Here is a 72089-nt window from a genome sequence, read left to right on the forward strand (position 1 = left end):
TTAGATTCTGATTTGAAAGAAAACAACAAAAGCTAGAAATGGAGCTGTGGTACAAGCAGTAAAATGCTAGCCTTCAGAAAACTAAAACAAAAAGATAACAAATTCTGGGACAGAGCCAGGCCCTGAGTTCAAGCCCTATTATTAGCACCAAACAAATGAATGAATGAATTAGTTAATTAATTAATTAAAAATAAATTAAGTGGTCACATGTTGATAGGCATGGTGAATAGATTGTGCATTATTTGGTAGTAAGGCAAATAATCATTTGTACTAATCACTAATATTTAATTTGAACGTTTTTGTACAATAAACCCTGAATTTAGCATGCATGTATATGTGTGTACATGTGTGCACATGTGTGTATGTGTATATGTGTGCATGTGCTGTTGCAATGTTGCTTGCCCATATCGACAGGGTGAGGTTGAAAAGAGCTAACTGTGTTGCAATGTTTTTATTTATCACTGTTCTGTCATGTCATTTCAGTTGGACAACCTTTCTGTACATTTTATTTGTCAAATAATAACATCATCAGAATCAAAGCATTTACAACATTAAGATAGATAAAAGAGACTGCTTACAACTCTTTTATATGTTAGGTGAGGAAATACAGACATAATTAGGTGCTAAGTTATTGCTGTAAGATGACTGTCAGTGCAAAATATGTATTTGATCTCTTAAATTGGTTATAATTTTAAGATATGCTCATGGAGTGAGTTTGCCCGACTTGACCAAACAGGTATTACTCTCTGGTTATTCCATGAAACACAAGGTGGATAAACTCTTTCTTGCTTTCTGTTGAAAATAACTGTCTTCATAAGGTCATATCTATTCTCACTAAGAGATAATCAACCCAATAATTTTACGTTTGAATATCTCATTATAATAACTGCAAATAAGTATTGTGGATATGCTTGTTAGATATTACTTTCAAAAACAAACAAACAAACAAAAAAAGCATATTTCGTCTCCAGAGTATGAATGTATTAGAAGTTGTTTTGAACATGCAAAGGGATCTTCACTAATGGTTCTTTTGTGGGAGTAACTACAGGAACTTAACAAATAAGGCTTTTTCAATATCTTTTCCAATGTAAATAACATCACAGAGTGAGTCTTGCAATTTCTGAAAAGCCTTTGAATATTTTAGTATTATTTCAGCTCATTGACTATAGAGCTAAAAACATTTCTGAAATAAATATTGTTAGGTCTGAAAATGTGAGTGGGTATATAAGCTTTTATATGCATCGTTTTATGAAAATCAAGTTTTTATAAAACTAAATGAAATAGAATAAAAGAATGCAAGTGAATTTGTTAAGCTAATTAATTATTAATATAACTTTTTTTTCTATTAACACAGTTTTTTGAATGAAGATATGCAGTTAAATTATTTCCGTTGTGTCTCTTTACTTCAGTTACTTTTAGAATCTTTAGTTATAAGAGTGAATTTGTAGTATAAATAAAGGTTTTAAAATGATTAGGAAAAAAATAAAAAATAATAAAATGATTAGGAATAATCTTGTGTTTTGTGTCCTAATCCAAAGAAAATGAGTTATTTTCACGTGTAAATAATTTATAATTGAATCTTCAGTATCATAAGAATTTTTTTTAAATGCAGTAGTATTGATGACTTTTTAAACCAATTGTATTCACAAGTTGGAGAGTCTTTAATTCATACTTAGGTCTTGGTGTCTATGGTTTTTAACCTCTCGTTCCTAATATTAATGGTAGGTCACACTGCATTTTTGGTATATGAAAGGTAAAATATTTATCTTGGGTCAAAGGTGATTTTTATATCATTCTTGCTTTAATAGTATTTTAAAGTAGTACATTTCTCTCAAAATTTTGGTTATAAAAAGCAATCAAAATACTTCTCATAGTAAACAACTTACGTGAGCTACAATGTGGAAATGATTGGTCCATAAGACATGCAGTCTGTTTCCATCCGGAATTAGGCAGGTCATTCTTTCAGTAAGACTGTGTTAAACAGAGATGGGGTCCCCAAACAGTGCAGTGTTGAGTCATGGGATAGAATATGATTTCTACTATTTTGAGCTAGAAATCAAGAATGTTATACTTTTGCAGTTCCTTTCACCAGGGAGGTATAAATTGATTATGAACTTGGAGCTTTCATATTAAAGCTACCTATTTTCTAACAAAGATAAAGTGAAATATTATTAGAGTGTGCACAATAAATCTGGGAAAATTTCCTAGAATTAGTAGACTAAGTGCTGGTATCTTAGTCATAAAATAAAATGAGGTATTTTGATACAGTGGGAGATGGGCCACAGGCTAACTCTTACCATGTGTGCAATGCAGTACTAGTAATTCCAACTCTGAAGACTTCCATATCATCATCTGAGAATTAAAAATAGAAGTAGTTCCACTTTATGGGATTATTGTGAGGATTAAATTAGATACCATAGGTAAAGTACTTGGAAAAATAATCAGTCAGCATTTGATACTTTCTACCTGTTATTTTATCATGTGATGAATTCTAACACTTTTACTGTGATTTTTATATTGTGTCTATTTAGAATATACAATGTGATGTATTGCTATTCATTGCACTGGTCACTTTTCTGTTATTATGAGGAAAATACCTGCAAAGAATATTTCTGAGGAGGAAACTATTATATTGACTCATGGTTTAAGAGAACGCAGTTTAAGTTTAGATGTCTCCATTGTTTTTAATTATATTTTTATTAAATAGTTGCTCAAAAGAATTTCCATTCCACAAATCAGTTTATAAGTACAATGGATCTTTACATAACTTTCCACAACCTTCTAAACCTCACCTCACTTTCATTTTTTCTACTTACACACTATCTGCATTGAATATTATGCCTTCACTCTCTTCCTCCATAACTCTCTTTATTCCTTCCCTTTTACTTCCACTCACATCTTCCAAGTGATAGTTTCCTGGTATTCATTTTGTTGGATTAAAAGTTCAATTTTATAAGAAATTACTCCTTTTAAATACTCCTCTGCAAATAGCATGCTTTGGTTAATACTATTATGTAATTGTAACCACTCTGTAGGTATTTTCACAATAAAAATATTCTCAGTTGTATGGTCAATAGATTTTGAAAAGGATTCCATGACTTTATGAAATAAAAACAGAATCTTAAATGGGTGTACTGGCACTATTGCCTCCCTAGATTTAAAATAAGATCTTAGACTATTACCTCAAACCTTATACAAAGATAAAAAAAAGATTATCTAACTAAATGTGAGATGTAAAAACCTATAAAACATAAGTGTAAAAATTCATGACATTGGATCAGTAAAGGTTTGTAAAAAATGATAAGGAGAGCATTAGTGGGTAAAGAAAAGCAAGAATAAACTGGATAATATCAACTGAAAACTTTTCATAATTCGAAGGACAATATAATAGAAGTGAAAAAATATCCAACAGATAGAGGGCACGTATTTTTTAATGCTACACTGTTAATGCTACAATGATTTTGAGTGTAAGTATTTTTATATTTTCTAATTCTAAATAACTTTTTTCCCGAATAGGTTATTTCTTTAAAGAACATATGCAAATTAGTAGTCAATAGGAGAAGCATGTGAAATAAGTTCTCTTTAGTATCTAAGAAAAAATCAAAAGAAAACTCACTAGTATGACCATAATATAAATAGATTACACAAAATATAGTAATGCATTTGTGGAGAAATTGATATACTCCACATAGCAAATCAATTTGTATAATACTGCAATCATTATAGCAAGCAAGTTTTCAAATGTTCAAAGAGAATTGTATAGGATCTTCCACCTTAGCTTATAAATAAGGAGTCAAATTCAGTTTGTTGGTATGAATTTACAAATAGTTTCATGCAGAAATAAAAATAAAAATAAATTTTAACTACTGGCTCTACGGTCTGTGTCCTTTTAAGGTAACTATAGATATGTAAGTAGAATTATGTAAATTGGGTCATGTGTTTACAGCTGTACTGAAGAAATACTCTTAATATATCATTGGAAACTTTGGTTATTGAATACTATCGATATGAGAATGTTATTGAACTAATCACACTTGGTTGAAAACTATAGCTTAGTCCATCAAAATGTGGAAATTAATAATTTTATTTATAAGAAAAAAGGCTGAGAAGTTGGCTTAGTGGTTGAAATTCATATTGATAAAATTTTGAGATATGAATGTGAAGCCATGAAATTCTGGATCCATGAATTCAACAGATCCTGTTGATTTTAAATGCTGGGAACAAATGCTTTTATCCTGAACTTAGAAGAATTATACAGATATAACTCTCATGAACTTTACTTAGAAGTATTCTGTGAATATTTTTGAAGATTATTTTAGCCAGGTGATTAAAGATTGAACTACAGCATAGACAAGCCTAATTTATCCTTCGCTTCCAATGAGTGACACACGTATCCACATCAGTTTGGAACTTTATTGAAATATCTTTATATATGTTTGGATATCTTATCAGCCTAATCATTATAAATGTAGGACAAGTAACACCAAGTATTAGGTTGAACATACATCTTTACTGATGTGACTGAAGACTCCTCGAATTGATTCTTCTTTAGAATAGAAAATGCCTCATTAACCATTGACAAATCGTAACTGACATATGTTCTATTCAAATCTAATTTTTGTTAGGGATATCTCCATGCTGTAATAACCCTGTCAATCAACATGCCACAAATTCTTATATATAGGAAGTGCTCTTATAAACTTCAAGCTTTTATTGAATGGAAGAGTTCAGACATTACCCTCACCAGTAGGATTAAAAGCCTAAAAATATCAGACATTTTGTGTTACTGCCTTTCTTTCATTTTTTCATACACATTGGCAAGTAGGGAAAGATTCTGATGTAACAATAATACAATTTTGACTTGTATTAACACAACATCTAGGAACTAGTGTTAATTGGTTACTTACCAATTAGCTCCAAATTTTCTGGATATTTATATTTCTCCTAGGAAAACTAATGAGCTCCAAGCAAATGTCCTTAGGGAGCCTTACACTTTTAATATCACTGTTTGTCTCAAAATGATTTAAATTTAAATTCTACACCCTCTAATATGGGCATAGTGTTATACTGTGGAACTTTTCTCCTCAGAGAGTGAGTACTACCCTATTGCTTAACATAGACAAAGTACCTTCATACATAGACTGTCATGTGCAAAGAAGAAGTAGTAGGTGAACAATGTTCTCAGCAATTTGTAAAGATGAAATGGAAATAGAGCAACCATGAACTCAAAAGGAATGTGTAAAAAAGCGAAAGGCACAAAGTAGAATGTGCCAAGGAAATGCTGAAGTATAATTTCAAATTATGTGCTCAGGTGTGAGGATGTGTTCAAAGTATTGATTCAGAGAATTTAGTTGGATATCTTGGGGAAAAAACTGCTTTAAACTATTCTGGGATAATTGTACAATAGAAGCCCCTAACTCTGACTCTAATCAGCCACAACATCATCAATTTAGGGACTATTTTTCCAAGTGCAAAGTGAGAAAAAGAGGGCTAATCACAGTTAGTGTTCAGGTTGAAGTAATGGAAATCACCTAAATTTTCTTATAAAATCTACATTTATTTTGGAGCATTAAATTAGAGAAAAGCCAAGTAAATATTATGCATGTTCCTAAATTAAGAGGTACTTATTATATTGTTCTCTTTTTTAACTTGGAAGTTATAGATTATATCTTTTTATACTCTAACTTGGTACAATGATCTGCTGTCTGTTATTTCTTCTCTTCCCCTTCTTTTGCCCATCTACTTACATAATTTTTATTTAAAGAGACAAACTTGAGCTTGCATTTCTAAATTCTCCTAAATTATCTGAATTTCTTCATACTTCTGGCAGCCTCCTTAATCTATCTCAAGGGAATATTTTGTCACTACCATTTTTATCCTATATGATATCTTCCTGCCTAATTCAGTGCAAAATATACATTAGACTCATCCAGATATCTCAACACTTGTACCAACATAAAAGACTATGTTACTTAGAAATCATTATTTTAGTATACCTGTGGAGGTGGCATCTGTAATTTTTGAATGACCCTAACTGATACTTACATGCAATCATGTTTTAAACCAATATACCACTCAGAAGAATGAATCACTAAAATGTGGTACGCACACACACACACACACACACACACACACACACACACACACACACACACGTTGGAATTCTATGCTTCCAATTCATAAGGAAATGGAAAGACTTGGAAAAATCCTACTAAGTAAAATAAGCAAGATATAAAGAAAAAGATTCCATGGTTTCCCTCATGTGTAATGAGTAGGAAGTGTCTAGTGTAGTCTTAGCAGATGAGCAGAATGGCTCAATACCTATGTATATGTGACCATATAAGTGGATGATGAGCAAAATGAACTCCTAGTGTTCCCCTATGGTTTATCCCCTGCTGTATTTAATTTCAGTATCCTGTGTATTGTATACATATTTATCTTAATGTTGCAAAGGAAGAGGAACAACAAAATGGCGACACAAAAGACAAAGGGCAAACCAATGCAATAGCAATACTCAGAAGACAACATTTTGGAAATTTACATTACTACTTATGATTGGTATTGTGAATGAAAATTGTGATTAAAATGAGAGGGAGGGGATAAAAAGTTCGACATGTTATGTATTCTCTACCTTTCAATTACAGCAACCCCTTTTATATATTAAATGGACAATAAAATTAAATTTAAAAACAAGCTACATAAAATATAATTTCACTGTATTGGCATAGTAAATATTATTCTATGTGTATTACCTTTTTAAAAAAATGAACAATATTTGGCTTCTAATTTGAATTAATTGTCCCTCTCTTTATCAGAGGGTCATCAACTTGAATGTTATCAAACTATACAAAATTTTCAGAATATACTTGTCATTATTTTGAAAAAAACATTATTTTAGTATTGTCTCATACTACATAGAAAATAGTTCAATTCTCTGGAAAATCCTAACTTTTAAAACTAAATATTTGTTGATAGGACAGAGTATATGTGACCTTCAAAATTCCTATGACTACTAACGACTCATTTTCAAATTCTGAACATGCCATACCAGAGATATTTAAAACAGTGCCTGTATGCATTTTATTTAATTCCGCAAAAAATGCAGTTTCCAATGGGGCGTTACATAGTTAAAAGTCAACAGAAAAACTAGCCACATTCTGGTAGAAGATAAAACTATGAAGTATCTATAATAATTAATTCCTCTAGAGTATACATTTGTTCATCAGAGTAAGCTATTATTTTTATGACAATCAATCCCAACATTTTATGCAGTGAAGTCATTCTAGCCTAACACTTTCCAAATTGTAAGGTGCTCCTTAAAATTCCCTAAGTTCACAGCATGACCAGCTTATCATTATAGTGAAAAAATTCTACACATCTGATAATGAAATGCCCTTTCGATTGCTGAAAAAACACTACATTAACTTTGCTGCATCGTTTTACCTCAAGTGGTATTCTTGAGATCAGAAAACTTGCAAATATTATTTCTACTCATCTTTTTATCTATCATAGATATTCAGGAGGCTAAGATCTGAATATTATGGTTCAAAACCCACCCAGGCAGGAAGGTTCCTTAGATTCTTATCTCCAATAAACTGCTCAGGAAAAGCCAGACACAAGTGTTACTGAGTTTCGAGTGGTAGATCAGTAGCCTTGACCAAAAACAGGCTCAGGGACAGTGCCCAGGCCCAGCGGTTAAGCCCTAGGACAAACAAAACAAAAAAAACAAAATGAAAACAAACCCCAAACCTAGCATTTTTCTCATTGCATGCAGAGGTACGTAATTAAGGAAATGTCTTCCTGTGTTATGTATAGGTAGAAGAAAAAAGATGTTGCACAATAACTCTCTTCATACCATGTTACACCAAAACCTCAAAACATTGCTCTTTTTCTAAATTTATAAATTAATATCATCCATTTGTTGGTAACTGTTTCTAGCATTACCATGTTATACATGAACTGTTGGAATTATCTATTAACTAAGTCCTTTAACTCGCTTGAAAGAATATTCTAGACAAATAGAATGCCAGAATAATTTGTAAATTTGTAAATTAAAACTTCTACTTAAAAAGAATTTTGTAGTATCCTGTAGAATATAAAATTACAAACAAAACATGTTTATTTTAAATTTAAATTCTCATTTAGCCAGGTTTACAAAGTCCTACATTAGAAAATTTTGCTATTTCTCCAGGATTAAGCTTTTGTAATCCTTCATCATTTCTGTGGAAACCAACAGAATGATGCTTACTTTTTTAAATTTTTGGTTTGGAATCATGAGCTATTTTGCATCTAGGAATGTTCTGTAATGAAGAGAGCATTTAAAACATGACTGAGGATGATATATGGGTTGCATTTCAATAGGAAACTTGACTTCTCAAAACATAATGACAAAATTAGCCCTAACTTCCAACTGTGAATTCCTGTCTTGTTTTTTGGTTTGTTTTATTAAGCAAAATTATACTAACTACTTACGGGAAGGTATCACTATGTAATCTATTCTCTAATCTCCTGTCTTAATCTGAATGCTAGAATTTCAGGCTTGTATCACATTGTCCTACCATAGTTTGATGGTTTATTTAACCTAGAAGCATCCTAGTAATTCTGAACTTCTCCGATGATCTTATCCACTAGACTGACTGCTCAAAGTGTTTCTGTACAATTTTCAAAGATGTTTTAACATTTGACACAGGGTATGAACATTTTCAGATGCACCTGCAGGGGTCTCTGATTCATTCCTCCATGGATTCTCCATGATGATTACTTGCCTCTCTTACTGTGTCTGGTCCCTACCTATGTAATATTCTCAAGCTTTTTGGGGGAAAGTTCACTTGAGGAGTTTCTAATATTGAAAATTATGACTTGATTATAGTCGTACTCAGGACATATTTTCTAGCTTTTCTACACATTCTGAGAGTTGTTTCATATGTGTGTTTGCACATGTAAGTGCTTCTGTGTGTATGTGAATGTTTGTATGTATGTATGCAAAATCCTCAAGCTCTTATTCAGCAATCTTGCTCATGACTAGTATTACATCACTTGAGCCATTCTTCTAGTGTAACTTTTGGCTGGTTAATTACAGGTAGTGTTGCAAAGACTGTTCTGCCCAGGCTGGATTCAAACTTAACTTCCCAGACTCTTTTACATTCTTAGTTTTTATTTTTTCCAGGAGTATCATGTTTTAAACTAGAAACACTTTCGTGAATGTAAAGTCTAACCTGTAGCCCAGATTTTTAACTCAAGAATTCATACAAAGGTAGATGAACATACACATTATATATCCTGAGTGTACACTGCTAGAAATGTGATCTTGAGCCGGGTACTGGTGGCTCATGCCTATAATCCTAGCTACTCAGGAGGTTTTGATCTGAGTATTGCAGTTCAAATCCAGCACCAGTAGGAACGTTTTCTGAGTCACTTATCTCAAATTAACCACCAGAAAACTGGAATTGACACTGTGGCTCAAGTGGTAGAACTCTAGCCTTGGGTTTAAGACCCACAACCATCAAAAAAAGAAAGAAAGAAAAAGAAATGTGATCTTAGCCACCAGTTCATTGCTAGTATAATTCCTGCTCTCTCAACATGGCCTTTTTTTCCAGTTAAGTCCATGCTTTTTTATCTGACTTGCTTTGTGAACAGAATTATTCTTCCATACTATGTTATTACAAATTTGCATGATTAGCTACCATGATTTAGATCTAGTAGAAAACAAGAGTGGCTTCATCCTTCATGTTCCACTTAGTAGTAATGCTTTCTCTATATCACTCCCATAGATCTACTTACTGGCTTTGAATTTATTGTTTCAATGTTGTCTTATTTGTAGAGTCTTCTGTAGTGTATTGAACTATTAAACTTAAGCACAAAACTTCTTTTTCTTGTATTATTCCTATTGTTTCTCCTACTGTTAACTTATGTACACTTGGGAAATAATGCACAACACACACACTCACAAAGAAATGTTTCTGAGAACCTTCTTCCCACTTAAAATTGGTCTTAATTACAGTGCAATTAGGAAATTTGAACTTAAACTACTCCAGGAAGTTTTTTTCATTTTTTTTGTTGTAAAAATGGTGTAAATAGTGGTTAGAGTTACATAAATAAGTAAATGAGTACATAATCTATCAAGCACTGTTACCTCCTCTTTTGTTTTTCTCCTGCCATCCCTTTCCTCCCCACCGTCCCAACTCCCTTCTCCCCTCTTCAAGTAGTAAAGTTCATTTTCGACATAGTGCCTTGTACAACTCATTGTTACAATGGGTCATACTGTATCCTTGTTTCAGCATTTTGTTATTTCCCTTCCCTTCTCCACATTAATAAAATGTATATGCAAGATACAAAAAAAATACATACTACATGTTAAATACATTAAAAACAATAGCAAGAGAGAAAAATCAAGTTGTGTCACTATCTTGGGGTACATTCATTTAACATCATCTTATATGGCCATGTGTACATGGATAATGTTTTATAAGCGATTTAAATTCCATATTTTCTCTTTAAAAAGTTATTTCTGAAACACAAGTTACCTCATGTCCAAAGATGTACTTGTGCTATTTAAATGAAACCAGAAAATATTAATTTTACTTGGAGCAGCATCATAGATTGTTACTGAAGGTAAGTGGAAGGAACTGTTACTGGAAGTGGAAACTGATCCCAAGAGAGGAATTGAACATAGAGAAATGAAAAATTTCAAGTTAATTTGTGCTGTCCTTTTTATGGTACAAGAAAAGAATCCAAAGCCTGAAGGAAACTCTGTCCCTTACCTTTTCGAGTGTGTTCTTTACTCATATAAAACTTGTCTGTAAGCTTCCAGTTGGGAGTATTACAAAAGGAAACAATATTCCATTTCAAGGCCAACATAGAATAAAAGGAAATAACTTTGTTTTAAAAGTGTTCTACTGCAAAGAAACAAAGACATGGAGATTTTAAAGTGTCTTATGCACGGATATTTCTCTCCTGAGATGATTCTCCTATTGTAGAAGTCAGTTATCCATTTCTTTATTCTGGTCCTGGGTCCTCCACAGCAATAAGGATTCCAAAAAGCAGGATCCAGTGAGTATAATCAGCAAAAGGAGCCTCTTCTCAAACCAGTGCTTTAAGGATGGTCCTAAAGAAATATGTGGGTTTTTCATTTTCTTGTTTGTTTGTTTACTTTGTGCTGGTTCTGGGGCTTGAACCAGAAGGTGGACCCTGTCCCTATACAGTTGTCTTTCCTGCCCACCTACCCCCTAAACTACTACTCTACTGCTTGAGCTAAAACTCAAATTCTGCCTGTTTTAGTGCTTAATTACAGATAAGAGTTTAACAGGCTGTCCTGCCTAGGTTGACTTTGAACTGAGATAGTAAGAAAACCAAGTGACATCAACTGTATGGACTTCTCTTTTGAAACAAGAATTATTAGATGAAGTTTATAATAAAGTTAATATTTGATAATTTTTAAAAGAAGAGAATATGTCAAGCAAAGAAGCCATAACTTAAATAACTCAGCCAAAGTAGGTGCACTGAATCATTTTGGAATGATTTTTTCTGTTTGGGAAGATTACAATTGACTTCGTTGTTCCTTTTGGGGAAACTTGAAGTCATATTTGCAGTTTTTGGTGGTCATGGGGCTTTAACTCTGATGCTGGGCCCTGTCCCTCAGCTCTTCCGCTCAAGTTGAGTGCTCTGCCACTTTAGGTACAGCACCACTTCTGGATTTCTGGTGGTTAATTAAAGATAAGAGACTCATGGATTTTCCTGGCCAGTCTGGCTTTGAACCACAATCCTCTAGTCTCAACTTCTTCAGTAGGTAGGATTATAGGCATGAGTGACCAGCATCCGGCTTATATTTGCATTTATGTGCACTTAATGACACTATGTAGACAAACAATGGAAATTTGAATCAATGATGACATTGCAGCTTTTCAGAAAAATTGAGGTAGCAATAAAAATATCCTCCTTTTCCATGTTGTTACATTAATGACTCGTGTTATGGGACTCTTACATTAGCATCCTCTGTTGTCTGCGTATGTGGACTTAGTATCAGAAATGACTGAAGATTTTAGAAAGCAAAGGAGTTCAGGAATGAAAGAACAACATAGAAGGATATACCATTTATCACACAGAGATTAAGAACTAGCCTAAGGAATTAGAATGCTAAAGACAATGAGGAATAAGCCTAGTTGATAACTAGTTCTTCAATAACCAAAAATGGTTCCCTAGAACAGATTGTGGTATAACTTAGTTATTATCATTTATTCCTTCCATGTGAAGTTATTCCTTCTCTTTTCTCAAAACTATTAATTAGTCTATTCCTTTTTGATGCTATAACTTACCAAAAAGATTTCCAAATCTCACATAGACTACCCTTCTCATTGTGATTAGAAATGACGGCTCAAAACCTGGAATCTTTGAATTTCCAGGATTAATCTCCACCCGATATCTAAGCACATTCTTGGCATTAAATTGCCATGACCTATTAACAGAACATTTTTTTTTGTTTTTTTTTTTGTTTTTTGGTGGGGGGGTGTCTGGACGCGGAGCCTGAACTCTGGGCTTGGGTGCTGTCCATCAGCTCTTCAGCTCAAGTCTAGCGCTCTACCACATGAGCCACAGCGTCACTTCTGGCTTTTTTCTTTTTGCTTATGTGGTGCTGAGGAATGGAACACAGGGCCTCATGAGTGCAAGGCAATCTATACCACTGAGCCACCTTCCCAGCCCTTTTGTTAAATAATAGTAATCTAATATAGGTAAAATAAATTACGGACTATTGTTAGGCATCAGTTGGAATGATCAATTGTATATTCCAAGTATGGGTTATTTATTTTGCATTTACTAGCTAAATGACTTTTTGCCAATCTTGGGACTTGAACTCAGGGACAGGGAACTATTTTTGTGTGTGTGTGTTTGTTTGTTTGTTTTGGCTCCAGGCTAGCACTTTACCACTTGAGGCACAGCTCCACTTTCAGTGTTTCTTTTTCTATTTATGTGGTACTGAGGAATCAAACCTAGGGTTTGATGCATGCTAAGCAATTACTGTTCCATTAAGCCACATTCCCAGAGCCCTAAAAAAATTCTTTTCGTTTTTATATTAATAAGTTTTTTTTATTGTGAAAATACCACATAGGGGGGTTACAATTTTATGAGCAAGGTAATGAGTACATTTCATAGCAATCATTGTTGCCCCCCTCTTCCCCTTACCATCCCTGCCATCGATTCTCCCCCTCCCACCCCCGCCAAAGTTGTAAAGTTTGTTTTTCAACATAACCTCTTATACATCTCATTTTCGCAATTAGACTTGATTAAGATGGCATTACTTTTTCATTTCGTTACTATGTATTATAATTTAGGCCAGGTGGTAGAAAAAGAAGTGGAAAACAATACTAAGTCCAGTAAGGCTGACATTCCTATCACATCACTAAGTAAGTACAGTGTTAAGGCCAGCAGGACTCATAGGGCTGATGCATGTGACATTATTATGTAAAACACTATTGGTCATCATCTCCGACATCCATAACATTCTGCTTCCACTTTCAAGATAAAGAGGCAAATATCTAAGCCTTTTTAATTGACAGAGTGTGTTTCCTAGGAAAGAAGAAGGAGGATGTGGAAGGTGATGGTGGAAAAATATGTATATTGGCTCTCTGTCCACATTTTTTGCATTTTTAAAAAGTGCTATTGATGAACTCCCTCTTACATGTAATTGACTATACTGTCTGCACAAGATGCAGAGAAATGAAACATTTATTCTGGTGGATAGTAACATATATTAACAAAATCCATTTCTGGTTAAAAAGATACTAGGTAAGAAAGTATAAAGTATTGTCTATGAAATGGTTTCTTTTCTTGGAGAATAAATGGTAGTATTGAAATTCTCACTCCAGCTTTCTTGGAAATTTTATGCTGTCTCAGTATCAAAATGTTCTCTAATTCCTGTAACATCCAAGCATAAAAGACATGATTTGAAGATCTCAGTAGTTTTAAAAATAAAGGTACATAATAGCTTCCTTCTTGTAGAGATTTGTGATAGTGAGTATGATTGATTGTATTATAGTTCTCTTTTTTCCCCCCTCTTTATCTCAAGTGTTGTATATATGGTCATATTACTCTATGTCCTGCATCAGCGTCCTGTTGGTGAGATTTACCTGTACTTTGCAATGTCAAGCTGGGTCATGTGACTTACATCAGCTTACAAAAATGAACCAGAAGTAGTGAAAGGCTATTTCTAGGGGAAGATTTCTGTCTCATTGTCTGTGTCTAATAGCTGAATTGTTTTCCCTTAGCTATAAAAATAGCATAGTTTCAAAATGAGTCTTCTTTCAACTTATATACTGGAAGAATATATCATGTGAAATTGAGGCAAAACTCAAATACAGCCTCACCATATAACAAAAGCAGAATTAAGCTAATGTTAGAATATGATATTAAGATGTTAGTTTTTTATATTTTATACCTTTATGTTAGTTGACTATAGCATACTAGAATTTAATAAATACCAAACAAGAACTAAACAAATAGATAAGATTTCCTGTTGGACATTATTACAATTTTTTTATAAATAAACATTCTCCATGTGATCATTTATGGGATTATCTATTTTCTATAGATGGGTTTAATCATTTTAGATCATTGTATCTAATATCCATAATCATTATCCAGACCTTGTGATTGAGGTGAGGAAGAACAAAATATCTAGATTTCTCCTTCTCTTTTCCTCTTCTCCTTTTTGTAGTGTGAATTCTAATCTTTTCTCCAAATTCTCCTATTAATAAAGGAAGAATGACACGTTGTGGATATCAAGAAAAAGGCTTCAAATCAAGAATTTCATACTTTCCTGGAGGAGGATGGGAAGGGATAGGAAGGAGAAAAAAAGGAGGAGCTTCAATGCTTGATAAGAAATGTACTCATTATCTTGCCCATGTAATTGTAATCCCTCTGTACAGTATTTTCACAATAAAAAAATAGATGAGAAGGGGTACCAAGATGGTGACAGGGCAGTACGGAAACGCCACAGCTCTCCCCAACCCAAAAGAGAGTTCAAGTTCCGATGCTTAATCTCCCCAAGTGACTGACAACAACAAAAAGATGAACACCCAGAGAAAAACAGAAGGTGGAAAATAACAAAAAAGAAAGAGAGAAAAAGAAGAATTTCAGAACAGAGGAGCAGGAAGACCCCTCCCTCAACCTTTACTGGCAGCGCAGCAGCGCACCAAGCCATGGCCAGACCACCCAGCAGGGGCTGTCCAAGTCCCAGAGATACAGGAGTTTGTGTGCAGATAACCTGCGCAGAAGCAGCCTGAGGTACTAGTGTCAGACCCACTGATCGTGATGAACGGAGAAACCTCCTAGCCGGGAGCTTGAACAAAGATCCCACCCCTCACTCTCCATCTGAGCAGAGAGGCTTCATCCCACCAAAGCCCCTCAACCCCATGGCAGGAACCCCAGAACCACATGGGACTCCCACCGAACACCAGAGCAGAAGACATGCAAGGAACTGGTGCTGATCCGGAGAGTGCAAATGCAGACAAACCCCAGTTCTCAGAACCTGCACGGAGGCCCCTCTCCCACCCCTCGGGCAGAGGTTAGAGGCCCATCTAATGGTGCAGACCCAAACAGCATCAAATTAGGCAGAGACAGAAGAGAATCACACAGAGCTACCACCGCCCAGCCCAGCCCACATACACCTCAACTGAACTCTGATTGGAAAGGCAACCAATGACCTACATCACACAGAAACAACTAGCTCCAGGGTGAGTACCCCGCAGGGGACTCTGTATCCCTCAAGAGAGACCAGGGCTGGTGGGAATCCCCAGACCATGAGCCAGACCTCCTACCCCAACACTTGTACCACAGGACCCACTAAAACTGGGAACTGTTGGAGAGCTCCACCAAACCGTGTAGCACACTCAGCTGACCAGGCTACAGCAAGAGCGCCCCTGGAAGGGAGCTTAAACGCCCAAGCCAGGAACAGCGCCCCTGGGTCAAGATACCCAACAGTGGAAGAAATTTGAACTGTGTACCCCAGGCTGTGTAACCTAGGTGGGATACACAGCAGCACATCTCCAACCCGCGTTCCCCAGGCCTTGGGCTGGGACCAGGCCTGGGGATCCAGTGCCTGAGCAACACAACCAACCTTTCCCAACTGAAGTCAGAAGCTGAGCATAAGCCTCAGCAGGGGGGAGAAAACAAGGAACTGCACCCACTGGGAAGCACGCCTGTGAGAGCAAAAGACCAGGGGGGCTCAGGACAAGAGAAGCCCAAACCCCACCAGAACCCGACCCATATATTCTAGGTTATTAGACAACACAGGGCACCAGGACCTGATAATAGGCAGGAGCTCAGGCTGGTAAGGTGGCTCAGCAGTAGAGTGCTTGTGTTGGGTGCATGAGGTCTTGGATCTGATTCCTCAGCACCACATAAGCACAAAGGGTCAGAAGTGGTGCTGTGGTTCAAATGGTAGGATGCCATCCTTGAGCTTAAGATCTGAGGGACAGTGCCCAAGCCCAGAGTTCAAGCCCAAAATCAGCCTTTCCTCCACAAAAAAAAAAACCATCAGGAGCCCATAGCAGACTCCAGCATCTGAGAGAGTTCATCCAGCACATCCAATCTTGCCAAGAGCACCCGTAGGAGCAAACAGGAGCAGTCTAGGCTGCTCAACCCTTCCAATGACGAAAGCTGCCAGTGATCTACAGCAAAGAGCTGAGAACCCTATGTGGGTCAGACCAGCAGCTGGAGGTCGGCCCCCAACAGAACCGAAATCAGGTACAAACTCTCTCTACCAACACAGAAACAACAACCAAGCAAAATCAGACACATATTGACCAAAACAAAATTTCTGATTAGTCTCCAATAATCCTGGACCCACATGGGAAAATCACAGAGAAAAATTACAAGATTTATTAATAGCCAGGATAGCAAGGTATCCCCAATAGCCAGCAGCCACACAGGGGAGAGCCCCAGTGGGAGCAAAGCAGGAATGAAAGACAAAAGCTACATCCAAGGGATGCTGGAGACAATGACTCAAAAAATAAAGCGAGAAATAGACCAGAAATTAAAGAACATGGGGACAAACTATGGAAAGAAATGCAGGATCTCAAACACGAGGTACACACAAAAGTAGAGGAAGTACATACCTCACTCAGAAGTGAGAAAAATGCCAAAATAGAGGCAATACATACCTTATTAAGAGGTGAGATCAGTACTTTGAGAACCAACACCAAATCCATAAATGAGTCCATTTCTTCCTTGCAAACCACAATGGAAGCCACAGTTAACAGAGTGAACGAAATGGAATGTAGAGTGTCAGATACAGAAGACAGAATACACCAACTGGACCAAACAATGACAGATATGGAAACATCACTAAAATTATGCCCAAGGGAAATTCAAGAGCAAGCAGATAGTGCCAAGAAATTTAACCTTTGTATAATTGGAGTGGACGAAGGTGAGGAATATCAAAGCAAGGGAATGCAACACCTATTCAACAAGATAATCAGTGAAATTTTCCCCATCTCAAAAAAGAACATCTTACCTACATAACAGAAGCATATAGAACACCTAACAAGCAAGACACCAGGAGAAACACTTCTAGACACATTATAGTAAAAATGATAGACCTGAATAAAAAGGAAACCATCTTGCATGCAGCAAAAATGAAGAAGGAGCTATAATAAATGGGAAAAAATTAGAATCACTGCAGATCTCTCCACACAAATACTGAATGCAAGAAAGGCCTGGGAAAGTACCATACAAGCCCTGAGAGCCAATAACTGTCAACCCAGACTGATATACTCGGAAAAGCTAGCATTTACATTCGATGGAGAGCTGAAAATTTTTAATAGCAAATAAAAACTAAATGAATACATAAACATTAAGCCAGCATTACAAAGAATACTAAGAGTGGGAACACAACCTGAAGAAAGCAACCAGGAACAGGGACATGTACCCAGACAGTAATTAATAGAAATCTAACTGAGCAAGCACAGGAGGAAAGGAAAGAAGAAAAACTGAGGGAAATTGGGAATGACAGAGATCAAAATGCATCTCTCTATACTATCTCTTAATATTAACGGGCTTAATTTGCCAATCAAAAGAAAAAGAACTGCGGATTGGATTAGAAAACATGACCGACCTATCCATCTGTTGCCTTCAGGAGACACACCTCTCAGCCAAACATACAAACAAACTCAGAGTAAAGAGTTGGAAAAGGATCTACCAATCAAATGCCCCCAGTAAGAAAGCAAGTGTAGCAAGCCTGATATCTCAGAAGATAAACTTTTCATTATAATCAATACAAAAAGACAAGGCTGGACACTACATATTAATACAGGGAACAACCCAAGAGGAGGACAGTTCCCTCTTATATTACCAACTTATATTCCCCAAACATTGGTGCACCCAGATATGTTAAGCAAATACTCTCAAACTTACAGAATAAAATAGATCCCAATATGATAATACTAGTAGACTTTAACACCCCACTCTCGCCAAAGGACAGGTCTACCAAACAGAGGATTGGAAAAGAAGCTACTGAATTAAGTGAGGCCATACTTCAACGGAATTAACTGACATCTACCGAGTATTTCACCCTAAAACAACAGAGTACACATTCTTCTTAGTAGCTCATGGAACTTTCTCCAAAATAGACCATATCATAGTTCATGCAAGGAACTTAAGCAAATACAAGGGGATCGACTTAATCCCCTCTATCCTATCTGACCACAGTGGAATCAAGCTAGTTCTCAATAACAAAGCATACAGCAGAAATTATTCTAATACATGGAAATTGAACAGCACACTTCTAAGCAATGGCTAGGTAACAGAAGAGATCAAAGAAGAAATAATTTCCTACAACTCAATGAAAATGAAAACACCGCACAAAGAAACTTGTAGGACACATCAAAAGCAGTCCTGAGGGGAAAATTTATTGCCCTCAGTGCCCACATCAAGAAAATAGGGACAGACCAAGTAAATTATCTCATGTTGCAATTAAAATAGCTAGAAAAACATGAAAAAAAATGCAACCTAAATTTACTAGAAGGAGCCAGATAACCAAACTAAGACTGGAGATTAATGAATTAGAAAATTGTAGAACCATAGCCAGAATTACCCAAAGAAAAAACTGGTTCTTTGAAAAAATAAATAAAATTGATGGACCGTTGGCAAGATTAATTAAAAAGAAGAGAGGAAACCCATATTAACAGGATTAGGGATGCCATAGGAAAATTCACAATACATACACAAAATATCTAAAACAATCTTAACGGACTACTTTCAAAAGTTATACTCTCTAAAGTAAGAAAACCTGGCAGAAATGGATGCATTTTTAGAGAAATACAAGTTGCCCAAACTAAGCAAAGAAGAAGTAAATCATTAAATAAGCCAATATCCTACAACGAGATACAGAAACAATCAGAAGTCTTCCAACAAAAAAAGCCCAAGACCAGATGGATTCACAGCAGAATTCTATAAGACCTTTAAAGAAGAACAAATGGCCATAATCCTCAAGCTCTTCAGTGAAACAGAGAAGGAGGGAGCTATCCCAAACTCATTCTACGAAGCCAATATCACACTCATCCTCAAACCAGGCAAAGACCCAAACAAAAAAGAGAATTACAGGCCAATTTCCTTGATGAACACAGATGCAAAGATCCTTAACAGGATTCTAGCTAACAGAATCCAGAAACATGAAAAAAAAAAATCATACACTATGATCAGATAGGCTTCATCCCAGAGATGCAGGGATGGTTTAACATACATAAGTCAATAAATGTAATCCTACACATCAACAGAGCCACGGTCAAGAACCACATGATTATCTCCACAGATACTGGAAAGGCCTTTGATAAAATTCAACATTCATTCATGGTAAAAGCTCTGGAGAAAATAAGAATAGAAGGAACATTTCTTAAAACAATAAAAGCCATTTATGACAGACCAATAGCCAATATTATACTTAATGGGGAAATGCTAAAACCAATTCTCTTAAAATCAGGAACAAGGCAAGGATGCCCACTGTCTCCACTCCTCTTCAAAATAGTCCTGGAACCCTTACCCAGGTAAATAAGGTAAGAAAAAGACATTAAAGGGATCCGCATAGGAAAAGAAGAAGTTAAACTATCCCTTTTTACAGATGACAAAATACTATACCTTCACGATCACAAAAACTCCATTCCCAAACTCTTAGAAATCATAAATCACTTCAGCAAAGTAGCAGAATACAAAATCAATCCATAAAATCAGTTGCCTTCCTGTACACTGACAATGTACAAGCAGAAAGGGAGCTACCCCATTCACAATAACCTCCCCCAAAATAAAATATTTAAGAATTAACCTAACCAAAGATGTAAAAGAACTATTTAATGAAAACTATAAAAATGTGGTATATATACACAATGGAATTCTGTGCCTCCATCAGAAAGAATGACATTGCCCCATTTGTTAGGAAATGGAAAGACTTGGAAAAATTATATTAAGTGAAGTAACCCAGGCCCAAAGAAACTTAGGTCCCATGATTTCCCTTATTTGCTAAAACTAGTATATTCTGAGTCAAGCAGAAAGGTCAGATAAGTTGATGTTAGAGAAATGAACCCTAAGATAAGCATTCAAATGTATTTTTTTCTTTCAGGTGATTGTTTCTAACACATTTATAAGATAAGTTCTTTGTTGCTTTGTATGTTCCTGCCCCATGGTGTAACCCCTGCTTTCACTGTATTTGATGTTGATATAATTTGTGGAGGGGAAGAGAAAAAAACAAATTATTTAAATAGGGATACAGGTGGATCTATTGTAACAATGAGATATACAACTCATTATGTCGAATACAAACTTTACAACTTTGGTGGGGGGAAGAAGATTGGGTTGGGGGGGGCGGGAGGAGCATGGGAAGAGATGGGAAGGGGAAACAAAGGAGGAGTCTACAATGATTGATAAGAAATGTACTCATTATGTTGCCCATGTAATTATAAACCCTCTTTACACTATTTTCACAATAAAAAAATAAATAAAACTATAAAAAGTTAAAGAAACAAATTACACAAGATACTAGGAAATGGAAAGACCTCCCATGCTCTTGGATAGGCAGACTTAATATAGTGAAAATGGCAATACTGCTTTCAAGTATTTTCATTGGCTATTTTCATTATTGCCTTTGTTCTGGTTTTTTTAATCAGGAACACAGGGTTACACAAAAAGATCTTCCTAAGATATAGGATCTTAGGCAGAAAAAAAATAAATGTATAATTAAAGATTTTCATCTCTTAAGAGAATAAAAATGTCAGAAGACATTTTGTTATTACTTGCATGGTTCAGATGACTTGACTGTTTTGGTTGTTAAAATAAGTGGAATACATGTAAAATGTTACAGTTGTTCCAAACGATGATACTTTTCTGCTCCAATAAGATGAAAGCTCTGACAAGGTTAGAGGGCATATCGATTTTGGGGGAGAAGTCTTAATTTTAGAATGCCAAGGTAGATACCTAAAACAGCACTGTCTATCACATATCTGCTAATTTTATACTATGGCCTATAAGTTTATAAAACTACACATATGAATTGAATGAGAAATGTTTGATTTACACAATTGACTCAAAAACAACTAAAACCAGAAAACACTTCTATATATTTATATAAACTAATATATCCAGTGAGGATTTAAAAATTTTTAGAATATATATTTAACATTTATGTCAAAATATTGTTTATTTGTAAATGTTTATTTTTAATTGTTGTCAGTCGTGGGACTTGAAATCTGGACCTGGACACTGCCCCTCAGCTCTTCAGCTCAAGATTAGTGCTCTACCACTTGAGCAACTAACAGTTTTCTTTTGTCTCATTTGAGGTAAGAGTCTCATGGACTTTCCTGCCTAGGCTAGCTTTGAACCATGATTCTCAGCTCTCAGCCACTTTAGTAGCTAGAGTTACAATCATGAGCCACTGGCGCCTAGCTACAATACAGTAGATGGAACGAAATCATTAAAATTACACCAGAATTAAACGAATTAGAATCCAAAAATAAAAATTGTAAGAACCAAAAACCAAAGAGTTGATACTTTGAAAAATTAAAAAAATTGACAGATCCTTAGCAAATCTTATGAGAAAAAGAAGAGAACACACTCAAATAAATAAACTCAGGTATGAGAATGGAAACATCACCACAGTAACAACCAAGATTCAGAACAATATAAGAGAATACTTCTCAAAATATTATGCTAATAAGTTAGAGTGCCTGGCAGAAATAGACGTTTTCCAAGCCAATATCGAAATGCTGAAACAAACCAAGGTGAGTTAAACCATCTTAACTGGCTCATATCAAACACTGAAATAGAAACAGTAATAAGAGACCTCCCATCTCAGAAAAGCAGCTTTACAGCGGAATTCTATAAGGCCTTCATGGCAGAGCTCACACCAATACTTTTCCAAGTCTTCAATGGAATTGAAATAGAAAGTTCATAACCGAACTCATTCTATGAAGTCATCATAACCCTCATCCCAATACCAGGCAGGGACTCATCAAAGTAAGAGAACTATAGACCCATTTCTTTGATGAACATTAATGCAAAACTTCTCAACAAAATTCTGGCCAATCAATTTCAACAATTCATCCAAAAACTCATACACCACCATCAAACAAGATTCATTTCAGGGCTGCAAAGCTGGTTCAATATACACAAATCAATTAACATAATTCATCACATCAACAGGAGCAAGGATAAGAACCACATGATTATCTCAATAGATGCAGAAAAAACCATTTGACAAGATCCAACAATCCTTTGTGATGAGGGTTCTGGAAAAATTAGGAATCCAGGGAACATTCCTCAATACAATAAAGGCTGTATATGACAAACAGCCAGAATTTTACTTAATGGTGAAAAACTAAAGCCATTTCATCTTAACTCAGGAACGAGACAAGGATGTCCACTCTCTCCACTTCAATTTAGTAATAGAATGACTAGCTACAGCAATAAGAAAAGAGGCAATAAAGGGATCCAAACAGGTAAAGATTAAATAAAACTCTCCCTCTTTGCAGATGACATTAGCTTGTGTTTAATGAATCCCACGGACTCCAGACCCAAATGACTCAAGCTGATTCTAAATTTTGGCAAAGTAATGGGGTATAAAATTAACCCTCAAAAATCAATGGCTTTTCTGTATGGCAGCAATGAGAAAAGTGTGTCTGAAATCAGGAAAGCAACTCCATTTGTAATAGTCCCACAATCAATAATACCTAGGAATTAACTTAACCAAAGAAGTGAAGGACCTCTATAATGAAAAATTTAAAAAACGTGGAAAAAAGAAAAATTTAAAAACGTGAAAAGGGAAATCAAACAGAAATTAGAAAGTGGAAAAACCTCTCATGTTCCTGGATTGGAAGGATTTACATCGTGATAATGGCAATAATCCCCAAGGCTATCTACTAATTCAATGTGATGCCTTTCAATGTTCCCACGGCATTCTTCAAGGAAAAAGAAGAGGCAATCCAAAAATTTACATGGAACTATTAAAGGCCCCAAATAGCAAAACAATCCTTAACAGAAAGAACAGTGCTGGAGGAATATCAATACCAAATTTCAAACTCTACTATAAATCCATAGTAATCAAAAGAGCTTGGTACGTGCACAAGAACAGACCTCAGCACCAATGGAATAGAGCTGAAAACCCAGAAAGGAACCTACAGACATATAAGCCATCTAATCTTTGATAAGGGAGTTAAAAAATTAGAATAGAGGAAAGACAGCCTCTTCAGTAAATGGTGCTGGCAAAACTGGTTAACTACTTGTAGAAAACTAAAGCTCGATCCTTATATAACACCCTCTACCAGAATCAACTCCAAATGGATCAAAGACCTCAGAGTCAAAGCAGACATTCTGAAAACATTACAGGATGGAATAGCAGAAATCATAGGTCTCCTTGGTACAGGCCTAAAATTTCTTAATAGAAACATAGAAACACAACAAATCAAAGAGAGGTTGGACAAATGGGATTGCATGAAATTGCTGAGCTTCTTCATGGCAAAGGGTATAGCTAACAAGATCAACAGAAAGCCCACACATTGGGAAATCTTCACTAGCCATACAATGGACAAGGGTCTCATATCTAAAATATACCTAGAATAGAATTGAAAACCCAGAAATGAACCCACAAACCTATAGCACTGTAATCTTCAATAAGGGAGCTAAAAACTAGAATGGAAGAAAGACACCCTCTTCAGTAAATAGTGCTGGAAAAATTGGTTAATCATTTGTAGAAAACTAAAGATGGATCCTTATATATCACCCTGCACTAGAATCATCTCCACATTGATCAGATACCTCGGAGTCAAAGCAGACACTCTGAAATCTTTAAAGGATGGAATTAGAGAAACCCTAGGTCTCCTTTTCACAGGTCAATATTTTCTTAATAGAGACCTGGAAACTCAACAAATCAAAGAATGGTTGGAAAAATGGGATTGCATGGAATTGCAGAACTTCTGCATGGCTAACACATAGCTAGCAAGATCAAGGGTCTCATATCTAAAATATACCTGGAACTCAAAAAATTAAATTCCCCAACAACAAATTTTCAATGAAACAACTGGGCAATAAATAAGTGGGCTAAAGGCCCACTGAAGAGGAAAGAAGGAAGGGCAATAGATACATGAGGAAATGCTCAACCTCCCTAGCCATAAGAGAAATACAAATCAAAACAACATTGTGATATCACCTCACCCCAGTTCCAATGGCTAAATCAAGAAATATAATTGCAAAAGATGCTGGAGGGGATGTGGACAGAAGGGAACCTTACTGCATTGTTGGTAGGAGTGTAAACTTGTTCAACCACTTTCGAAATTAGTATGGAGGTTCCTCAAAGACGCCACATAGAGCTGTCCAATGACCCAGCAATCCCACTTTTGGGCTTTTACCCAAATGATCACAAATAAGACCTTACTAAAGCTACCAGTACAACCATGTTTATTGCAGCATTATTTACCATGGCTAAGATATGGAACCAACACAGATGCCCCTTAGTAGATGAATGGATCAAGAAAATGTGGTATATATACACAATGGAATTCTATGCCTCCATCAGAAAGAATGACATTGCTCCATTTGTTAGGAAATGGGAAGAAGTGGAAAAAATATATTAAGTAAAGCAAGACAGCCCCAAAGAAACATAGTTCTCATGGTTTCCCTTACTTGCAATCCCTAGTATATGTCTGAGACAGCAGAAACGTTCAGATAAGTAGATGTTTGATGAAATGAACCCTAAGGTAAGGATTCAAATGTTTTTTTTTTCTTATTATTGTTTCTAACATATTTATAAGATGATTTGTTTCTTGCATTTTATGTCCCTTCCCCAAGGTATAACCCCTGCTTTCACTGTAGTTTATGTTAATATAATTTGTGGAGGCGAAAGGGAATAACAAATTGTTTATATATGGATACAGGTGGACGTGTTGCAACAATGAGATGTACAAGACTTTATATGGAAAAACGAACATTACAACTTTGGCTGGGGGGTAGGGATTAAAGAGGAGAGGGACCAGGGTGGTGAGAAGGGGAGGGATGGGAAGGGGAAACAAAGGAGGTGGCAAAAATGCTTGGTAAGAAATATACTCATTTCCTTGCCCATGTAATTGCATCCTCTGTTTACAGTATTTTCACACTAAAAAATTATCTGAAAAAATTTGCATCAGTTGATAGTGCATATGATTTTATTTTTATTACAAACATAGAATGTAGTAAAAATTTTCATTGCAATTACACTGCACTAGGATGTGGGCAGATTCTAATGTAAATAATAGACTGTGCTTATGTAGAGAATTTGAGCATCCAGAATTTTAATATGCCTGTGATCATAAAACTGATACCTTACTGATATTGAGTGACAAATACAACTTCCGATAAGTACAGAAGTTTTCCTTGTATGTTTTTAATACATATTTTTATTGTAAATGTCCTGTGCAGAGTGTTTACAGTTACATATGTAAGGTAATGAGTACATTTCTTATTGAGCATTTTTACCCCCTCCTTGGTTATTCCCCTACCATCCCTTCCCTTCACGCCTCCCAACTCTTCCCTCCAACCCCCTCCCCCGATAGAGTGTCTTGTACATCTCATTGTTGCAATTGGTCAACCTGTATCCTTTCCTTGTATCTTAAATGAAGAAATGCTGATTGATTTGTGCTGATTCTACTTGTGTAGACACACCTAAGATCACTCGCCAAGTCCAAGAGCACGTAATTCACATGCACATCATTTTTTGTCATTTTGGTATAATTGTGTTCTACACATTTATTGACAGGTTACAAATTATTCTCAAATTTTAATACATTAAAATACTTTCCTTTTGTCTTATTTTCTTGACCATGAAATCAGCAAGACCTCAGTCAGCATTTCTCACATAGGACTTTTCACATGAGTTTGTTAAATGTTGACCTGAGCTCCAATCTTCTGAGGACTCACTCATCTGCTTAAGAATTGATGCTGGCTGTTGGAAAAGAACTCAAGGAAGAATGCCATTTAAAGCCTTATAACTTTATTCTGTACCAGGGTATTTTCCTGCTACTTTGGTTTTTGAGAGTGTCTACAAGAACTAGCATTCCCTGGGGAGCAAGGAGACTCCATATGACGTTTACTTACTGAGATTTCCGATTGACTTGCTATCACTTGTACTGCATTTTGAAAGTCGAATGTGTCAAAACCTACCCATTTGAAGAGATAAGAGGAGATGCTGGGAAGATGGCTCAGTGGTAGAGTTCTTGCTTTGCATGCATGAGGCCTGGGTTCAATTCTTCAGCACCACATAAAAAGAAAAAGCTGGAAGTGGTGCTGTGGCTCCAGTGGTAGAGCACTAGCCTTGAGATGAAGAGCTGAGGGACAGCGCCTAAGCCCAGAGTTCAAGGTCTACACTGGAGTGGAGCTTGTATTGAGTACATAACAAACTGCTTCATGTATTTGGCATGTTACCTGTCTCCAGTGTGCCGTAAGAATAGGACTATCATATAAATTAATAAATTACTTTAAAAAAAGAGATAGGAGTGGTAAAAGAATTTTTAGAGACAAATACATCTTCAACATATTTGATTCCAAACATTATGTCTAAGGCATATTCAACAAGTAGTGAAACTTGTGTTGTCTGTAACTATGTGTCTTTCTCCATGTGTGCATGTGTACATGTGTGTATGTATGTATTTTTGTGTATAGTAACATGCATGTATACATATATAAGGGCATATACACACATATATGCATTTAAAAATAAATATACATATACAAATATATGTGTATATATTTATATCAGTTGTTCAATGATTTAATCTATAGTTCCCAGCACATTGTCATTCTCACAAAGTGTACATGATAAACTGCTCTGAGGTTCCGTGCTCTATGATGGGCATCCTTTGTAATCACTTCCCCCATTACCTTGTTTTTCATCCCTGAATATATTAGGTCTACTTTCCACAGGAAAGCGTTGTTTTCATTACATGTATTTACTTATAATAAAAGAAAAAGGTCGTTTGTAAAAGAAAAAAGAAAACGAACTTTTAGGTCAGAGGTTAAAAGTATCCTATCCGTTTCAATGATTCCTATGAGATAAAATTTATAACAGTAGTAAAAGTGAAAAGGAATTCCTAGATCTGTTGTTTTGCCATTTAGAATAGAAATGAATAACATCACGTCACTGTTATAACTCTTAAAGAATGCAAGGGTAACTGATGGTCGCTATCATGTTCCCACAAAACCAGTGGATTCTGAAGGATAATAGTAGACCAGCAGAAATTCTTTTTTTTTTTTTATTGTGAAAATACTGTACAGAGGGTTTATAATTACATGGGCAAGACGGTGAGTACATTTCTTATCAAGCATTGTAGCCTCCTCCTTTGTTTACCCTTCCTATCTCTTCCCATCTTTCCTCCCACCCCTCCTCCCCCCCCCCCCCAAGTTGTAAAGTTCGATTTTGACATGACAACTTGTACTTCTCATTGTTGCACCAGGTCCACCTGTATCCTTATTTAAACGACTTGTTTTTCCACTTCCCCTCCACAAATTATACCGACATCAAATATAGTGAAAGCAGGGGTTATACTGTAGGGGAGGGACATATTAGGGTGAGGTGGTATGACAATGTTGTTTTGATTTGCATTTTTTTATGGCTAGGGAGGTTGAGCATTTTTTCATGTGTCTATTGGCCATCCTTCTTTCTTCTTCAGAGAAGTTTCTCTTTAAGTCATTAGCCTACTTATTTATTTGGCAGTTGTTTCCTTGAGGATTTATTTTTGGGGGATTTAATTTTTTGAGTTCCAAGTATATTTTAGATATGAGACCCTTGTCCGTTTTATGGCTAGTGAAGATCTTCTCCCAATCTGTGGGCTTTCTATTGATCTTGCTAGCTATGTCCTTTGCCATGCAGAAGCTCTGCAACTTCATGCAATCCCATTTGTCCAACCTTTCTTTGATTTGTTGTGTTTCCGGGTCTCTATTCAGAAAATTTCAGCCAGAGCCAAGGAGACCTAGGGTTTCTCCTATTCCATCCTGTAATGTTTTCAGAGTGTCTGCTTTGACTCCGTGGTCTTTGATCCATTTGGAGTTGATTCTGGTGCAGGGTGATATATAAGGATCTAGCTTTAGTTTTCTACAAGTAGTTAAGCAATTTTGACAGCACCATTTACTGAAGAGGCTGTCTTTCTTCCATTCTATTTTTTTAGCTCCCCTTATCAAAGATTAGATGACTATAGGTCTTTAGGTTCATTTCTGGGTTTTCAATTCTATGCCATTGGTCCTGAAGTCTGTTCTTGTGCCAGTACCAAGCTATTTTGATTACTATGGCTTTATAGTAGAGTTTGAAATTTGGTATTGATATTCCTCCAGCAGTGTTCTTTCTATTGAGGAGTGTTTTTGTTATTCGGGGTCTTTTATTATTCCATATGAATTTTTGGATTGCCTCTTCTATTTCCTTGAAGAATGAGGTTGGAATTTTGATAGGTATTGCATTAAATTTGTAGATAGCCTTGGGAAGTATTGCCATTTTCACGATGTTAATCTTTCCAATCCAGGAGCATGGGAGTTTTTCCCATTTTCTAAGTTCTGTTTTGATTTCCTTTTTCAAGTTTTTAAAGTTTTCACCATAGAAGAGCAGCAGACATGGAGCATGAAAGAGAAAGAGAGGAAATGGGAGAGTGAAAGAGAAAGAGAAATATCACAATACTGAAAGTGCATAACAGATAAACAAGAGCAGTATGAGAATATTCATACTGCTGTCTTTAGACTCTACATATACATTTGAAGGTATTTGATGTATGATAACCCATCAAAATGAAATATAAAGTTATTTTGTTAAAAATAAAAATGTCTCAGGAGAAATTTTAAATGTAAAAACAATCTTCATGGAAGCAAACTCTGAGCTATTTCATGACTTTGAAAGGATAAAGTGGTTGAAGTTAGTATAAATTCAGAAGTATGACAATTCACAATGATATAAAAAGGTATTCATATATTTAATAACATAACCCAAAGCAGAAAGCAAATGTTGGATAATTGATTTTTTAAAAAACATTCTGTCAGGTGCTTGGAAGGTGGCTCAGTGTTAGAGTGCTTGCCTTGCATGTATGAGGCCCTAGATTTGATTTCTCAGCACCACATAAGCAGAAAAAGATGGAAGTGGTGTTGTGGCTCAAGTGGTAGCACTAGCCTTGAGCTGAGGGACAGCACCTAGGACCCAGAGTTCAAGCCCCATTACCAGCAAAATCAAAATATAAAGCAAAACTAAACACAGTCTCTCACTTTTGTGGCCTCAACTCTTTAAAATCACTGCTTCAGCCTCTGGGTAAGATTTTAGGTGTGGACATTTATCAACATTCCTGATTCAGACTCTACTTCATAACTTTTTAAATAAATATTTTGTTCTTAATTTTCCTCTTCATAAATTCACATGCACCTATAAAAAATGGTTTGGCCATCCCAGTAACCTTCTCCAAGTACTTCATAATGATGACTTACAAAAAGTTGTATTATATTACAACAAGGAAAACAATGCTACAAATAAGAAAAACCAATAATTAAATATTAATGATTAATAAAATGAAAAACAAAACAATTACCAGTGTTTTCAGTATTTGAAGGGTACTACGTATTAGATTTTACTATTTTCTCATATTCCTGTACATTTAAAACTGCCTAAGATTATGATGTTCAACAAGAGTTTTAAAGGCTATGAGCAGTCTTTAAAGTTACCCATTAAGATTACTATTTATGGCTCATCTCATCATTTGTATATGGCTTATATCATTATTTGTTCCTCACTAACATCTAAAAAAAGGAAGCCCTATATTTTTAATAGAAACTATGTAGTTAAAAGTCTTAACTCTTTATTTTGCTCCTTTACACAAAGACTTTGCAACTTCTCATTAGTAAAATTTCTATAAACTCTGAAATGTACATACTTAGTAGCATATGTCTGCTACCATAAATCTTAAATACTTTATCAAAAAGTTTTATGACCTGGGGCTGGATAGGTGGCTTCGTGGTAGAGTGCTTGCCTTGCATGCATGAAGCCCTGGGTTCGATTCCTTAGCACCACATAAGCAAAAAGAAAAAAGTTGGAACTGGCACGTTGGTTCAAGTGGTAGAGCCGTAGCTTTGAGCTGAAGAGCTGAGGGACAGCGCCCAGTCCCAGAGTTCAGGCCCCACTCGCAGACTCCCACCCCAAAAAAAATTTATGTCCTGCCAAACAGTCCTAGTTTTGGCATATATAAGCAAATTCCCAAAATTAAATATGTTTAAAACATTAAAACTTAAAAAAAAACCTTAACACTTGCTTCAGTGTTCATTATGACAGGTGCCTTGTATAAAATAATTGAATTCCTCCTCTTACACATCTCTTGAACAACAAATATCTGGAATTATTTTGTTTTTGACATGTCAGTCTTTATTCTTAAATGTGTGCTTATGTAAGAAGTACATGGTTCTAAAATTTCATGGCAATTCTTTTGAGCTTACTTTTTGTTGAAGTGTCTAGTTTAAGAAAATAAATTACACTTTATATATAAAAAATGTTCTATGCTCAATTCAGCATCAAGTACTCTAACATTGGAACAATACAGAGAATATTAGAATGGCCCCTGAGAAAGGATGACAGGCAAATTCCTGAACCATTCCATACTTTTATAACAACAGATGCTGGAGGGGATGTAGCCACAAGAGAACTGTACTGCCTTCTTGGTGGGAGTGTAAACTTATTCAACCCTTTGGAAAGTACTATGGAGGTTCCTCAAAAGACTCCACATAGAGCTCCCCTATGACCCAGGAATCCCACTTTTGTACATTTACCCAGATGATCACAAATAAGACCACACTAAAGCTACCAGCACAACTATGTTTACTGCAGCATTATTTACCATCGCTAAGATCTGAAACCAACCCAGATGCCCCTCAGTAGATGAATGGATCAAGAAAATGTGGTATTTATATCAATGGAATTCTATTTCTCCATCAGAAAGAATGGCATCACCCAATTTGTTAGAAAATGGAAAGACTTGGAAAAAAATATTAAGTGATGTAAGGCAGATCCAGAGAAACATAGGCCCTATGTTTTCCTTAATTTTTAATAACTATTTTATGTCTGAGATAAGCAGAAAAGGTTAAAAGCTTTGCACATATGACCAGATTAGGCAAATCAAACCCAAGATAGGAACACACGTGTGTTTTTCTCTTGCTTGTTATTGATTCTAACGTACTTATAACAGGTGATGTGTTTTTTTTTTTTGTTTCTTTATATGTTCCTCCCCCATGCTATAACCCGTTTACACTGTATTTGAAGTTGGTGCGCCCACATCTTGTATATACGTTCCTCTAATTTGGGGAGGGAAAGGAAAAAAAACAAGATGCTTAAATAGGGATACAGGTTGACCCATTATAACAATGAGATGCACAAGACACTATGATGAAAAATGAACTTTACAATTTAGGCAGGGGAAGTGTACTTAGGGAGGGGAGTGTGCTTGTAGAGGTGGGAGGGAAGGGATGGTAGGGGAACATAAAGGAGGAGGTAACAATGCATGTTAGGAAATGTACTCATTACCTTGCTCATGGAAATGTGATCCCTGTGTACAGAATTTTACAATAGAAAACATATAACATGTTCTGAGATGGAAGAGTTTATTTCCTTTATTTTACTCATATAATATTGTTAACAAAGAAATTAATGCAAAACACTAATATGAAGGTATTTTGAATGTGTGTGTGTGTGTGTGTGTGTGTGTGTGTGTGTGCAAGAGCGTGTGTTCTCATCCAATTGCATGTATGTTGGTGTGCTCAGAGTTTGAAATCAGGGCTTCAAAGTCTTGCTAGGCCTTTCCTCTCTAGATTGGTGAGCTATTATATGAGCTACATCTCCATTCCTGGCCTGTTGCTAATTCATTGAAATTTTTGAAAAATAATCCTATGAATTTATTTTTTCCTCATTGGTTTCCAACTGTTATCCACAGATCTCTAGCTTCAGTGTTGATATGGCGAATAGTTAGGTTTACAGATGTGACCAACCAGCGCAAGTGTTTTAGAATAATTTTAAAAGTAGAAGAAAGTTTACTTCACGGGGTCCTGTTTTATCATTAATTTTTAAAGCGTTTTGGAGTGATTATATGCAATTTTTTTTCGTTTTTTTGGATTCTTAACACAATAAGTGAAAATATTTAAAAGTTTTAGTACTTTTTAAAAAGGAAACAGGAACTATGGGACTGAAGAAATTTTTCTCTTATAAGCTCAGCTCTGTGCATGATAACCCAATGTCACCAACACAATCTGTGTTGTGTTGAAGACCAAATGTAACAGAAAACTATCACCATGGGCAATAATTGCTATGCTATTATTTCTTGGAAATATGAACATTGAATTGAGAGTGTAAGAGAATGGAGAGATTTTACCTACCTTTTGTGTATTGCTGAAAGACTTTTGGAAACTTTGACTCATTTCTTTGCTCAAAGTGTGTGTTTGAGCCATGCACTTACTGCCTTTAATTACAATTTTTCCAAACACTAAAATGGTAATAACATTAGCTTTATAGAAAATGTTATCTTAAGAATTAAGGGAAATAAAACTTGTGAAATACTTAACACAAACGTCTATGAATGAGTTTGAGTTTAGCCAGAAGTTTTTAAAATACTAAAAAGAATGTGATAAGTATTACAGAAACCATTACATGTAGTGAGCAATCAGAAGTAATGTTATCTATTGACCATGCTCTGCTTCCAAGGAAGCCAGGTGGATAACTTCTCATGCTGTAAATCAAACTGGTTATCTTATGTCTTGTGTGTGTAAAAATGTCAGGGACAGAATGATGAAGGAATGTTGTAGACTGAGGTGAAGTCCATATGAAAATGTGCAAAACTGATAAAACATAAAAGTATCTTAGTAGTAAATTGTGTTTTACATTATTTAAATTACATCACAAAGTTAAGAAAGACCTAGAAAAATGAATTCTCTTTTTGATGTCCTATCATAGGTCCTTGGATCAACTCTTTCCTCATTCTTGTAGAGGTATCATCAGATGAGATGAACTATATTATTTTTTTGTTTGCTTCCTTCCATTTATTCTTCATTTGACACCTCAACTAATTGAGACTGAAAGAAACCAAGGGAAATTAGACACACAGGCTTTGGAAAGAACAATCAATGTCAAATAAATAAAACACATACAGCCTTGGAAAAAGTCTGACTAAATTGAGTTATATAGTCTCAAGCGTCAACAGAAAATGATTAAGAAATATCATGCTATTGATAATTGAAAATGATAGGAGTTGCTTAATATTTTTCCTTTCTACTACTTTGAATTAATTATTGATTTTGTATAGAGAGATTAAAGATGAGATTAACAAGAAACTAGATTAAAAATGGACAAAAGATCTGAACAGACATATTCTTCTTAAAGCCCTGAAAAATCGCCAGTAAGTTTACAAAGTTGTTTAATACAACTCCTATGCTGGCTTAATGTTTTGTGAGCAGAAGTCATTAGAGAAATGTAATTCAAAATTACTATGATACTACTTCATAACTACTATAACTTTTATCAAAAAGATCAAAGGAATCAGGTGTGGTGGCAAAAGATTTTAATTCTAAGCATTTAGGAGGTTGGATAAGTCTAAGGCCAGTCTGGGGTACTGCACATAGCAAAAACCGGCACTTTATTACCTTTTAACAAAGGTAATAATGTTGGTGAGAGTGTGGAGAAAAGGAGATTTTCTATACTCTTCTTCAAAATACAGATTAGTGTTCTCCTTGCAGAAAGTAATATGCAGTTTTCTATAGAACTCCAAAATTAAAATATCATCTGCCCCACCAATCATGTGATTATTTCTCTCTGGGTAACTCAAATATATCTGTAGTTCATTGTTATTCACATCATTCACAACAACAGCCAATATATAAATCAAAGTTCAGTGTTCAACTACAGACTAATAAAGCAACCGTGATACATGCACAAATATCTTTCTCTGTTTCATTCTTAAAATAGCAAGATACTTATGCCATAAGCCACAACTTACAATGACCTGAAGGATGAATTCTAAATGAAGAAAAATAATGTACTCTGATCTTTGTAAACACACACACACACACACACACACACACACACACACACACACACACACAAACCAACCTCAAACATTAAGAGAGAAATTTTTTAAAAAGTAAAATAAAGTGGAATTACTGTGGCACTTAGGTCACAATGTAGAAGATAGTAGATATACTGGTTGAACCGGTATAGAGTCGTAATGTACAACATGAGGATACAGGGGACAACACTGGCCTTACATAGGAATGAAGCTAAATTAGTACGAGTTGTTTTTCCGAGTAGGGGTTGCTCTTTTATTTGTTCTTCCTTCAGTAATGGATAAGATGAACGTAATTCTTTAAATATTCCTGCCTATTTGTAGAAATAATAACAAACAATATAGCAATAATGTTGCATGCTCAACATAGAACAAAATGTCAAATTAAACTACATGAGATTATCCTTGATGTAAACTAATTATTACAAATAAAAGAAACCATGGGACCTATGTTTCTTTAAGTCTGGCTTACTTCACTTAATATGATTTATTTCCAAGATCTTCCATTTCCTCAAAAATGAGATGGTAGCTTTCTTTCTGATGGAAATATAGGATTTTGTGTGTGTATGTGTGTGTGTGTGTGTGTGTATGTGTGTGTGTGTGTGTGTGTGTGTGTCCAGTCGTGGGGCCTGAACTCTGGGCCTGGGCACTTTCCCTCAGCTCTTCAGCTCAAGGTTAGCACTCTACCACTTGAGCCACAGCGCCACTTCCGGCTTTTTTTCTTTTTGCTTATGTGGTGCAGAGGAATCGAATCCAGGGACACAGGAATGCAAGGCAAGTGCTCTACCACTGAGCCACTTCCCCAGCCCTGGAAGCATAGTAGTGCATGTATGTATATCTCTCTGTTGTGTGTGTGTGTGTGTGTCATTTTCTTGATCCATTCAGCTACTGAGGGGCATCTGAGTTGATTCCATATCTTAGCTAGGGTAAATACTACTGTAAGAAACATAATTGTGCTGGTAGCTTTAGTGTAGCCTTGTTTGTGGTCACGTTGTTAAATGCCCAGAAGTGAGATTACTGGGTAATAGGGGAGCATTATTGTGTACATCAAGGATAACCATAGTAGATGAGCAGATTAGCTCAAAGCTATGTACATATGACACTATAAGGTGATTCCAAGTGAAATAAACTCCAATACATGTTCTTTGTTGTTGTTCTTAATGTACTATGGGATTTGTTTTTATTTTTGTTTTATTTGTGTTTTCCCCACCTATGGTTTATCGCCTGAAGTCACTGTATTGGATTTTGATGCCCTATGTATTGTAATTATGTTGATCTGAACTTGGGAAAGGAAATAGAAAAAACAAAATGGTGAGACAAAGGACAAATGGGTAACCTAAACAACTGTGATACTCACAAAACAAAATGTTGGAAATAATCTTGGGGGGGCGGCATTGGGATGGAGGGAGAAAAATTGGAGAAGGGGTAACAAGTTATAAAAGAAATGAATTCATTACCTTACTTATGTAACTAACCCCCCCCCTGTACTTTATCTTGACAATACAATTTAAATAAAAAATAAAATAAAATATATGTGAGCAGCAATACAGGAGATATGAGTGGGGGCAACAGCTGTGGAGATCAGTAATTTTACTTTTACATAAGAAGTAATAACCTAGCATACAGATTTTCAGCCTCATGTCAGCCATTAAAAAGGGAAAACAAAATGCACAATCAGCAAACCAGTAGAGATGAAATAGAAAACTAACCGAGGTGAAGAGATGACTTGGGCCAGTAATAACAAATGACACAATTAGGAAACAAATAACAAGCCGCTGAGTTTAAAAAATATTACCCATAATTCTATTAAATGTTGTTTTCAACACAATTTGTTAGCACTATAATTTAAATCACAATTTAATAATATATCATTTTAATAATAAGTTACTCATTTTTTATTTCTTAATATTGAATGTTCAATATGTAATATGTAATGTTTAAATAGCCAGCTATAGAAAAGAAGAAAGTGAAACTAATTTTAATAATATATTTCATGAATTGTAAAATTGAATAGCATTAGAATCTAAACAAATAACATATCATTATTGTTTCTTTTCTGTGAATTAATGTAATAATTCAAATTGTATTCTACACTTAGCACTCATCTTAACATGAAATAAATTATTGCACATGACTTTTGGTATTAGGTGGAAGGGTTCAGCACTGTGGTAAAATTCACACCACACAATACACGAGGATATTACTCCTCTCATCTAGCTTAAATTGTGGAAAATTGATTTCTAAATGCATGTTAAATTCCTGTGTAGGTGACATCTATACAATTATACACAATTATTGTCACGAGGAGTATTTCAGATGACAAAAGTCATATTCATTAATTAAATATTTATTATTTTGTACCAAATAAGTATTTATAGAGCGACTGAATTTCTGAGTAGATGCTGGTTTATATGTGCCAGATTATATGTATTGAGGCTTATTTTATATTCCTGACATTGTTTCTACAGTTGGAGTTAATTTTCCATAAGGGGTTAATTGTATTATATTGGATATATGAAAGTAAACTGAATGTTTATTCCATTAATACTTTGACACTTGTCTAATCCCAATATAAATAATCCATGTGTTTGAAGTAATGAAAATAACAAAAAATATAAGCCAGATAAGTCATTCTGTAGTAGAAAAGAATTTTCACCTTTGTTTTGATAGTTGGTCCTCTTTACACTACAGAATATTCTTGGGAAAATGTGTTCCAGGCTGGTCACAACTGTAGAAATATTATGGTTTGATTTATCAAAAGAGAAGGAAGGAAGGGGAACCTTCCTTCCAAAAGTTTGCCCCCAGGGATGTGATCTGCTTTATGGTGGTGACTTGGAAATGAACATTTTTCACAGTCAACCTTGAAAAGCCATCTAGATAGACCATTTCTGTAAGTGGATTATTACAGTTATTCTGATATTATGAAATACATTGTACTTCTATTATCTCAGCTTTTCCTTTTTTCCTAGAACCTGAAATAAGTTCATCTTTAATTAACATTTAATACATTTCTTTTTTTTTACTGACAGCAAGTCTGGGTGTAATTTTGATTTTTTATCTTTCCAATATAATATAAATTATGTTTTGACCAGTCACTTTCGAAAAATGAGTGATGTTCATGCACACTATTTTGGTGGCTTTAAGTAAATTGAGAGTTAATGTGGTATGGTAGTTCTTTTGCCTAATTGACTGAAGCATTAGATTATTCATGCATAAACCTGAGCATTGAACTTTTAAAATTTTATATATAAAAGAGTCCCCAAAGATTTACTTTAAACTGATAATGGAGAGGGGGTTGTCTTCATGTCTAAACTTTATATTTATTTTTATAAAAGTAATGATGTTCACTGGAGAAATATAAAAGATGCGAACATATTCCAAAAGAGAAAAGATTTATTTATTAAAAAATAGAAAAGAGTAAAATAGTCACATTTCTTGCTTGAGACTGCATAAATTTCATATTAATATAGCTCAAGATGAGACTCAGAGATAAATTCATATTTATATTACTGAGAGTTAAATCACAATATAAGCTACATAGGTATTTTAAGAAATTGGTGATTCAAAGCCCTACATACCTAATGGATGAAGAATAGAATTGAAAATAGCAGAGGAAAACAAATCAACATGCAGGTATTATGATATTATAATAAAGAAATGAAAGAAATGAAGCTTTTGCCTGCTGAAGGAGAAAGTTTAGCCTGTAATTTCAATGTAAGGCATCAGTTGTAATGAGTTTAAAGTCTTTTTCCTACAAGATATCCAAGAGCACTATATTCATCCTCTGAAGAGTAAAGAAGTAATTATTTTCATTAGCTTTGCTTAAAATTAATTTAATTGTAGCAAGTAGGTTAAAATGTCTGCTCCATTTCATTCGATGTAATAACATACATTTCATATTATTACTGTCTCTTCATACAAGCCTGAAATCACTATTTTATAGTAACACAAGCAGAAAAAAGAAAATAACCTGGTACAACCATCACATACCCTAAATTAGGTGAAAAACTCCACAATAAAAACTGAACCTGAGGAAGTGGAAAAACAATGGCAGAATAACAACAGAAAATTACCCTAGCTCTATCTAATGAAACAGAGATTTAGAGTCCTATACAAAGTCTACTTCTAGTGGATCAAACCAAGCCAAGCCAGCTATAACTATATATAGATATGCAATTCAAAAGAAGTTTTTTATACTGTCTTCACAAGAAAACAACTATTTATGAAAATTACCCAGCCATTCATGTGACTACTGTGACTATGTTAGGCAACATGTTCAAAAGCAGAGATGCAGTGTGGAAATAAAAGGGCCACATGGGAAAAAAGCAGGAACAGTGACAGCCACATCCAAACACAGACATAATTCACCTTACCACTGGACAGTTCAAACTGTCATTGGAACCACATTTATTTTTTTTTTGGGTCCCGTCCAGGGGCATAAACTCTGGGCCTGGGTGTTGTCCCTCAGCTCTTCAGCTCAAGGCTAGCGCTGTACCACTTCCGGCTTTTTTCTTTTTGTTTATGTGCTGCTGAGGAATCAAACCTAGGGCCTCAGGCATGCAAGGCAAGCGCTCTACCACTGAACCACCTTCCCAGCAAGAACCACAAGTATTTATTAACATGACAACATCTCACCACAACTGCTGTCTATAAAAACCTAATTCCAGAAAACAAAGGAAAATAGAAGACCAAACCAAAACCTGGCAAATCAACAAGAACATAGATAGTCACCTTTTAAGATCATAGATCTCCCAAATGAAAGCCAAGACCTCCTTCAAGTGGACAGAACCAATCAGAAATTTAAAAAATGGATGTCAAGATAATATAATTCACACATTAAATAAGCAGGCCTTACAACAGGCAATCAAGGACCTAGAAGATACTTTCCAAATTATATTTCAAATACTGCTAAAAAATGTGATTAACGAAAAGATACAAAACATCTACAAGGAAATTTGTGAACAAGATGAGACCAACCAAAGATTAGCAAAATAATTCATGGAGTCTACAAACAGAAAGATAAATAATTTCTGAGAAGTCAAAGGAGTATTAGGGAAAAAACGATGCCTAGTTAAAAGATATGAAAGAAGACACAGCTAAAAAAAGTCCCCTAACACTCTTACCCGAAGAAAAGATGTAAAGAAAGTCCACACAAAACATAAAACAAAGTTTTAATAAAGAGAGAAGCCCTAAAATATGAGCAATGAGAAAACAGGGAAATCAAAAAGAAAGTAGAAAGTCTCCACAACGAATAGATGACATAGAAGATAATCTCAGGTCTCCACAGCGAATAGATGACATAGAAGATAATCTCAGGTCTCAAAGACAGAATAGGTCTAATAGGAAAGAGGAGATAATCATTTAGAACCAAACCAAGAAATAAGAAACGATCTTGCTGGAAGTTCAAGACAGTTAGAAGATCAAACTTGGGGAAACAGGTATCAAGAAGGAGAAGAGCAGGAAACAAAGTGGATGGGAAACATATTACAGAATTCTAGCAGAGAAAATGTCAAACATCCAAAGAGATAAGCTCATTCAGAGAAGAGAAGCCTTTAGAACACCAAACGGAGAATACCAGAACAGAACAACCCACCACCACATTATAATCCATTAGAGGACCATTAGAGATCAAGGAAAGGATGCTTAAAGCTCTCATCAGAAAAGACTGATTATATAAAAAAGATACATAGTCAGAATAATTACAGATTTCTTAGTTGATATGGTCAAAAGGAGAGCCTGGGATGATAAATGGCAAACATTAAACGTAAACAAATACCAAGCGTAAATAGGGTCCCAAACCAAACACTCCTTTACATTTAAAGGATATATAAAAATATTTTTGACAAAGAGAACTTGGAACAATGAATCTCCAACATGAAAGTAGAAGAATATTGAACAGGAACTGAGGGAAGAGAATCAGAATATGTCTACAGTGTAAAATACTGGATGTGTGTTGCAGATACAAAATCATCTTCTATAGGTTCATTTAGTGAAACTTGTCATCCTCTATTGAAAGCAAAATTTCCATATACAGATTTCCAGTTACTTTGCTTACCTATCATTTCTGATCACAAATCCTCTTATGAAATTTTATATTATCTTTGAAAAAAATAAAATGATTTGCATACACTTATCATCTGAAGCAAATACAGTCTGTTTTTACATCTTTCATTCTGTGACAAACCCTTATTTTTTTGTTTCCCGGATTGCTGAAAAATGTATTCTTGGAAATAGGATATTGACAGTAAATCTGAGTGTAATTTTCATTTTTTAGCTTTCAAATATAATATAACCTTTGTTTTGACTAGTCATTTTCTAATTCATGAACAATAATATTTTGGTGCCTTTAAGACTTATTGTGGTATTGTAGTTGTTGTGTCTAATTGACTGAACCATTAGAGTATTCATGTATAAACCTGAGCATTGAACTTTTTAATTTTTATATCTAAAAGAGTCTCAAAAGGTTTACTTTAAAGAAATAATGGAGGGGGCTTGTCTCCATGTTCAAAACTTTAAATGTATTTCTATAAAAGTACTGGAAATACATCATGTTCACTGGAGCAATATAAAAGGTGAGAAAAAACAGAAAAAAAAGAAAAAAGAAAAAATCAACACTAAAAGGTGAGAACATATTGCTGAAGAGAAAAGATTTATTGATTAGATTAAATAACAGAAAAGAGTAAAATAGTCAGTTTCCTTGCTTGAGACTGCATACATTTCACATGAATGTAGGTAAAGATGAGACTCAGACATAAATTCATATTTATTTTACTGAGATTCAAAAAATAATATAAGCAATATAGGTATTTTAAAGAACTGGTCATTCAAAGACCTGGATTCCTAATGGATGAAGAATGGAATTGAAAATAGCAGACGAAAACAAATCAACATTCAGGTATTATGATATTGTAACACTATTATGAAAGAAATGAAAAGAAAGAAAGTTTAGCCTGTAATTTCAATGTAAGGCATCAGTTGTAATGAGTCCAATTTCTTTTCCTACAAGATATCCAAGAGTACTATACTCATCCTCTGAAGAGTAAAGAAGTAATCATTTTTATTAGCTTTGCTTAATATTAATGCATTTATAGCAAATAGGTTAAAATGTCTGCTCCCTTTCATTCGATGTAATAACTTACAATTCATATTATTACTGTCTCTTCATACAAGGCTGAAATCACTATTTCAAAGTAACACAAACAGAAAAAAAGAAAATAACCTGGTACAACCATCGCATACCCAAAATTAGGTGAAAAACTCCACAATAAAAACTGAACCTGAGGAAGTGGAAAAATAATGGCAGAGAAACAACAGAAAATTACCCTAGCTCTATCTAATGAAACAGAGATTTAGAGTCCTAGCAGGTACTCCACTTCTAGAAGGTCAAAGCAAATCAGCTATAATTATATATAGATCCACAATACATAAAAAGATTTTATATTATCATCACAAAAACACACAAATCTATGAAAAGTTACCCAGCTAGTCAGGTGACTGCTGTGACTGTGGTGGGGGAACATGTTCAAAAGCAGAGCTGCAGGTGGAAATAAAAGGGCCACATGAGAAAAAAATCAGGGACAGAGACAGCCACATCCAAACACAGACACACTTCACCTTACCACTGGACAGCTCAAACTGTCATTGGAACCACAAGTATTAACATGACAACATCTCACCACAACTGATCTCTCCTCCTACACTTAATGGGCTAGACAAAAACTTAATTCCAGAAAATCATAAGAGAAGTCTATACCAACACCTGGCAAATCAACCAAGAACATAGAGAGTCAAATATTAAGATCATAGATGCTCTAAATGAAAGCCACGACATCCTTCAAATGTACAGAACCAATCAGAAAAATACAAAAAAAAGTGATGTCAAGGTAGTGTAATTCACACAGTAAATAAGCAGGCATTACAACAGGCAATCAAGGACATAGAAGGTAGTTTTCAAAATACATTACAAATAGTGCTGAAAAATGTGATTACCGAAAAGATACAAAACCTCTACAAGGAAATTTGTGAACAAGATGAGACCAACCAAATATTAGCAAAATAATTCAGGGAGACTACAAAGAGAAAGATAAGTAAATTCTGAGAAGGCAAGGGAGTCCTAGGAAAAAATAGATGTCTAGTTAAAACTTATGAGAGAAGACACAGTTAAAAGACCAACTCCCAACCCCCCTATTCAAAGAAAAGGTGTAAAGAAAGTCCACACAAGCCCCAAAACAAAACCTTAATAAAGATAAAAGCCATATAAAGTGACCGTTTTGAAGACAGATAAATAAAAAACTATAAAGAATCTCTCCACAGAGAATAGATTACATAGAAGATAATCTCAAGCATCAAAGACTGAATAGGTCTAACAGGAAAGAAGAGATAATCATTTAGAACCAATCAAAGAAATAAGAAACGATCTTGCAGGAACTTCAAGATTCAGTTAGAAGATAAAACATGGGGGAGATAGGTATCAAGGAGAAGAGCAGGAAACAAAATGGATAGGAAACATATTACAGAATTCTAGCAGAGGATACCCTAAACAGGCTGAAGTAGAATTACTAACATAAAATAAAATAGAATTCAAATTAAAATTAGTTAGAAGAGACATTACATACTGATAATGGCAGCTCTACATTAGTAGGATATGTAGAGTCTAAATATCAAAACCCTGAATCCTGGAGCATACCACTTCATCAACCAAATATTACTTAACCTAAAAACACATCTCAACAAATCATTGTCATCCAAGGAAAAACTCAACCAAGAAACTGCAGACCTAAATAACTACATTGACCACCTAGTCCTAACAGACATGTATAGAATATACATTCAGCGTCAGTATATACATTCTTCACAGCAGCTCATGGAAGATTTTCCAAAATAGAACATATCCTATGTCACACGGATATTCTGTCCAAAGAAAAATTAATTGAATTCCCATATCTTGTCAGATCATAAGAGAACAAACTTAGAATTAAATGGCTAAAGCAAATAAAAAATTGTCCAACCCATGAAGCTTGAACAACATGTTGCTGAATGAACAATGGGACACTGAAGGTATTAGAAAAGAAATCTGAGGGGCTGAGAAGGTGGCTTAGTGTTAGAGTGCTTGCCTTGCATGCATGAGGCCCTGAGTTCGATTCCTCAGCACCACATAAGCACAAAGAAAAAAAGCCGGGAGTGGCACTGTGGCTCAAGTGGTAGAGTGCTAGCCTTGAGCTGAAGAGCTGAGGGACAGCACCCAGGCTCAGAGTTCAGGCCCCACAACCGGACCGCCCCCCCCCCAAAAAAAAAGAAATCTGAAAGTTTCTGGAATTTAACAAAAATGAACACACAAATTACCAGCTCCTCTGGTATTTGCAGTATTTCAAGGAAAATACATAGCTCTGAGGATGTCCATCAAGCAATTGGGGAAATCTCAATTGAATATTTTAATTATGCACCTCAAGCTCCTTGAAAACAGGAACAAACTCAGACACAAAGCAGTACACAGAAACAAATTAAAAAATCAGAAATAACTAAATAAAGACAAAATAAAACATGGAAAGAATCAAAAAATCAGGGTTGGTTTTTTAAATAAATTAACAGACTTGAGAGACCCTTACCAAATCTGACTAAGAAGAGAACTTATATAGGTATATAGATAAAAAGCCAGCAGATTGTGAGATCTTTACTTTCTCTACAACACACAATGGCCTCATATCTCAAATATATTTAGAGCCCCAAAAGTTAACCCCCCCAAAAAAACAAATTCTCAAAGAACCAACAACCCTCTTAATAAGTGGGCTAAAGATTTAAAGAGAGACTTCTCTGAAGAAGAAATATGCATGGCCAATAGACACATGAAGAAATATGCAACATCTATCCATAAAAGAAATGCAAATCAAAGAAACATTGAGAATTCACTTCACCCCAGTTAGAATGACCATTATGAAGAAAACTAATAATAACATACTGGGCTTGTGGGGATGTGGCCAAAAAGGAACATTATTACACTACTGATGGAAATGTAAATTTGTTCAAATATTCTGTAAAGAAATATAGAGGTTCCTCAATAGAGCTCCCCATGACCCAGCAATGATGGATCAAGAAAATGTCGTATATATTCACAACAAAACACTATTCATCAGAATGAATGACATTGCCCCATTTGTAAGGAAATGGAACTACTTGGAAAACATAATAAATCAAACAAGCCAGACCCAAAGAATCATAGGTTACAGGTTTTCACTCATTTGGAAAAACTAGAATATGTCTAGGCTATTTACAATAGCTCAATAGCAATATGAATATCACCATATAAAAATGATGCTTATTGAAAGGAGCTCCAAAAAATGGATAAAAGATGATTGTATACTTAACTCTTTTTACTTATTTCTATTTAGTTTTCACCCTTTGGTTTACTCTCTGTAGTAACTGTTTTTGTTTTCTCAACCCTTTGTCTTATACATGTTAATCTGATTTGGGGAAGGGAAGGGAAATCACAGAAATGGTGGGACAAAGATCAACCAAAGCACCAGTGATATACAGTAGACACTATGTTAGAAATGAACTTCACTACTTTGGGGGAGGGGGATGTCAGGGTTGGGGGAGGCAGGAAAAACTGAGGGAGGGATAGCACTGTTAAAAATATACTCATTACTTATGTAAATGTAACCCATCTCTCTATATATCACCTTCATAATATAAAATCCCACCAAAAACAATAAGAGAACTCACCCAAAGAGAGAAAATTAGAGGTAAAAATAAGACAACACAACAGATATAAGCAAAATTGAGAATGTTATAAGAGAGTACTTTGAAAACCTTATGCCAATCGCCTGGAGAATCCTGGAGAAATTGATGCTTTCCTATACACAATCTGAACCAAGTAGTTACACCTAAGAAGTAATGAAAATGAAATGCAATAAACCACTATCCATTCCAGAGAAATCTAGGACTGAATTAATTTACCATGAAATTAAGGCCTGAAAAGAACTTACAATACTCAGACCTATCTCTTCAATGGAATAGGACGGAAAATGGAATTATCAAACACATTCTTTGAAGCTAGAATTAGACTCTTCCCCAAATCACATAGGGGCTCACCAAAGAAAGAGAACTATTAACCCAACTCTTTGGTAAGCATTGATGCTTTTTAATAAAATTCTCACCTAACAATTTCAGCAATTAACAAAAAAAAAATCATATGGTACGATCAAATAGGATTCATCCTAGGATAAAATTGGATTCAATATACTTGTCAATAAACATAATACAAACCATCAGCAGAAGCAAGGACAAGAAATACATAATCGTCTATATGGATGTAGAAATAGCTTTTAAGAACCTCCAATAGCCCTTTATGATTAAAAGGTCTGAGAAACTAGGAATACATGGAACATTCCTCAGTATGTATGTGACAGAGATAATTAGCATTTACCAAATGGTGGAAGCATGAAGACATTAAAATCAGGAATGAGACAAGGATGTCCACTCTCTCTACTACTCTTTAAAATGGTTGTGGACTTTCTAGCAAGAACAATAGGCAAGAGAAAAACATAAAGGAGATCCAAATAGGGGAAGTAAAACTATCCCTTTTCTCATATGTAATGATCCTGTATTTAAAGGACCCTATAGCTTCCTCCCTCAAGTTAGTAAAGGTGATGCTAACTTTCAGTAATGTAGCAGGGTATAAAAACCACAAGAATCAGTATTATTTCTGTGTTACCAACAATGGGAAGATCCAGGCTGAAATCCAAAAATCAACCTCATATGTATTAGTCTCAAAATAAAATCAAATCTAAACAAAACAACAACAATAACAACAAAACAAGGAATTAATTAATTTACCTAAAAATGTGAAGGGCTTCTACTGTGAAAATTTTAAAAATATAAAAAGGGAAATTGAAGGAGATTCAAGGAAATGGAAAGTCTTTCAATGCTCCAGTTTGGAAGAGTTAACATGGAGAAAAATGCAATATTGTCCCCAAATAATTGCCAATGCAATACACATGAAAATCCCAACAATATATTTCAATGCATTAGAGAAAGTAACCAAAATTTAATATGGAATTACAAAATTACACATAAAACAGAAGGCTTACAAATAAACTCATGGGCCTATAGTCATCATACACACACACACACACACACACACACACACACTGGAATTCCACTCCCCCATGAGAAAGGATGACTTTTCACCAGTATTAAGGAAACTGAAAGGCTTGAAAAAATTATACTAAAAGAAAAGAGAAAGGAATGCAGGCTCAGAACAATATAGGTTTCATGGATTCATTCATTTATGATAGCTAGAAGGTGCCCACAATTCTACAAGTAAACAAGACAGATTCTACCTCATCCCAGTTAGAATGGCCATTATCAAGAAAACAAACAATAGCAAATGCTGGCATGGATGTAGCCAATTGGGAACTCTATTACACTGTTGGTGGAAATTAAACTTGTTCAACCACTCTGGAATGCAGTATGGAATTTCCCGAAAAGACTAAATGTAGATCTCCCTTAAGATCCAGTAATTCCCTCAACGGCAGTAATCCAAAAAATAACAACAAGCTCGCATGAAAGCTACCAGCATACCCATGTTCAGGGCCCAGACCCAGAGTTCAAGGACTGGAAAAAAAGTTACTATTAATGGTATTTGCTTCCTCAAATATGAATCTTTTGACAAAAGATACCAAATCATTTTATTTTCAGTATCTAGGTTAGGGCTTAAAGGTAGTGGGTGATAAAATGGCTTATTTGTTGAATGTTAGGATAAAATATAGGCAGTCCAAGAAAGGGGGGATTTTTGTAGTTGTGGTCGCACTCGAAACCTGGGCTTGGGCACTGTCCCTCAGCTATTCAACTCAAGTTGAGTGCTCTACCTCTCCAGCAACAGTGCCACTTCTGGTTTTCTGGTGGTTAAAAGAGATAAGAGTCTCAGGGATGTTCCTGCCCAGGCTGGCTTTGAACCACCATCCTCAGATCTCAACTTCCTCAGCAGCTAGGATTACAGCTGTGAGCCACTGGCACCAGACTAAAAATGGGAGATTTTTAGAAAAGAAAATCCACCTCTTCATCTGTGTCTAAATCTCAGATATCCCTATTACAACACTTTCAACTCAATTCATCAGACTTTTGTAAATTTCTTCTTTTCCTTCATGTGGGAATACTGCAGTCAATATCAACTCAGCTGTGGGACTGGATCAATTGAATGGTAATTGCTAGCACCTAAATCAAGAACTGTTACAGCAAAACAAACGAATCCCTCAGTTGGAATAATTGTTTTCCCTTTTTCTTACAAATTTGTGCTTGATTAATTCATATTGTGATATTGGAACTCCTAACAGAGTGGTGACATTTTCTTTCTCTTCAACCATCTCCCACATGTGGTCAAATATTTAAGAATTCAAAGATTTCTATTGATAATTGATTAAGATGACCTCTAAGAAAATACGCATTTCTGGAATTTGGTCTTCTGTCTTGTTTTTGTTTTTAAAATTTATATTTTTTATTGTGAAAATACTGTACAGAGGAGTTACAATTACATGGGAAAGATAATGAGTATATTTCTTATCAAGCATTGTAGCCTCCTCCTTTGTTTCCCCTTCCAATCCTTTCCCAGCCTCACCCCATCCCCCCAATACCCCCCCCAAAGTTGTAAAGTTCGTTTTGGACATGACAATTTGTACATCTCATTGTTGCAACGGATCCACCTGTATCCTTATTGAAACGACTTGTTTTTCCCCTTCCCCTCCACAAATTATACCGACATCCAATACAGTGAAAGCAGGGGTTATACTGTGGGGGAGAGACATACAAAGCAACAAAGAAATAATCTTATAAATGTGTTAGAACCAAAGGCATGACAGAAAAAAAATTTGAATACATATCTTAGGGTTCATTTTCCTAACATAACCTTATCTGACCTTTTCTGCTTGACTCAGACATATACTAGATACTGCAAATAAGGGAAACCATGGGACCTATGTTTCTTTGGGCTTGGCTTAATTCCCTTAATCTAATTTTTCCAAGCCTTTCCATTTCCTAACAAATGGGGCAATGTCATTCTTTCTGATAGAGGCACAGAATTACATTGTGTATATATACCATATTTTCTTGATCCATTCATCTACTGAGGGGAATCTAGGTTGGTTCCAGATCTTAGCTATGGTAAATAATGCTGCAATAAACATAGTTGTGTTGGTCGCTTTAGTGTGGTCTTGTTTGTAAACATTTGGGTAAATGCCCCAAAGTGGGATTGCTGGGCCATAGGGGAGCTCTATGTGGAGTCTTTTGAGGAACCTCCATACTACTTTTCAAAGTGGTTGGACAAGTTTACACTCCTACCCACAATGAAGTAATGTTCCCTTCTGTACACATCCCCTCCAGGATCTGTTGTTATTAGAATTCTTGATTTTTGCCATTCTAACTGGGGTGAGGTGGTATCTTAATGTTGTTTTGATTTGCATTTCTTTTAGGGCTAGGGAGGCTGAGCATTTCTTCGTGTGTCTATTTGCCATCCTTCTTTCTTCTTCAGAGAAGTTTCTCTTTAAGTCTTTAGCCCACTTATTTATTGGGCAGTTGTTTCTTTGAAGATTTGTTGTTTGGGGAATTAATATTTTTAGTTCCAAGTATATTTTAGATATGAGACCCTTGTCCGTTGTATGGCTAGTGAAGATCTTCTCCCAATCCGTGGGCTTTCTATTGAACTTGCTAGCTATGTCCTTTGCCATGCAGAATCTCTGCAACTTCATGTAATCCCATTTGTCCAACCTTTCTTTGATTTGTTTTGTTTCCGGGTCTCTATTAAGAAAATTTTGGCCTGTGCCTAGGAGACCTAGGGTTTCTCCTATTCCATCCTGTAATGTTTTCAGAGTGTCTTCTTTGACTGTGAGGTCTTTGATCCATTTGGAGTTGATTTCTGTCTTGTTTTTACATGCATAAGCTTTCTATGATTTATTTGTTCTACAAGGAATTCTACTTTCCAATCTTTGTGTGACCAATTTTAGTTCTCTCTGATCAGTCTTTCTGACTCTCTCTCTCTCTGGAGTCTCATTTCAGTCTGCCTCATCAAAAATATGTTAGTTATCAGCTAAATGGCTCTCACCTTCTGTTTTTTGCCTGCCTTCATGTAGGCTGTTATATCAGCCCTCACTGGCTGTGCTAACTGGAGGTTTTTTTGTTTGGTTGATTTGTGTGTGTGTGTGTGTGTGTGTGTGTGTGTGTGTGTGTGTGTGTTGTTTTAAAGGTCTAGGATTACTATTCAACGTGGTAGGTTCTCTGGGCCCCAGTCATCCCTTGGCCTAACTAACTAAATTCCTATTTTAATTCTCTCAAAATGAAGCAATCTGGCATCCTTGCAAAGACATCAATAGTCCTCTGTAATAATCCACTTACAGAAATGGTCTATCAGATGGTTTTTCAAGGCTTACTGTAAAAAAATGTTCATTTCCAAGTCACTACCATAAAGCAGATCACATCCCTGAGAGCAGACTTTTGGAAGGAAGTTTGCCCTTCCTTCTTTCTCTTATGATAGATCAAACCATAATATTCTGCAGTTGTGGCCAGCCTGGAGCATATTTTCACAAGCATATTCTGTAGTGTAAAAGAGGACCAACTATCAAAACAAAGGTGAAAATACTTGTCTACTTCAGACTGATTTATCTTGCTTATATTTGTTGTTATTCTCATTACTTCAAACACATGGATAAATTATATTGGAATTAGACAAGTCGCAAAGTATTAATGGAATAAATATACAGTTTACTTTCATATATCCAATATAATACATTTAACCCATTATGGAAAATTAAATCCAATTATAGAAACAATGTCAGGAATATAAAATAAGCCTCAATACATATAATCTGGCACTCATACACCATCATCTACTCATAAATTCAGTCTGTCTATAAATATTTATTTTGTACAAAATAATAAAAATTTATTTAATGAATATGACTTTTAAGTATCATCTGAAATATTCCTCATGTATATAATTATATATATTTATATAGATACCATCTAGACAGGAATTTAACATGTATGTAAAAATAAAATTTCCACAATTTAAGCTAGTTGAGAGGAGTCATACCCTCGTGTATTGTGTGGTGTGAATTTTTCCACAATGCTGAACCCTTCTACCTAATACCAAGAGTTATTATGTGCAATAAATTATTATGAGAAATAATTTATTATTTGATGTTAAATGAGTGCTAGGTGTAGAATACACTTTGAATTATTACATTAATTCACAGAAATGAAACAATAATGATATATTATTTGTTTAAATTCTAAAGCTTCTCAAATTTACAATTCATGAAATATATCATTAAAGTTAGTTTCAAATTATTCTTTTGTTAAAATTTTATATTAAACATTCAATATTAAGAAATCAATAGTAAGTAACTTACTATTAATATGATATACTATTAAACTGTGATTTGAATTATAGTTCTAACTAATTGTGATGTAAACAACATTTAATAGAATTATGGGTAATATTTTTTAAACTTACCAGTTTGTTATTTGTTTCCTAATTGTGTCATTTGTTATTCTTGGTCCAAGTCATCTCTTCACCTTGCTTAGTATTCTATTTTATCTCTATGGGTTTGCTGATTTTGCATTCTGTTTTCCTTTTTAGTGACTGACATGAGGCGGAAAATCTGTATGCTAGTTTATTACTTGCTATGTTAATATAAAATTACTGCTCTCCAAACTGTTCTACTCTACTCTACTACATACAGTATTTCCCCTCTCCCATCTCCTGTGTTGCTGCTTTCATATATTTTATTTTATTTATATTTATATTTTATTGTCAAGGTAATGTACAGTGGGGCTTTAGCTATAAAAGTAAGTTAATGAACTCATTTCTTTTCAAACTTGTTATCCCTTCTCCAATTTTTCTCCCTCTTCACTCCAAACACCCTCAAGATTATTTCTAACATATTGTCTTGTGAATACCACTGTTGCATAGGTTCCCCCTCTGTCCTTTGTCTCACCATTTTGTTTTTTCCCTTACCATTCCATAGTTCATATCAACATATTTACAATACCCAGGGTATCAAAATCAAAATACAGTGACTACAGGGGATAATGCATAGGTGGGAAAACACAAAGGATAAAAAGAATTCACCTAGAACATTAAGAACACCAACAAAGAACATGTCTTGTAGTTCATTTCACATGGAATCACCTTATATGCTGATATGTACTTAGCTATTGAGCTATTCTGCTCATCTACAAAGATTATACTTGATGTACACAATAATGCTCCCCTATTACCCAGTAATCCCACTTCTGGGCATTTAACTAGGAGACCCAAAACAAGGCCACACTAAAGCTACCAGAACAATTATCTTTATCACAGTAGTATTCACCAGAGATAAGATAAGGAATCAACCCAGATGGCCCTTAGTAGATGAATGGATCAAGAAAATGGGACACACACACAGATACACACACATGGAATACTATGTTTATATTAGAAAGAAAGATATCACTTCATTTGTAAGGAAATGGAAGATCTTGGAAAAAATCATATTAAGTGAAGTAAGCCAGACTTAAAGAAACATAGGTCCTATGGTTTCCTTTATTTGTAATAATTAGTTTACATCAAGGATAATCTCATGCATTTTAATTTGACATTTTGTTCTATGTTGAGCATGCATCATTATTGCTATATTGTTTGTTATAATTTCTGCAAACAAGCAGGTATTTAAAGAATTACATTCATCCAAACCATTACTGAAGGAAAAACAACTAAAAAAGCAATCCCTACTAGGAAGAACAACTCCTACTTACTTAGCTTCATTCCTATGTAAAGCCAGTGTTGTCCCCTGTATCCTCATACGGTACATCACAACTCTATACCTGGTCATCCTGTATATCTACTATCTTCTACATTGTGACCTAAATGCCCAGCAATTCCACTTTGCTTTACTTTTTAAAAAGATTTCTCTCTTAATATTTGAGGTTTTTAAGAGAGAGAGAGAGAGAGAGAGAGAGAGAGTGTGTGTGTGTGTGTTTACAAAGAGCAGAAGATAACATTATTCTTCAATTAGAATACATCTTTCAGGTTATTGTAAGTTGTGGCTAATGCGAGAAGTCTTTTGCTATTTTAAGGATGAAACAGAAAAACATGATTGTGCATGTACCACAGTTGCTTTATTAGTGTATAGTTGAACACTGAACTTCGATTTATATCTTGGCTATTGTGAATAATGTGAATGACAATGAACTACAGAATATTTACGAGTCACCCAGAGAGAAATAATCACATGATTGGTGGGTCAGATGATATTTCAACTTTGCATTTATTTTTCTTTTTTTTCTTTTTCTTTCTTTCTTTTTTTTTTTTTTTTGTCAGTCGTGGAGCTTAAACTCTGGGACTGGGCGATGTCCCTCAGTTTCTCAGCTCAAGGCTAGTGCTCTACCACTTGAGCCACAGCATCACTTCTGGTTTTCTGAGTGTTTATTGGAGGTAAGATTTTCACAGACTTTCCTGCCGGGGCTGGCTTTGAACCACAATCATCAGATCACAGCCTCTTTGGAAAACTGCATACTATTTTCGACTATTTTCTACTAACCTCTATTTTGACCAAGAGTGTAGAAAATTTCCTTTTCTCCACACTCTCATCAACATTCTTAGCTTTTGTTCAAAAGGTAATAAAGGGCAGATTTTCACTCTCTGCAATACCCCCCAGTGTTGCTTTAGACTTAAATCCAACCTCCTAAACGCTTGGAATTACAAGTCTTTACCACCACACCTGGTTCCTTTGATTTTTTTTCGATGAGTTATAATAGTTATGAAGTAGTATCATAGTAATTTTTTAATTTTTATTTTTTATTGTGAAAGTACTGTACAGAGGGGTTACAATTATATGGGCAACATAATGAGTACATTTATTTTCAAGCATTGTACCCTCCTCCTTTGTTTCCCGTTCCCATCCCAATACATCCTCCCCCCTCACCCCCCACCCAATCTTCCACATACACACCCACCAAAGTTGTAAAGTTCTTTTTCGACATAACGACTTGTACTTCTCATTGTGGCTTTGGGTCCACCTGTATCCCTATTTAAACGACTGGTTTTTCCCCTTCCCCTCCACAAATTATACTGACATTAAATACAGTGAAAGCAGGGGTTATGCTGTGGGAGAGGAGCATACAAAGCAACAAAGAAATAATCTTATAAATGTGTTAGGAACAATATCATGAAAGAAAAAAAAACAGTTGAATACATATCTTAGGGTTCATTTCCCTAACATCACCTTATCTGACCTTTTCTGCTTGACTCAGACATATACTAGATATTGCAGATAAAGGAAACCAAGGACCTATATTTCTTTGTGCCTGTCTTGCTTCACTAAATATAATTTTTTCCAAGCCTTTCCATTTCCTAACAAATGGGACAATGTCATTCTTTCTGATGGAGGCATAGAATTACATTGTGTATATATACCACATTTTCTTGATCCATTCATCTACTGAGGGGAATCTGGATTGGTTCCCTATCTTAGCTGTAGTAAATAATGCTGCAATAAACATAGTTGTGCTGGTAGCTTTAGTGTGGTCTTGTTTGTAAACATTTGGGTAAATGCTCCAAAGTGGGATTGCTGGGCCATAGGGGAGATCTATGTGGAGTCTTTTGAGGAACCTCCATACTACTTTCCAAAGTGGTTGAACAAGTTTACACTCCCACCCAAAATGAAGTAAGTTCCCTTCTGTCCACATCCCCTCCAGCATCTGTTGTTAATAGAGTTCTTTATTTTAGCAATTCTAACTGGTGTGAGGTGTTATATCAATGTTGTTTTGATTTGCATTTCTTTTAATGCTAGGGAGGTTGAGCTTTTCTTCATGTGTCTATTTGCCATTCTTCCTTCCTCTTCAGAGAAGTTTCTCTTTAAATATTTAGCCCACTTATATATCGGGCAATTGTTTCTTTGAGGATTTGTTGTTGGAGGATTTAATTTTTTTAATTTAATTTTTTTAATTCCAAGTATATTTTAGATATGAGACTTGTCTGTTGTATTGCTAGTGAAGATCTTCTCCTAATTTGTGGGCTTTCTATTGATCTTGCTAGCTATGTCATTTGCCATGCAGAAACTCTGCAACTTCATGAAATCCCATTTGTCCAACGTTTATTTGATTTGTTGTGTTTCTGGGTCTCTATTAAAAGAAAATTTCGGCCTGCGCCAAGGAGACCTACGGTTTCTCCTATTTCATCCTTTAAAGTTTTCAGGGTGTCTGCTTTGACCCTGAGGTCTTTGATCCATTTGGAGTTGATTCTGGTGTTGGGTGATGTGTAAGGATCTTGGTTTAGTTTTCTCCAAATTGTTAACCAATTTTGCCAGCACCATTTACTGAAGAGGTTGTCTTTCTTCCATTCTATTTTTTTAGCTCCCTTATCAAAAATTAGACGGCTATAGGTCTGTGGGTTCATTTCTGGGTTTTCAATTCTATTCCGTTGGTCCTGAAGTCTGTTCTTGTGCCAGTACCAAGCTGTTTTGATTACTATGGCTTTATAGTAGAGTTTGAAATTTGGTATTGTTATTCCTCCAGCAATGTTCTCTCTGTTGAGGATCATTTTTGCTATTTTTGGTCTTTTATTGTTCCATATGAATTTTTGGATTGCCTCTTCTATTTCCTTGAGGAATGAGTTTTGAATTTTGATGGGTATCGCATTGAATTTGTAGATAGCCTTGGGAAGTATTGCCATTTTCACGATGCTGATCATTACAGTCCAGGAGCATGGGAGTTTTTGCCACTTTCTAAGTTCTGTTTTGATATCCTTTTTCAAGTTTTTAAAGTTTTCATCATAGAGGTCCTTCACTTCTTTGCTTAAGTTAATTCCTATGTATTTTATGTTTTGTGGGGCTATTACGAATGGAGTTGCTTTCCTACATTCAGCCACACTTTCCTCATTTTTGGCATTCAGAAAAGCCATTTATTTTTGAGGGTTAATTTTATACCCTGCTACTTTGCCAAATTTTGAATCAGCCTGAGTAATTTGGGAGTGGAGTCTGTGGGATTCTTGAAATACAAGATCATGTCATTTACAAAGAGGGAGTATTTTACTTCTTCTTAGGCTGTTTGGATCCCTTTTATGTTTGCATCTTATCTTGTTGCTGTAGCTAGGCATTCTAATACTAGGTTGAAGAGAAGTGGAGAGAGTGGACGTCCTTGTCTTGTATCTCAGTTAAGAGGAAATGGCTTTAGTTTTCAATATTAAGTGTAATGCTGTATTAAGGAATTATTATTGTATTAAGGAATGTTCATGGATTCCTAATTTTTCCAAAATCTTCATCATAAAGAGGTGCTGGATCTTCTCAAATGCTTTTTCTGCATCGATTGAGATAACCATGTGGTTCTTAACCTTGCTCCTATTGATGTGATGAATTATGTTAATTGATTTGCGTATTTTGAAGCAGCTTTGCATCCCTGAAATGAATCCTGTTTGATCATGGTGTATGATTTTTTGGATGAACTGTTGAAGAGGATTGGCCAAAATTTTGTTGAGAAGTTTTACATCAATGTTAATCAAAGAAATGTGTCTGTAGTCCTCTTTCTTGATGAGTCCCTGACTGGATTTGGGATGAGGGATATGATGGCTTCATAGAATGTGTTTGGTAGTGAACTTTCTCTTTCAATTTCATTGGAGAATTGGAGGAGTATTGGTGTGAGCTCTGCTTTGAAGGCCTGGTAGAATTCTGCTGTAAAACCATCTGGTCCTGGACTTTTCTTAGATGGGAGGTCTCTTATTGCTGTTTCTATTTCAATGCTGGTCCGGACCTTTAAGGATGGTTTCACTCATCTTGGTTAAGTTTTGGCATGTCAATATTTGCTAGGAAAAGGTCCCCATTTCTGCCAAGTTCTCAAACTTATTAGCATAAATTTTTGAGAAGTATTCCCTTTTAATTTTCTTTTTTTAATAATTTTTAAAAAGAGATTTCTTGTTTCTTCTTTATTTATTTATTTTTTATTTATTTTATTTTATTTTATTTGTGAAAATGCTACAGTGGGGTTACAATTACATGGGCATGATAATGCACACATTTCTTACCAGTTATTGCAGCCTCCTCCTTTGTTTACCCTTCACCTCCCTTCCCAGCCTCCTCCCTCCACCCCCCACCGACATTGTAAAGCTCGTTTTTGACATGACAATTTGTACTTCTCATTGTTGCAACAGGTCCACATGAATCCTTAAACGGCTTGTTTTTCCCCATCTCCTCCACAAGTTATACTGACATCAAATATATTGAAAACGGGGATTATACTGTGGGGGAGAGACATACAAAGCAACAAAGAAATAATATTATAAATGCGTTAGAAACACATGCATGAAAGAAAAAAAAACATTAAAATACCTATCTAAGGGTTCATTTTCTTTTCTTTTTTTTTTTGTGCTTTGTTTCATTTTTTTTTTAATTTAATTTAATTTTATTTGTGAACATATTGTACAGAGGAGTTACAGTTACATGGGCAGGATAATGCGTACATTTCTTACCAAGCATTGTAGCCTCCTCCTTTGTTTAACCTTCACATCCCTTCCCAGCCTCCCCCCTCCCCCCCTAATCCCAATCCTTCTCCTTCCCCCCCCCCCCCCCGCACCAACGTTGTAAAGCTCGTTTTGGACATGACAACTTGTACTTCTCATTGTTGCAACAGGTCCACCTGTATCCTTAAACAACTGGTTTTTCCCCATCTCCTCCACAAGTTATACTGACATCAAATATAGTGAAAGCAGGGGTTATATTGTGGAGGAGGGACATACAAAGCAACAAAGAGATAATCTTATAAATGTGTTAGAAACACATGCATGAAAGAAAAAAAACATTAAAATACACATCTAAGGGTTCATTTTCCTGACATCACATTATCTGACCTTTTCCGCTTGACTCATATATATACTAGATATTACAAATAAGGGAAACCTTGGGACCTACGTTTCTTTGGGCCTGGCTTACTTCACTTAATATAATTTTTTCCAAGTTTTTCCATTTCCTAACAAATGGGGCAATGTCATTCTTTCTGATGGAGGCATAGAATTCCATTGTGTATATATACCACATTTTCTTGATCCATTCATCTACTGAGGGGCATCTGGGTTGGTTCCATATCTTAGCTATGGTAAATAATGCTGCAATAAACATAGTTGTGCTGGTAGCTTTAGTGTGGTCTTGTTTGGAAACATTAGGGTAAATGCCCAAAAGTGGGATTGCTGGGTCATAGGGGAGCTCTATGTGAAGTCTTTTGAGGAACCTCCATACTGCTTTCCAAAGTGGTTGAACAAGTTTACATTCCCACCAACAATGAAGTAAGGTTCCTTTCTGTCCACATCCCCTCCAGAATCTGTTGTTGTTAGAGTTCTTGATTTTTGCCGTTCTAACTGGAGTGAGGTGATATCTCAATGTTGTTTTGATTTGCATTTCTTTTATGGCTAGGGATGTTGAACATTTCTTCATGTGACTATTGGCCATCCTTCTTTCTTCTTCAGAGAAGCTTCTCTTTAAGTCTTTCGCCCACTTACTTATTGGGCAGTTGTTTCTTTGAGGATTTGTTGTTGGGTGGTTTAATTTTTTGAGTTCCAAGTATATTTTAGATATGAGACCCTTGTCCGTTGTATGGCTAGTAAAGATCTTCTCCCAATCCGTGGGCTTTCTATTGATCTTGCTAGCTATGTCATTTGCCCTGCAGAAGCTCTGCAACCTTATACAATCCCATTTGTCCAACCTTTCTTTGATTTGTTGTGTTTCCGGGTCTCTACTCCGAAAATTTCGGCCTGAGCCAAGGAGACCCAGGGTTTCACCTATTCCATCCTTTAATGTTTTCAGAGTGTCTGCTTTGAGTTCAAGGTCTTTGATCCATTTGGAGTTGATTCTAGTGCAGGGTGATATATAAGGATCTAGCTTTAGTTTTCTACATGTAGTTAACCAGTTTTGCCAGCACCATTTACTGAAGAGGCTGTCTGTCTTCCATTCTATTGTTTTAGCTCCCTTATCGAAGATTAGATGGCTAAAGAACATACAACCATCCAAGACAAGTCCAAGAAGTATGATAGATCTATCCAACACCTGGAAGACACCATCAGAAGGCCTAATCTAAGGGTTCATTTTCCTAACATCACATTATCTGACCTTTTCCGCTTAACTCATACATATACTAGATATTGCAAATAAGGGAAACCATGGGACCTATGTTTCTTTGGGCCTGGCATACTTCATTTAATATAATTTTTTCCAAGTTTTTCCATTTCCTAACAAATGGAGCAATGTCATTCTTTCTGATGGAGGCATAGAATTCCATTGTGTATATATATCACATTTTCTTGATCCATTCATCTACTGAAGGGTATCTGGGTTGGTTCCACATCTTAGCTATGGTAAATAATGCTGCAATAAACATAGTTGTGCTGGTCGCTTTAGTGTGGTCTTGTTTGTAAACATTTGGGTAAATGCCCAAAAGTGGGATTGCTGGGTCATAGGGGAGCTCTATGTGAAGTCTTTTGAGGAACCTCCATACTGCTTTCCAAAGTGGTTGAACAAGTTTACATTCCCACCAACAATGAAGTAAGGTTCCCTTTTGTCCACTTCCCCTCCAGCATCTGTTGTTGTAAGAGTTCTTGATTTTTGCCATTCTAACTGGAGTGAGGTAGTATCTCAAAGTTGCTTTGATTTGCATTTCTTTTATGGCTAGGGATGTTGAGCATTTCTTCTTGTGTCTATTGGCCATCCTTCTTTCTTCTTCAGAGAAGTTTCTCTTTAAATCTTTAGCCCACTTATTTATTGGGCAGTTGTTTCTTTGAGGATTTGTTGTTGGGGGATTTAATTTTTTGAGTTCCTAGTATATTTTAGATATGAGACCCTTGTCCGTTATATGGCTAGTAAAAATCTTCTCCCAATCCATGGGCTTTCTATTAATCTTGCTAGCTATGTCCTCTGCCATGCAGAAGCTGTGCAACTTTATGCAATCCCATTTTTCCAATCTTTCTTTGATTTGTTGTGTTTCCGGGTCTGTATTCAGAAAATTTCGGCCTGAGCCAAGGAGACCTAGGGTTTCTCCTATTCCATCCTGTAATGTTTTCAGTGTCTGCTTTGACTTCGAGGTCTTTGATGCATTTGGAGTTGATTCTTGTGCAGGGTGATATATAAGGATCTAGCTTTAGTTTTCTACATCTAGTTAACCAATTTTGCCAACACCATTTACTGAAGAGGCTGTCTTTCTTCCATTCTATTTTTTTTAGCTCCCTTATCAAAAATTGGATGGCTGTAGATCTGTGGGTTCATTTCTGGGTTTTCAATTCTATTCCATTGGTCCTGAGGTCTGTTTCTTATGCCAATACCAGGCTGTTTTGATTACTATGGCTTTATAGTAGAGTTTGAAATTTGGTATTGATATTCCTCCAGCAGTGTTCTTTCCGTTGAGGAGCGTTTTTGCTATTCGGGGTCTTTTTTGTTCCACATGAATTTTTGGATTGCCTCTTTTATATCCTTGAAGAATGAGGGTGGAATATTGATAGGTATTGCGTTGAATTTGTAGATAGCCTTGGGAAGTATTGCCATTTTCACGATGTTAATCTTTCCAATCCAGAAGCATGGGAGGTTTTGCCATTTCTTAAGTTCTTTGTTGATTTCCTTTTTCAAGATTTTAAAGTTTTCATCATAGAGATCCTTCACTTCTTTAGTTAAGTTAATTCCTAGGTATTTTATTTGTTGTGGGGCTATTACAAATGGAGTTGCTTTACTAATTTCAGCCACACTTTTCTCATTGTTGGCATACAGAAAAGCCATTGATTTTTGGGGGTTAATTTTATAACCTGCTACTTTGCAAAGTTTTGAATCAGCTTGAGTAATTTGGGAGTGGAGTCTATGGGATTCTTTAAATAAAAGATCATGTCATCTGCAAAGAGGGAGAGTTGTATTTCTTCTTTCCCTATTTGGATCCCCTTTATGTCTGCATCTTGTCTTATTGCTGTAGCTAGGCATTCTAATACTAGATTGAGGAGAAGTGGAGAGAATGGACATCCTTGTCTTGTTCCTGAGTTAAGAGGAAATGGTTTTATTTTTACACCATTAAGTATAATGCTGGCTGTAGGTGTGTCATATATAGCCTTTATTGTATTGAGGAATGATCCATGGATGCCTAATTTTTCCAAAACTTTCATCATGAAGGGGTGTTGGATCTTGTCAAATGCTTTTTCTGCATCTATTGAGATAACCATGTGCATCAATGTTCATCAAAGAAATGGGTCTATAGTTCTCTTTCTTTGATGAGTCCCTGCCTGGTTTTGGGATGAGGGTTATGATGGCTTCATAGAATGTGTTCGGTAGTGAGCTTTCTCTTTCAATTTCATTGGCAAGTTGGAGGAGTATTGGTGTGAGCTCTGCTTTGAAGGCCTTGTAAAATTCCGCTGTAAAACCATCTGGTCCTGGACTTTTCTTAGCTGGGAGGTCTCTTATTGCTGTTTCTATTTCAATGCTTGATATGGGCCTGTTAAGATGGTTTAACTCATCTTGGTTTAGTTTTGGCATGTCAATATTGCTAGGGAAAGGTCCATTTCTGTCAAGTTCTCAAACTTATTAGCATAAAGTTTTGAGAAGTATTCCCTTATAATGTTCTGAATCTTGGTTGTTTCTGTGGTGATGTTTCCATTCTCATCTCTGAGTTTATTAATTTGGGTGTGTTCTCTTCTTATTCTGATAAGATTTGCTAAGGGTCTGTCAATTTTGCTAAGTTTTTCGAAGAACCAACTCTTTGTTTTGTTGATTTTTTCTATAGTTTTTTTGGATTCTAATTGATTTAATTCTGATTTAATTTTAATTATTTCTTTCCGCCTACTGGATTGGGGTTTATCTTGTTGCTCTTTTTCAAGGAGGTTTAGATGTGTCATTAACTTGTTTGTTTCAGATCTCTCCAATTTGTTGATGTAGGAGCTCAGAGCTATAAACTTGCCTCTGAGTACTGCCTTTGCTGTGTCCCAGAGGAGCTGGTAGTTAGTGTGTTCATTTTTTTTTGAATAGCATGAACATTTGAATTTCCTTTCTAATCTCTTCCATGACCCACTCATGATTCAGCAGTGTGTTGTTCAGCCTCCATGTGATACCGGAATTTCTTTGGTGGCTTTTGGTGTTGAGTTCTAATTTTATTCCCTTGTGGTCAGAGAGAATGTAACGTATAACTTCAATGTTTCTGAATTTAGACAAGTTTGCTTTGTGGCCTAAAATGTGGTCTATTTTAGAATACATTCCATGTGCTGCTGAGAAAAACATGTATTCTGATGCTGCTGGGTGAAATGTTTGGTAGATGTCTGTTAAGTCTAGTTGATCTATGCAGCTGTTTAGATCTGCTGTCTCTCTGTTGAGTTTTCCCGAGTTGATCTATCTAGTGGGGTGAGTGGTGTGCTAAAATACTCAAAAATTAATGTCTTTGGATCTATATGGGATTTGAGGGAAAGTAGTGTTTCTTTGATAAATTTGGGTGCTCCAATGTTTGTCGAGTAGATATTCAGAATTGTAATATCCTCCTGAAAGAGAGATCCCTTAATTAGTATGTAGCGACCTTCTTTATCTCTTCTCACGAATTTTAATTTGAAGTCTATTTAATCTGATATTAGGATTCCAACTCCCACCTGTTTATGGGGGCCGTTTGCTTGGTAGATTTTGTTCCAACCTTTAACATTGAAAATGTGTTTGTTTTTACGGGCAAGATGTGACTCCTGAAGGCAGCAGATAGAAGAGTCTTGTTTTTTTTTTATCCAACTAGACAGTCTATGTCGCTTAATTGGAGAGTTCAGTCCTTTAACGTTAAGAGAAAGGACTGAGAGGTATTTGGGAGTTCCTGCCATGTTATCCACCTTCTTGGGGGCAGCGAAACTGGGTTCTTCCTATGGTTCTTTGTTTCTCATTTTGGGTGCAGTTTCTTGGCCTTTATTGTGGTCTTGTTGGTTTTGTATGTGTATGACATCTTTAAGAATCTTTTGTAGGGCTTGTTTGGTGGAGATGTACTGTTTCATTTTTTCTTTGCTATGGAAGGTTTTTATTTGGCCTTCAGTTATGAAGGAGAGTTTAGCTGGGTACAGTATTCTTGGTTGATAGTTGTTTGTTTTTAGGGCATGGCATACATCATTCCAGGCTCTTTTTGCTTTGATTGTCTCTGCTGAGAAATCTGAGGTGATTCTAATTGGTTTCCCTTTATAGGTGATTAACCTTTTCTCCCTGACAGCTTTAAGGATCTTTTCCTTGGTCTGAGTTGATCCTATGTGGATTATAATGTGATGGTGGGATGTCAGATTCTGGTCTGATCTATTTGGGGTTCTAAAAGCTTCTTGTATCTGAATAGGCCTATCTTTTTGTATGTTTGGGATGTTCTCTGCTAGGATCCTGTTAAACAAATTTCCTAGATCATTAACTTCTGTTTCTAGGTGCTCCTCTACACCCATTATCCTTAGATTAGGCCTTCTGATGGTGTCTTCCAAGTGTTGGATTGATCTATCATATTTCTTGGACTTGTCTTGGATGGTTGTATGTTCTTTCTCTATAATATCTAGGCTGTCTTCAATCCCCGAGATTCGATCTTCTGCATGGTCTAACCTGCTCTCAAGGCTTGCTACTTGGTTTTTCATTTCTTTTCCTTCTAATTGGTCAGCTTTGATGGCTTCAAATTCTTCGTTGAAGCTTTGTTTTAGATCTTGTATGGACTTCTTTACTTCCTTAATTTGGTGTTCAGTGTTTATTCTCAAATCACTTAGGTGATTGTTTATGGTTTCCTTGGTCTCCCTGACATCCTTCAGCTCTTCCTTAATGGATTCCATGAATCCCTTTAGTGATCTTTGTGTATTCTCATACTGCTCTCTCAATTCCTTTATTACTCTTTGCTTAGCTTCCTCACTTTCATGCCATTCGTGAAGTTCTCTTTGTGTGTTCTCAGCCTGCTCACGCTATTTCTGCCTTTCTCTTTGAGTGTTCTCATGCTGCTCATGCAATTCCTGTATCAGTTTTAGAGTAGCTTCCTCGCGCTCATGATATTCCGGTATTAACCTTTGGTTTTCCTCCTCTCTCTCCTTATCATGCTCAGATAGATTCCTTTGTATGTTTTCAATCTTTTCCAGTATTGACCTTTCGTTTGCCTCCTCTCTCTCTCTATCACGCTCATACAGAGTCCTTTTGTATGTTTTCCATCTTTTCATTTACCATGTTTGCCAGTAGTGTTTGTAGAGCTATTTGGGAACTCTTCTCTGGATTATTCATTATCTGTCCTGTCCCATGATTGTCATGAGTGGGATTTGAGCTACCCGGACTTGCCATTTTTCTTGTGTTTTTTCAGCTTAGTCTGCCCATTTGGGATGAAAGTAACACCAGTTTTGTGCTAGAACACTATCTTAAGGCAAGCATCAACCAAAGTCTGTAGATCCACAATCAAAAGTCTGCAGATACAGTGAAGTTCAACAGATATACCTATTCAACATCAAAAAACTACATAATAATGGGCTACAAACCGCAAAGTAGAATTTGGAAAACCAGAAATTATTAGTTTTAGGGAGACATGTGGGTAAAAATAGGAAAAGAGAAATATGGGAAGGAACAGGGAGAGTTTACTTAACTAAGTCCTAATCACAAAGTGGGAAAGAGGTTGGATAGGATAAAAGTAGAGAGAGAAAAAAAAGAAGAAAGAGAAAGAGAAAAAAGAGACAAGAAAAAATAGAAAAGCAAAAATTAAAAAATAAAAAGTGTAATGATTAAAAATATGCAGATTGAAAATGAAATATTCAGAGAAGAACGTGGGTATAATGAGAGAACGTGAGGGATATAAAGGAGACATGAAAACCTTAAAAATAAAAATACTTAAAATATTATATAGGTATAAAGAGGTAATACTGCTAGGAATTTAAGTCTAAGAGGCTTTGAATTGAGTAATAAATTTGTGGATTAAATGTGTACACAATGGGGGATAAAGTCTAATAATCGACTATGGGTATATCTGAGGATGTGCAGAACAACAATTAAGTCACACAAAGAAGAGCAAAAGAGCAGAAAAGGTGAAAAAAATGAGCAAAAAAGAAAAAAAATTAGACATTCAGTAGCGCTAAACAAAAAACAAAAATATTTTTTGAAAAGAAAGAATAAAAAAGGAAGAAAAACACACACACACATATACCCCTAAAATAAAAATTATAAGAGGAAGAGAAAAAAGTTACTAGTATAGAATTTTTTTTTCAAAATGGTAAAAATTAAAAAAAAAAGTTTTAGAAGAAAAATATTTTTATAAAAGGAACCAAAAAAAAAGAAGAAGAAGAAGAAGAAGAAACAGAGAAAAAACAAGTTCTTTGATTTTTTTGGGAGTGGTGGGAAGATCTTTTATATCCCTTGTGTCCATAACCAGCCTCTTGTTGGAGTCTCTGGTCTGCTTGTGGTATTTGATTTTCCTGTGGCTTAGTTGGTTTCTTAAGCAGTTTGTTTGAACAGGCAGAAAAATGCTATGCTGTAATAAATATTTTGTGATCCTCTCCCCTGCTAGTTCAATGGGAGGGAGATCTGCTTTGAGTATCACAAAAGAGGGAGATGGCTTTTTCCTCATGTTTGTAGATGCTCTGATGAGGCTAGGTTCTGGGTAGAGTTGAGGCCTTTCAGCAAACAGTAGCTTTTCCCTGAGGAGACTTTGTGAGAGACTCACAGAGCCTAGCCTCGAGCCACTCTCAGGGTTTATGTTTACTGAATTTCAGTGGATTGTCCATGCTGCTAAAGAGAGGGGTAGCCTCTGGCTCTGATTACCCAGTGAAGAAACCCACTCATGGGGCTGGCGGCCCGAGCTGGGTGACTTTTCCCTGGATGGAGCTGAGTTTGCCATGTCACTTTAGGATCTTGTGACCTGCTAAATGACTCTAGTTTTCTTCCAAGGCCTGTGTTTGAGCTAGCAGGTCAGCCAAGCTTTGTCAGTATCAAACATGGAGATCTCCTGTAATGGCGGGGAGGGGTGGCCTTCCCTCCTCTGCTCCCTGAGAAGGAGTGAGGACGTTAGGCTTCTACTCACACCGCATTTTGGTTCCTGGGTCATCTCTGGTCTGTGAACTGCAGGATGAAGATGTCTGCTCCTTATCGGTTCTTGTTGGTGTTCAGTAGAATACACTCGCATGCCATGTCTGGCTCCTTTGTCCTGGACTCTATGTGTTGCAGGTATGGCGGCTATTGCCACCTCCACCACCACTGTAGCCCGCAGTGGCGGCTGCTAGCAAGTGCTCAGATCTGTCTCCTTGCCTGGATTTTCCCTCTCTGGCCTAACTCTCTGAACTGTGATGGTACACTTGGTGTGATTCTCTGGCTTAAGTCTGTTCGCTGGAACTCTAAAACTCCTTTCTCTCTCTGGCCTGACTCTCTGTCCTGTGATGGCACACTTGGTGTGATTCTCTGGCTTAGGAATGTTCACTGGAACTCTAAAACTGCTTTCTATGTGAGAGCTTGTTTAGATTCCAGCTTCTCCTCCACCATCTTCCCAGAAAGAAAGGTTGGACAAATAGGATTGTATGAAGTTGGAGAACTTCTGCATGGCAAAGGACATAGCTAGCAAGATCAACAGAAAGCGTACAGATTGGGAGAGATCTTCACTAGCCATACAACAGACAAGGGTCTCATATCTAAAATATACTTGGAACTCAAAAAATTAAATCCCCCAACAACAAATCCTCAAAGAAACAACTGCCCAATAAATAAGTGGGCTAAAGACTTGAAGAGAAACTTCTCTGAAGAAGAATGAAGGATGGCCAATTGACACAGGAAGAAAAATGCTCAATCTCCCTAGCCATAAAAGAAATGCAAATCAAAACAACATTGAGATACCACCTCATCCCAGTTAGAATGGCTATAATCAAGAACTCTAACAACAACAGATGTAGGAGGGGATGTGGACAGAAGGGAACCTTACTGCATTGTTGGTGGGAGTGTAAACTTGTTCAACTACTTTGGAAAGCAGTATGAAGGTTCGTGAAAAGACTTCACATAGACCTCCCCTATGACCCAGCAATCCCACTTTTGAGCATTTACCCAAATGTTTAAAAACAAGACCACACTAAAGCGACCAGCACAACTATGTTTATTGCAGCATTATTTACCATAGCTAAGATATGGAACCAACCCAGATGCCCCTCAGTAGATGAATGGATCAAGAAAATGTGGTATATATACACAATGGAATTCTATGCCTCCATCAGATAGAACGACATTGCCCCATTTGTTAGGAAATGGAAAAACTTGGAAAAAATTATATTAAGTGAAGTAAGCCAGGCCCAATGAAACATAGGTCCCACGGTTTCCCTTATTTGCAATATCTAGTATATGTATGAGTCAAGCGGAAAAGGTCAGATAATGTGATGTTAGGAAAATGAACCCTTAGATAGGTATTTTAATGTTTTTTTATTTCATGCATTTGTTTCTAATGCATTTATAAGATTAACTCTTTGTTGCTTTGTATGTCCCTCCCCCACAGTATAACCCCTGCTTTCACTATATTTTATGTCAGTATAACTTGTGGAGGAGATGGGGAAAAACAAGTCGTTTAAGGATACAGGTGGACCTGTTGCAACAATGAGAAGTACAAGTTGTCATGTAGAAAAAGAGCTTTACAACGTTGGTGTGGGGGGGGAGGGGGGAGGATTGGGTGGGGGGTAGGGGGGAGATTGGGAAGTGATGTGAAGGGTAAACAAAGGAGGAGGCTGCAATGCTTGATAAGAAATGTACGCATTATCCTGCCCATGTAATTGTAACCCCTCTGTACAGTATGTTCACCAAAAAAAATTAAATTTGAAAAAAATAAAATAAAACTCCTTTCTCTGCGAGAGCTTGTTTAGCCTCCAGCTTCTCCTCCGCCATCTTCCCAGAACTCCTTATCATATTAATTTTGAATTACATTTCTCTAATGATCTCAGTTCACAAACCATTAAGCCAGCATAGAAGTTGTATTAAACACAACTTTGTTAGCCCACTGGCGATTTTCAGGGCTTTATGGAAAAGATGTCTATTCAGAACTTTTGTCCAATTTTAATCAAGTTTCTTGTTAATCTCATCTTTAATCTCTCTATACAAAATCAGTAATTAATTCAAGGTAGTAGATAGAAAAATATTAAGCCACTCCTAATATTTTTCAATTTTCAATAAAATGATATTGCTTAAATCATTTTCTGTTAATGCTTGAGACCTTATAATTCAATTTAGTTAGACCTTTAACAAGGCTATGTGCATTTTATTTATTTTACGTTAATTGTTCTTTCCAAAGTCTGTGTGTCTAATTTCCCTTGCTCTCTTTCAGTCTCAAGTAGTTCAGATTTCAAACTGAAGAATAAATGGAAGGAAGCAAACAAAAAAAATACAGTTCCTCTCATCTGATGATGCCTCTACAAGAAGGAAGAAAGAGTTCCTACTTCTAAGGACCTATGCTAGGATATCAAAAAGAGAATTCATTCTTCTAGGTCTTCCTTAAAATGTAAACCACAACATATCGCGAAGGTACTTTTATGTTTTATCAGTTTTTCACATTTTCATATGGACTTCACCTCAGTCTACAACATTCATTCATTATTCTTTCCCTGATACTTTTACACTACCAAGACGTAAGATATAAGATAACCAGTTTGATTAACAGAATAAGAAGTTATCACCCTGGTTTCCTTGGAAGCAGAACATGGTCAATAGATAACATTACTTCTGGTTTCTCACTACATGTAATGGTTTTTGTAATGCTTATTGCATTCTATTTAGTATTTAAAAAAAACTGCTGGCTAAACTCAAAGCTCCTTCACAGAAGTTTAGGTTAAGTACTTCACAAGTTTTATTTCCCTTAATTCTTAAGATAATATTTGTTATAATGCTAATGTTATTACCATTTTAGTGTTGGGAAAAATTGTAATTAAATGCCTTAAGTAGATGACCCAAAGACATACAGTGAGAAAGGAAATGAGGCAAAGTTTCCAAAAGCCTTTTAGCAGTACACAGAAGGTAGGTAAAAGCTCTCCATTCTCTTACATTCTCAATTCAATATTCATATTGTCCAAGAAATAATAGCATAGCAATTAATGTCCATGGTGATTGTTTTCTGTTACATTTTGTCTTCAACACAGACTGTGTTGGTGAGATTGGGTTATCATGTAGAGAGTTGAGCTTATCAATTGAGGAAACTTCCAGTTTCCTTTTTAAAAAGTACTAAAACTTTTAAATATTATCATTAACTGACTTTTAAGAATAAAAAACCTAAAAAATTCATATACAATCACCCAAAATGCTTTCAAAGTAGGAGATGATAAAACAGGACCCTGTGAAGTAAATCTTCTTCTACTTTTGAAATTATTCTGAAAACCTTGTGCTGGATGGTCGCACCTGTAATCCTAACTCCTCCGGACATCTACTCAGGAGCCCGAGATCTGTGGATAACAGTTGGAACCCAATCAGGGCAAAATAAATTCATGAGATAATTTTTCAAAAAATTATTGAACTAGCATAGGGCCAAGAATGAAGATGTAGCTTATATAGTAGCTCACCAATCTAGAGAGAAAAGGCCTAGCAAGACCTTGAAGCCGTGATTTGAAATTCTGAGCATGCCAACAGAAATGCAATTTCCTGTACACGCATGCTACTTGCGCGCGTGCGTGCACACACACACATACACACATACATCCATTCTAAATATCTTCATATCAGTGTTTTGCATTAATTTCTTTGTTAACGATATTATATAAGCAAAATAAAGGAAATAAACTCCTCCCTCTTAGAAAAGTTTTATACTTTTTATTGTAAAAATACTGTACACAGGTGTCATATTTACATGAGCTAGGTAATGAGAACAATTCCTAACAAGCATTGTTACCTCCTCCTTTATTTTTCCCCTACCATTCCTTCCCTCGCACCTCCACAAGTGCACTCCCCTCCCCCCTTCCCCTGCCTAAATTGTAACGTTCATTTTTCAGCATAGTGTTTTGTGCATCTCATTGTTACAATGGGTAAACCTGTATCCCTATTTAGGGATTTTGTTTTTTTCCTTCCTCTCCCCAAATTAGAAGAGCATATATACAAGATATAGGCGCATCAACTTCAAATACAGTGAAAACAGTTGTTATAGCATGGGGAGGAACCTATAAAAAGACACAAAAAATCACATTGCACATTATAAGTACATTAGAAACAATAGCAAAAAAGAGAAAAATTCTTGTATCCCTATCTTGGGTTTCATTTCCCGGAACATCATGTTATCTGGTCATATGGACATACCTTTTGACCTTTTCTGCTTATACTATACATATATTAGTTATTGAAAATTAAGGAAACCATGGGACCTGTGTTCTTTTGGATTTGGCTTACTTCACTTAATATTTTTTCCATATCTTTCCAATTTCTAACTAATTGGATGATGCCATTCTTTCTGATGGAGGCATAGAATTCCATTGTTTATATAAAACACATCCTCTTGATCCATTCTTCTGCTGAGGAGCATCGGGGTTGGTTCCATATCTTAGTTATCTTAAATAATGCTGCAATAAATGTAGTTGTGCTGGTAGTTTTAGTATGGTCTTGTTTGTGATCATTTGGGTAAATGCCCCAAAGTGGGATTTCTGGATCATAGGGGAGATCTATGTGGAGTCATTTGAGGAACCTCCATACTAATTTCCAAAATGGTTGAAAAAGTTTACACTCCCACCAAGAATGCAGTAAGGTTCCCTTCTGTCCACATCCCCTCCAGGATCTATTGTTGTAAAACTATGGAATGCTTCAGGAAATTGCCTGTCATCCTTGCGCAGGGGCCATGCTAATCTTCTCAGTATCATTACAATGTTAGTTTATGTGATGCTGAATTGAGCACAGAATATTTTTATATATAAAGTGTAATTGATTTTCTTAAACTAGGCAATTCAACAAAAAGTAAGTTTAGAAGAATTGTGAAATTTTAGAACCATGTACTTCTTACATAAGCACACATTTTTTTTTTTTTTTTTTTAATTTAATTTAATTTTATTTGTGAACATACTGTACAGAGGAGTTACAGTTACAGGGGCAGGATAATGTGTACATTTCTTACCAAGCATTGCAGCCTCCTCCTTTGTTTATCCTTCACATCCCTTCCCAGCCTCCCCCCTCCCCCCCTAATCCCAATCCTTCTCCTTCCTCCCTCCCCCCAGCCCCCCCCCCCCCAACATTGTAAAGTTCGTTTTGGACATGACAACTTGTACTTCTCATTGTTGCAACACATTTAAGAATAATGTCAAGATGGACATGTTAAAAACAAAATAATTCCAGATATTTGTGGTTCAAGAGATGTGTAGGGGAAATAATTCAATTGTTCTATACAAGGCACATGTCATAATGAACACAGCAGCAAGTGTTAAGGGTTGTCAAAAATTTTAGTGTTTTATATCTATTTAATTTTAAGATTATATGCCAAAATTAGGACTGTTTGGCAGGTATAAAATTTTCTATAATGTATTTAAGATTTATGTTAGCAGACGTATAGTACTAAGTATGTACATTTCAGAATTTATAGAAACTTTGTTAATGAGAAGTTGCAAAGTCTTTGTGTGAAGAAGCAGAATGAAGGATTAAGACTTGCTTACTACACAGTTCTTGTTAAAATTTAGGGATTCCTTACTTTATATTTTAGCGAGGAACAAGAGATGATATAAGCCATAAACAAATAATGAGATGAGCCATAAATAATAACCTTAGTGTGTAACTTTGAAGACTATTCATAGCCTATAAAAATCTTGTTGAACATCATAATCTTAGGCGGTTTAAAATGTACAGGAATATGAGAAAATAGAAAATCTAATATGTAGTGCACTTCAAATACTAAAAACACTGGTAATTTTTTTGTTTTTTATTTTATTAATCATTATTTAATTATTGGTTTTCTTTGTAGCATTGTTTTACTTGTTATATAATACAACTTTTTGTTAGTCATCATTAGGAGGTACTTTGAGAAGGTTACTGGGGTGGTCAAACCATTTTTTTTATAGGTGCATGTGAATTTACAACTAGGAAAATTAAGAACAAAATATTTATTAAAAAATGATCAAGTAGAGTCTGAATCAGGAGAGTTGATACATGTCCACAACTAAAATCTTAGCCCTAGGTTGAAGCAACAGTATTACAGAGTTGAGGCCACAAATGTGAGAGACTGTGTTTTGTTTTGTTTTGTTTTATTTTGACTTTGTTGGTCATGGGGCTTGCACTCTGGGGCCTGAGTGCTGTTCCTCAGGCAAGGCTAGCACTAACACTTGAGGCAGAGCACCATTTCCATCATTTTCTACTTATGTGGTGCTGAGGAATCAAACTCAGGGCCTCATGCATGAAAGGCAAGCACTCTACCACTGAGCCAACTTCCTAGCACTTGAGAGACTGTGTTTTTAAAAAAATCATCTAAACAACATTTTCCTTTTGCTTTGGGTTATATAAGGAAATATATAAATATCTTTTTCTATTTTTGTGAATTGTTGTACTTCTAAATTTATAGTAACTTCAGCCACTTTATCCTTTTCAAAGTCATGAAATATCTCTGAGAGTTTGCTGCTGTGAA

At 35.7% G+C, this 72089-nt stretch overlaps 2 non-coding genes across 2 annotated transcripts; one reads left to right on the forward strand and one right to left on the reverse strand.

The window, feature by feature from the left end:
* Nucleotides 1-31018: 31018 nt before the first annotated feature.
* On the forward strand, nucleotides 31019-31121 carry LOC122097785. Its single transcript, XR_006145591.1, has one exon. It is a non-coding gene; the product is annotated as a U6 spliceosomal RNA (small nuclear RNA).
* Nucleotides 31122-70272: 39151 nt separating this feature from the next.
* LOC122097784 lies at nucleotides 70273-70379 on the reverse strand. Its single transcript, XR_006145590.1, has one exon. It is a non-coding gene; the product is annotated as a U6 spliceosomal RNA (small nuclear RNA).
* Nucleotides 70380-72089: the final 1710 nt, after the last annotated feature.

Source organism: Dipodomys spectabilis, unplaced genomic scaffold (genome assembly GCF_019054845.1).
Source record: "Dipodomys spectabilis isolate Male_0828 unplaced genomic scaffold, ASM1905484v1 ptg000435l, whole genome shotgun sequence".
NCBI classification, from domain to species: Eukaryota; Metazoa; Chordata; class Mammalia; order Rodentia; family Heteromyidae; genus Dipodomys; species Dipodomys spectabilis.